The following is a 72089-nucleotide window of genomic DNA, read 5'->3' as shown; positions in this document are numbered from 1 at the left end:
CACCTCAGTTACATCAAGCTGGACCAACAGACAAAATATGTGTTTCTTTTCTCTGCGATCGATTTCAATTCTGAGAGGACATGAGATGGAATTCAATGATGGCGACAATGTGTCTATGAAAGTAGCATACCACCCCAAACGATTCGTGGATATTCCCGATGCATAACTGGGTAAAATGGCGTGGCGATCGGCACGGTAATCAGAATGCTGATTCTGTTCGTAGGACGCACATGGAATCTCAGCATTGATTCATCCTCTCCTAGACAAACTCCTCAATAGCCCGACCTTAATTAATTCCAGTGAGATCCAATGGACAAAATATATGTTATCAGTGAACAACGTCACGCTCGAAGTGCCGACACGATTTCATTTCTGCGAGGGCAGAAATTACATTTCAATGATGACGATGACGTGTCAATGAAAACAGCACAACGTTCCCACCGATTCGTGGCCACTCCGAATGGATAACTGTTCAAAATGGGGTACCGATCGGCATGGTAACCACAGTCTGGACTCCATTCACAGGAAGCTGAGCACAGTTTCACCGCCAACCACGACGTCTTCAAGAATATTCTGTATTCTCATTTTAGAAACGGGTAAGAGTGTAAGCGCTGCCGAGTCAGACAAATGGTTTCACGATTATCATTTGAATGCCTATTTTGACTGTACCGGGTTAAACATTAGCTCCGAATGATTCTCCTTCTGTCTCCTTGTTAATTTATTGCAAATTTAAGAGATGCTTGAAATAGCAGCATTACCCCCAGTTCCGCTCATGCTGATTTGATTTAAAATGTAGCCTCGGAACTGTAGTCAATCAGTTGAGGTGTCCTCAATGCCCCCGTTATAGATTTTGTAGCATGACCTCCTGAGTCTCTGGGTTACCATCATCATTAAACTGAATATCGTACAGTTTCAGCTCTGAAATCTCTCTTCATTGTGATCACCATCCTATAACCGGAATCTATTTTTTCTATCAGAGACAACACTTGTTTGTTACTGCTTGCCATGTTCTCCGTGCGAACTGGCCAGAGCAGCGAGCGAGGAACTGAGTACTATGGGGCCGACATTGAACAAAAAATAAAATCCGACAACTCTATCGCTAGAATAAATTTATGAAGTTTTCATATTATTATGCTTTTGCTTCATAAAATGTATACCGCCTCCAAATGATGAAGCTTTTAAATTAGAAGACATTTGATGAAGTAATAGACCTACATCTCGACAGTCTGTCGTTTTAATTGTGTAGTTTTATGCCTGCTCAGAAAGCAAAATCACACATTGTACCGGAGATATGTGAGTGACTGCGTCTGAGTGAATGTTCTAACCAGTCTCGTTCATCACTTTCTTTTCGGTTTTGTTTTCCGGATATTAAACAGTAGTGCATCAGTCGAAGTTCTATAAACAAACCTTAAAGGAAATTATTAGGAGAAAATAAGCATTAATTTATGGAACACACACCTGACTGTTCACGGCTTAAAACCTTTCTTGCTGTAAGTGCGCACTTGCTCTCCCCGTTTTCTGGAAACGTTACTGCAATGGTGATTATAAGAACAATAGGAATCATGGCTATCAAAATTCAGTTTGGAGCTATAGAATGTCCTTGCAGGAGCATCTGGAGTTCGAACAAGAGAAGGAGATGTGCTAAAATATAATCATGAGTCAGCAGAGTTCGTGCAGGAGGGGCGAGGTTTGGGTTTGCGGTTGCGGGTTGCTAATGGATCGATGGCATATGATTGAAAGGGAACAAAACAGCGAAGATAAATTGGAGTGAAGGAAGGTTGTTACTATTTTTGTCAGATTCAAGGTCAACGTACATTTGCTATAAATGTATACAAGCAGTATAGAACCCTAAGATTTGTTTTCACGCAGGCAGTCAGGAAACAAATAGACACAACGTCAGCAATTAAAAAAAAATTCAAACATCCAACAAGAAAAAAAGAACAGATCGTGCAGACAGCAAAAAATGGAAGCATAGCACACATCATAGTAAAGATCAAACTGGAGTCCTTAGACTGACTCGGAATGTTCATTGTCGCTCAATTTGGTGTAAAAGTTCGCTGCAGACCGCAGTATCAATTCGCATTGAAGTGCTCCATCAAAATCGTGCAAAATAGTAACAAAAATGGTGGAACCTGTAACACACATAACATGAACTAACAGTCCTCTAAAAATGAATCCAATCTACAATTCGTGCCGATCAAACCTTGTCTGCGATCCAAGACACTATAATCTTCTTCGGGTAACCGAGATGGAGAGAGTAGAAATTCGCAGACTCCGGAATGTACTACTGTGGAGCAAAGTATCAGGAACAATCTTTCTGGAATGGAAGTGGCTCCAAGCTCTCTGTGTACGGTGAGTGCGGCTGCTAGGAGATTTTCGCCTTTGTGCCATTTAAATTAAATCTAGTGATGAGAGGAACATGTAGTGTTGTTATTTGATAAAACAAACGGCGAGAGTGGATTTGTTTCACTTGTTCAAGAATACCTCATTCTACAAGCTCAATTATCGAGTTAAAAAGAACAGGATGGCAATTGTAGGCAGAGAGAGAAATGTTAAATGTTGCGACACGTTGATAAAGCAATCTGATAATAGACTTTACTAAGTTAGATACGGACCATAGTTGGAGCGGAAAAAGTCGACGTTTACAAAATCGTGATTTTTCGGCTCACCTTTGAGTGAAATCTCTGCAGGGAGAAGCGGAGTTCGTTCAGCTCCTGGGTTGCTTGTCTGCAGGGCATCATCGCTCGTATAGCAGTGCCAGGTCACTGTCGACCATTTTGCTGCAGACCGACAGGTTTATGAAAGAATGGAAACGTAGAATAAATGCGCTTATTATCAGCTTGGCATTTGCGTTCCTAGATCTTTCATGGAGGATACGATTTGCTACATTTAGCACATTAAATACCGGAAAAAAATTCCAGCAATGATTTACATTCTGAATAAAGCTCTATCAGTGAATGTTGATGACTGGAAGGCTCCAATGCAAGCTCTTAAAAACTACCTGAACAAATGAGTTGCCAGAATATTAAAAATATGTGCAAGATCATATTGCGTTCGGACTGTGGAAATCTGTCATATTTTGGGTTTTGTAGTTCAGTTTTGGTTGGAAATGGAAAAGAAAATACAGAAAGGAACATATTCCAAATCCAACGGGCTGCCGCAAACACAATCGTGTGATAAAGCTGAAAGACCATTCAAATAGAATGTCCACCTCACATTGCACCCCTTCTCGGTTTCTTCGTCGAATTCTTCCTTTCATAGGGAAGGCTGAGGAGCTGAGGGCGGGGATTGACACGTGGAATTATGACATTGTAGCGATTAGTGAAATTTGGCTACAGGAGGGGCAGGATTAGCAGCTTAATGTCCCAGGGTTCCGAAGCTTCATTCGTGATAGAGGCAGATGAATAAAGGGTCGGGGGAGGGTGGTGATATTGCGAGTCAGGGAAAACGTTACAGCAGTTCTCAGGAAGGACAGATTAGACGGCTAGTCTACCGAGGCCATATGGGTGGATCTGAGAAACTGGAAAGTTATGACCACCTTAATGGGGTTGCATTATAGACCACCGAATAGTCAGCTAGAATTGGAGGAGCAAATCTACAGAGAGATAGTAGATAACTGCAGGAAACATAAACTTCTGATAGTAGGAGATTTTAATTTTCCACGTATTGATTGGGACTTCCATACTGTTAAAGGTCTAGATGGGTTAGATTTTGTAAAGCATGTTCAGGAAGGTTTTCTTAATCAATATATATATATATATATATAGGTACCGACTAGAGAGGATGCACTATTAGATCTCCTATTAGGAAACGAGTTAGAACAGGTGACAGAAGTGTGTGTAGAGGAACACTTTGGTTCCAGTGATCGTAACACCATTAGTTTTAATTTGATCATGGGTAAAGATAGGTCTGGCTCCAGGGTTGAGGTTCTAAACTGGAAAAAGGCCAAATTTGAAGAAATTAGATAGATCCAAAAGGCGTGGATTGGGGCAGTTTGTTCTCTGGCAATGATGTCATTAGTAAGTGGGAGGCCTTCAAAGGAGATATTTTGAGAGTGCAGCGTTTGTATGTTCCTGTCAAGATTAAAGGCAAATTGAGTAAGTATAAGGAACCTTGGTTCTCTAGTGATATTCGACCACTGGTAAAGAAGAAGAGAGAGATCTATGAGATGTATAGGAAACAGGGCGCAAATAGGGTACTTGATGAGTATAAAACGTGCAAAAAATAGAATAAAGAAATCAGGAGGGTCAAATGAATACATGAGGTAGCTTTGGAGGTCAAGGCGAAGGATAACGCAAAGATCTTCTACAGGTATATTACGAGCAAAAGGATAGTAAGGGATAAAATTGGTCCTCTTGAAGATCAGAGTGGTCGGCTATATATGAAACCAAAATAAATGGGGGAGATCTTAATTTTTTTTCGCGTCTGTATTTACTAAGGAAACTGGCATGGAGTCAATGGAAATAAGGCAAACAAGTAGTGAGATTATGGAAACTTTACAGATTGAAAAGAAGGAGGTGCTTACTATCTTGAGGCAAATCAGAGTAGATAACTCCCCAGGACCTGACAGGGTATTCCATCGGACCTTGAAGGAGACTAGTGTTGAAATTGCAGGGGTCCTGGCAAATATATTTAAAATGTCGGTATCTTCGGGTGAGGTGCTAGAGGACTAGAGAATAGCTCATGTTCTTTAAAAAATACTCTAAAAGTAATCTGGAAAATTATAGACCGGTAAATTTGACGTCGGTAATAGGTAAATTATTGAATAGAGTACTAAGAGATAGGATCTACAAGTATAAAGATAGACAGGGACTTATTAGGGAGAGTCAACACGGCTTTGTGCGTGGTACGTCATGTTTAACAAATCTATTAGAGTTTTTCGAGGAGGTTCCAAGTAAAGTACATGAAGGGAAGGCGGTGTATGTTGTCTACATGAACTTCAGTAAGGCCTTTGACAAGGCCCCGCATGGACGGTTAGCTAGGAAGATTCAGTCACTAGGTATACATGGTGAGGTAGTAAATTGGATTAGGCATTGGCTCAGTGGGAAAAGTCAGAGAGTGGTAGTGGAGGATTGCATTTCTGAGTGGAGGCCTGTGACTATTGGTGTGCCAGAGGGATCAGCGCTGGGTCCATTGTTATTTTTCATCTATATCAATGATCTGGATGATAATGTGGTTAATCGAATCAGGAAATCTGCTGATGATACAAATATTGGAGGTGTAATGGACAGTGAGGAAGGTTTTCAAAGTTTGCAGAGGTATTTGGACGAGCTGGAATAACTGGGTTGAAAAATGGCAGAGGGAGTTTAAAACAGACAAGTGTGAGGTGTTTCACTTTGGAAGGAAAACCCAAGGTACAACATGAAGATAAATGGTAGGGCACTCAGGAGTGCAGTAGAAGAGGGATCTGGGAATACAGATACAAAATTCCCTAAAAGTGGCGTCACAGGTAGCTAGGGTAATAAAGAGTGCGTTTGGTACATTGGCCTTTATAAATCAAAGTATTGAGTATAAGAGTTGGAATGTTATGGTGAGGTTGTATAAGGCATTTGTGAGACCGAATTTGGAACACTGTGTGCAATTTTGGTCACCGAATTACAGGAAGGATGGTAATAAGGTTGAAAGAATGCAGAGAAGGTTTACAAGAATGTTGCCGGGACTGAAACTGAGTTCAAGAGAAAGGTTGAATAGGTTATGATTTTATTCCCTGGAGCGTAGAAGAAAGAGGGGAGATTTGATAGAGGTATATAAATTTATGGGAGATATAGATATAGTGAATACAAGCAGGCTTTTTCAACCGAGGTTAGGGGAGAAAAAAAGAGGACGTGGGTTAAGGGTGAAGGCTGAAATGTTTAAAGGGAACATTGGGGGGGGGGTCTTCACACAGAGAATGGTGGGATTGTGGAATGAGCTGTTCGATGAAGTGTGTAAATGCGGGATCACTTTTAACATTTAAGAGAAACTTGGACATGTACATGGATGCGAGGTGTATGGAGGGATATGGTCCAGGTGCAGGTCAGTGGGACCAGGCAAAAAATGGTTTGGCACTGCCAAGAAGGGCCAATAGGCCTGCTTCTGTGCTGTAATGGTCTATGGTACTATGGTTCTATCTGTCTCTGCGTGGTGACTCGTTTTACTTCGTTTATTTTGCACTGTATATGCTGGATGTTGACTGCACATGCTGTATGTGAATACATGGACTGTAGTTGGTAGTTGACCACAGAGGAAGGATGTTTCATTTAGTCATGTACGTCTGTGTGGTTTAATAACTATGAACTTGAACTTGAACTTAAAATAAATTATAAAATTCTGGTAACCTATGGCGGGTAACTAATTTGATAGTGAGATGTCATTGTAATTGGCGCTAGATAAAGGTATTTACTTTAACTAGATGGATGGTAAACACCCATATAACTATCTTTTTATTCAAGCTCCTGAAACTCCATTGGAAATCGTTCCTATTGGAGAGTTTTCGTCTACTCGGCAGCTCCTCTGTAAAACGGCTCCCTTTTACCCGAAGGAATTAGAAACCGTCTGGCAAAAAATAACAGGCAATGTCACACTGCAATAAAAACAGTGATAAACCGGACCGTGGTGAGTTTATGAGAGGCTTACAGTTTATAGACAATAGACAACAGACAATAGGTGCAGAAGTAGACTATTCAGCCCTTCGAGCCTGCACCGCCATTCTGAGATCATGGCTGATCATCTGCTATCAATACCCGGTTCCTGCCTTGTCCCCATATCCCTTGATTCCCCTATCCATAAGATACCTATCTAGCTCCTTCTTGAAAGCATCCAGAGAATTGGCCTCCACTGCCTTCCGAGGCAGTGCATTCCAGACCCCCACAACTCTCTGGGAGAAGAAGTTTTTCCTTCACTCTCCTAAATGACCTACCGCTTATTCTCAAACCATGCCCTCTGGTACTGGATTCTCCCAGCATCTGGAACATATTTCCTGCCTCTATCTTGTCCAATCCCTTAATAATCTTATATGTTGTAATCAGATCCCCTCTCAATCTCCTTAATTCCAGCGTGTACAAGCCCAGTATCTCTAACCTCTCTGCATATGACAGTCCGGACATCCCAGGAATTAACCTCGTGAATCTAAGCTGCACTTCCTCTACAGCCAGGATGTCCTTCCTTAATCCTGGAGACAAAAACTGTACACACTACTCCAGGTGTGGGCTCACCAGCGCCCTGTACAAATGCAAAAGGATTTCCTTGCTCTTGTACTCAATTCCCTTTGTAATAAAAGCCAACATTCCATTAGCCTTCTTCACTGCCTGCTGCACTTGCTCATTCACCTTCAGTGTCTGATGAACAAGGACTCCTAGATCTCTTTGTATTTCTCCCTTACCTAACTCTACACCGTTCAAATTATAATCTGCCTTCCCGTTCTTACTCCCAAAGTGGATAACATCACACTTATTCACATTAAACGTCACCTGCCAAGTATCTGCCCGCCCACCCAGCCTATCCAAGTCCCCCTGAACTCTCCTAACATCCTCATCACATGTCACACTGCCACCCAGCTTAGTATCATCATCAATCTTGCTGATTATTGGATTATTGGACTGATTATTGGAAATTAATCAGTCTGCTTGGGGAACAGATGTTTACATCTGTCTGGTGTCGCATAACTCTCTCACGGCGCCAGCCTGATACATCCTAGAGCAAGGTAAGACGACAAGATGGTACCTTGATGATGATGATGATGATGATGATGGTGTTGGATCTGCGGAGTTTTCCCAGGGTTTTCTGTGTAACTCTGGATTTCCACAGGTTCTGAATCTTTTGCGCTCAATATAAGATGGGAACGCTTACATGTCATATGGGGGGGCGGTCGTCTATGTGACCATGTAAGAACAGTAAGTGAACAGCCATCCAAGCACTGAAGAATGACGAAGGTTTGAAGATTAGAAATTGACAGTGAATAGTAAACGAGAAAGGTGTTCAAAAGCTACTGCGTTGTTCCCGTCGGTGTAAATCGCGTAGAACGAATGAAGAAATTGAATTGGTGCAATAGTTGTAAGGTAGCAAACTTCTGGACATTTGCTAAGAATATCACAGACCAAAAACTAAACTCTAAAACACATAGTGATATAACAAAGGTGGGAACATGCATTTTGTATCTTGCGGAATATTTTCCGATTCTGTGTAGTGAGATTTGAAACGAGCCTATGAAATATTTTACATTGGTGAATCTCATGTGTGCATTTATTTTCGATGAATAAGTGCTTCACAGTTTCTTGTGTTCCCCCTTGTTGATCCACAAGGCGCTGATGCTAAATTGATTCTCGCATATACAGAGGGCGCTATGGCAATTTTAGCATTGATAATAGTTTTCGAGAAGGTCGACTTAAAGAGATCGCACGATAAGAACATTTATTGCTGAAAAACATCACGTCTATTCGTCCAAACAGATGCGTTAATGATATTTTACTTCAAAACAGTAAATGTCCTTTGCAAAATGATTGGGCATGGATCGCGATTTTCGAAGCCAGATTTCCGTAATGTTATTCAGTTACAATAGAAGCTGGAATTTGAAATTCATCTATTTCACCAGTCCACTCGAAGTATTGTATATCTCGTTCACAAAAGCTTTTCAATGACTTTGGAGATCTTCAACTGCTTTTAATACAATGGCAGATCCAGATTTTGAAGCGTAAAGAGCATTGACGAACTCGTGCATATCTCCTTTATTTTGATGTCCATTTTAGCGACAGTATTTACATGTAGTACGGCCACTGATATGCTATTATTACCTTAGAGCTTCGTAAAAAGTCAAAGCTTATTGAGCATAGTGCCATGAGGTTGACGCGGAACACACTGCATTAGGACAATTAATATGACTAAATGCTTTCTGAAAGATCCGAAGCTTCAGCTGTTCCTCTTACACAATGAATTCGATTGGTATCAAACGCATAATGCCCAATTTTTACAATACAAATGATTTCTTTTATTCTTCTTAAGGGATTAACGAAAGTTTTTTGGACGGATGTCGGTAGGTGAAGCGGCTCGTCTTCTTTCAGAGCCAAGTATACGCACAGTAGTGATATTATAAATTTATTCTGTTCCATAATATTTTGGAAAGCAGTAGGGAAGAATGAAACCATTCTCTGTGACAGCTCTTTATTCTGAAGTATATATCCAAGATGTATTTGAATATTCCTGTAGAATATGCTTCCCGTAGTCTTTGAGGATTCCACACCAGTTCATAACCGGTCGTATTAAGGTGCACGGTAATCTTTATAAATGGAGTTTAAGCTGTTGATCGTACTTCGTGTGACGCATAATTGAATACAAGTGTAAGACTCAGATGCTTTAGATGTCAAATTTAGTTTTACGAAAATCGTTGTGTGGTGCCTATCGGAAAGTACAGCATACGCACAAATCATTTCGCAATATATGTTACATTTGATTTCACGCACAGTAAGCAAGATTAAAACTGCAACGAAATCTTGTTTTGGAAAGTCAAATGCAGTCTTTTAAGACCGATTCCCCAAAATGATCCATACTGCAGTGCATAATCTGCAAAGGAATCGAATGTGCATCCAATAAAACCTTGTAGTAACTCTTCTTATGCGCCATTAAGCACCTTCCCATATTTTAACGCATATTTTTACTTTTACGTAACGATAGTTGCTGCAGCAAATTTTCAGATCACCAAAACAAGGTTGTTATATATAATGCTGGCTTCAAAATAATAGAACTCGGTAAATACTTCCATCAGCCCTCGTAGCACTTCCCGACATCAAGGACTGCTCATGACAGTAATATCTAAATTGAAGCTGGAACGTTCGAGAAAAATCTTTTACTGTTGATTTATTGCCCGGAAATGCTATGTCATTATTTCTCCACACAAATGCTGTTTTAACGATTTAATGTAAGGCGCATGTCCGACTTTTCTACTTATTTCGATTGTAATTTGATTGATTCACCAGCAAAACCAATCAGCTCAACAGCGGGAAGATGCCTTTCCCATATTTGTTGCTTTAGTTGCGTAAATACGTCAGGTCCTGCCATTTGTTCAAGGCTTCTTAACCGAAATAATGCGACTTTTAAGGGTCACAGTTTCTAATCGCACCGTAGGAACGTAAGAAATATGACAAAGGAAATGAAGCAAAGGAGATGGCCAGAACTGATAAACTCCTCGATTGATAGGAAGGTTTTAAATGGTTGTTTGGAAACCTAAAGTAAACGTTGCGATTTCCAGCCTGAAATGGATTTGGTATGCCACCTCCGGTATGATATACGGGCAATATCTTTGTGCACAGACAAAATGTTATTCCAACATATTTAATCCTTTTCTATGATTAGATTTATATTCATGGTCATCAACTATGTGTTAGTTAGCAGTAGTCAATGTGCTCTAGCAGGCTGACCAAGTAACGGCTGAGCACGCCACTGCCTAAGATTCAGTAAGCATGAGGCAGAGGAAAGGATTTCGCGAAGATCGACGACAAGAAGAGCGCATTATCAAATCTCAGGTAAAGCAGACAGATTCGTGTGAATAACATTTGAATTTGATTTTGAGATACAGCACTGTAACAGAGCCGTCCGCCCCTACTAGTTCGTACCGCGCAGTTACACCCATGTGACAAATTAACATGCTCACCCGTTCGTCTATGGAATGTGGAGCAGGTCAGAGCACCCGAAGTAAATCATACGGTTATGGGGAGCCGTACAAACAAACTACTAAGACAGGGACGAGAATTCCACCTGGATCACTGCTGCTGTAATAGCCGCTACACTACCGTGCCACTCAAAACATATATATCCCAAAGGAGGCTGCTTTATAAACGAGCAGACATTTGACGTTATACCAAAATGCAGACTGCGCCAGAGCTCACCCCCTTTCACCGAAAATGATCCTGTTACCATTTACAACTGAACACCCTCGAAATAGCATCAGCATTTTCTTCTATACGGCTGGACTCTATCATAAAGACATAAACATTGATCTCTCTAATTTTTGCACTATTTCATCTTCCCCCTTCTCCCTTTATCTCTATTCCCAATTTTGCTCCCATTGACCTCTTCACTTCTCCCCATCTGCCCATCAGTTCCACTCCTTCCATTTCTTTTAGGGTCCACTGTATCCTCCTTTGAGATTCCTTCTTGCACCCTTTCCCTTTTCCACCCATTACCTCCTATCTTCTACCTCATTCCATCCCCCATCATCCACACACCTTCTTACCAAGCTGTTTTCTCCTATCACCTGTCATCTTGTATTCCTTCCCCATCTTCTTGTTCTAGCTTCTGACTCTTTTTGCTGTCCTGATAAAGCCTTTCGGTCAGAAACATCGAAGTTTATTTAACTTCATACATGTTGCCTTACCTCATGAATTGCATAAGCAAGTAATTGCATTTCAAAGATTTCCAGCATCTACAGAATCCCTCGTGATTATATTTTTCCCCTCGTTTTTACGAATTTAATTTCATATGTAATTTGCAAACAAAGAAAGACGTAAAAGCATGAAACTTGGAATATCCATCCTTTCCAACGCCCATTATCAGCTCCATAATGAGCACGAATGTCTGCTCATAACCGAGGAACACTGAACCGACCGAACATTGGTGTTATTATTGGAAATGCCGAATTGTGACAATACAGTAACCATAAGGCATGAATGAACAAAGTGCCAACCTTCATTCTATCAGTTGTGCGTATCCACTGTTTGACAGTGTCTGTGTTCTCTTGGAGTTCTGTTGGTAGGTGTGACTGAGGAAACACTGTAAGATCTATAGACTAAACGGTTTGCGGCGATCAGACACATATAACCCAAAGTATGCGCTTGTACAAACGTTTGTATTTCCAGTTAGCGAAATATTTTGTTTATCCCTGTTGCTTCAAGGAGATAGCTTCTCTCCCATTTCGATTTAATTGTAATTCATTTCAAGTAAGTGAAGTTGTTCAGTGGGATAAGACAGGTTCTTGCATTTATAATAGCATGTGAAGCAAAAAGGGAAATTGTGAAAAAATGTTGACATAAACTTTGTGTAAAACGGCAGAAATCTAAAATTGATGAGTCCATCACTAATGTGTTTTCCAATTTTTGATTCAATGTGATCAACTCAAAGGGCCATAGATTAACCACTATTTTTTAAATATTTCCGCAGACGAAAACAAATGGAGCTGACAAAATGACTTACGCTGCCCTCTTGGTTCCCGATTCCAATAACACCTCAGCATCCAAGTATCAAAACCAACGTGCACTGTATCTTGCATCCAGACAAATATTGTTATCATCTATCACATGTATAAGTTGACAAGATAAGCGATCATTTTCGTTTTCTACGCGTTTTTATGCTTTATTTGAGGGGATTATCATTGGAAAAAAAGAATGTAAGAAAATTAAGAATAGGATTAGGAATAAGCCATTCCGCCTCTCTGTTCTGCTCTGTCACTCATGACCATAATGTCTGATATGTTCAACCATATTCTCGTCTGCTATATCATTGAACATTCCCCAGCCATTCGATGCAATAAACTTACTTTGCCTTAAGTACCCCTCCTCCAAGAAATTCCCTCCACAGTCCTTAGAAGATGAAAAACATCAGAGATTCGTCACCACCAGCGAGAGAAACTTTGTTTGCAGGGTAAAAAACGTCAACGGAGAAGGTATTCTTGCTTACTCATGTCTACGTTCAACCTAGGGAAATATAGATTTGAAAATGTGAAAATATCGCAACGGATTCTCGCGACAACACTTTTGTGCCTGAATATTGATCCCAAAATGTCATATAATAAAATAAAAATCAGTATTCTGCTTTTTCATATACATTCACGGCTTGTTGCTCAAGATTAGCTGTAAAGTGCATCTGCGGTATCACGTGGTGGTAACATAAATCCCAGGGCACCCAAAAGGAAAGAGAAATGCATTGTAACCTGTGTAACTGTCCCAGCTCACTTTGAAGTAGAGGAGGTATTGGATCTTTACCCTTTTTAGTTAAAAGAATAATACATGCCTCATTAAATGATGGTGGCAATTTACCATGTTTAAACTAATCAGATGGAACTAAAAATAACTAAGCTGAAAGTACTGAGGAAAATGATTTATAAAATTCTGCAGAGAACCCATCTGGTCCAGGAGAGTTGCCCGACAGCAGTGCAGAAATGGCAGAGGGTACTTGTTCTAGTGATTTTGGCTCATTAAGTTTTGCCTTAAAGTCAGAGGAAAGCGAAGGAATATTAAAACTGTTTATACAAAGTTCAAAAGAAATATTAACATTTGAATTTTCCGAGGTGTAAAGTCGAGAATATTATTTCTTAAATGAGTTATTAATTTCAGAATGATTCGAGGTAATATTCTGATTCTCCATTCGAGTTTTCGTAATAGGTTGTTTGACTTTAGAGTGTTTCAATTGGTTAACTAGATACGTGCTGGATTTATCACCATGAATAAGAGCCCTTGGTAAGATAGCGGCGCAACGCAGTTTGCAGCGGCTTCCGCGGGGTTGATATCTGTTACTTTTTAAGCGGGGTGCCGTTCACAATTCTAATCTGATGCAAAACGGAGGTGGGAGCATGGAGGAACATCTGAAAATCTCCAGAAAGGCTTCTTTATTGCTGCTGCTGTTGTGATGTCCGGGTCTCAGCTCAGAAGAATAGGCCACCAGTCCTGGGGGTCGCGTTGCTAGTGGCCGTTGCCCGGGCGGCGTAATGCGCTCGGCAGAGAATGGTGCTCAAAGAGGCGGTGCCGGAGGGGATAGTTGGAGGCTCGGAGGTTCGACGGAGTCCCCTGCGGTCGGAAAGGGTTCACTATGTGCTGCCTCTGCGGGGCTGTTTCCGACGGAGCTTCCATTGTGTGCTGCGTTAGTGAGGCTGAGTTTGGCGGCGCCTTGGATGTCTAAAGCGAGGGTATTCCGTTCTGTCGCCTGCGTGGGATTACGAGACTATGGGGACCCTGAGGACTTGTATAAACTATGTGGTGGTTTCGTTCGAACTTATAGTCCTTTAACATCTTTGGACTATTTTTACTGTGCCCATGGTTTTTTTAATCAATTATATTATCTGCAGTGTTGTAACTATATGTTAACTATAACGGTATGTAACTATATGGTTTTGTGTACGTCTCAAAGCTTTAGTTTTTGGTTTGTTGGGTGGTGGAGATGGCCTCCTGACTTGGTGTGTCTGTGTAGTCTTGTTTTGTCTGGTGGATTTGGAGCTCCTTTCCGGGGAACGTGCTAAGATGGTAGCGCGATATTAATACGCAGCAGCCTCTCTGGACTCTGGATTTGGGAATTACCAAACGTTATGTGGATTTTCTGGTGTAGTCTGATTTGTCGTGTGCTTTTGTGCTATCATTCTGGAGGAACGTTGTCTCATTTTTTAACTACATTGTGTCTGTGGTTTCTGGAAGACAAAAACTGAAACTGAACCGAACTGAATGTAAAAGCGGCTCTTGCTTTCAAGAAGTTGACGTTCAACTGGTTGAGTGGAGATAAGGTCAAATTTAGTTTCAATTTCTACTTGCTTCTTGTACAATTCAGGATTTTTAGTCTGAACATATAGTTGGTCTAGTACTTTAATCTAATTGATCAAATCTAATCGCTCTAAATGGGTCTTTCATTTGAGATTCGCTGTAAATGAAATGATTGGACCCCTCCAATATGCTGTCATAGCATCCCAGACAATCTGGGATGTCATTTCAGATGCCGTATTGGTGTTTAAGAAAAAGTTATCTGATCCTTCTTAAGTTTTACAAAATCGTCATCTGATAACAAGCTCAGATTAAAACATCAATGTTTGTTCATTTAAGGAAGACCGGGGAAATTGAAAGACAAGGAAACTGAAACATGATCCGAAATCAATATGCTCTGATAATCACAAGAGTGAACAAATGAAATCAGCTGATTATAGATTAAAAATAATCAATTCTAATAAAAGTATGGTGGACATGTTAAAAAAAAAAGAATGTTCTCTTTCAGTAGGATGAATAAAACGCCACAGGTCGGAGACAACATAGTTAGAAAGGAAAGAGTGAGTAGCTAAAGCAGAAATAGTTGGTAATCTAGGAAGAGAGGACAATCGATCCAAAGCTGGATCGAATCAACAATTAAAATCTCGGCTCAGTATATGAGAATATAAATTCAAATCAGGTAACAAAGAAAAAAAAACTTTCAAAAAAGTTCACATCATTCGAATTAGGAACATACAAATTAGCTAATACGACCTTAGAATTATACAATTTCCCAGAAACAATAATAAAACGACCATTTGTATCAGGTACCTTACTGTGGAGCTCAAAAGGAATATTTTGATAAATACGGATAAACCACACTCCCCGCCCCCCCGGCGTTGGCCGGGAAGGAAGAATGGAAGTGCTGCCCCACCCAATTAACTGCCTGGAATAAATACAGAAGAACAACTTACTGAATAGATATAGCCATTCGGGACACACACACAACATACAGAATTCAACACAGATAGAGACCTGGAGACTCACGATGAAAAGCTTTGTACTTCCTTTCGGGGCGATGGGACTGCCGGCGAAAGAAAGCGAGAGATTGTCACACTCCTCCGACTAACTGTTCGTGCATAGCGATCACAGCACGGTCTGGAGCGTCAAGAGTAATTGTACGCTGCGGAGCGGGTACGCCAAATGGGGCGCATGGATGGGCGCGTTGGCTGTTGTTAAATGCCCTGGCCACGTCCGCAGACCAGTTAAGCACATGATTAGGGGTGTCACCTTTACAGGCAGTGATAGAAATTCACCACACCGAAAATCTCCTGTGTTTTCTGGTAGTATAGGGCGGTAAGAAATCCATAATAGAGGCTCCTTCCGATGGGAGGGGTTTCGCACCGTCTGAGGAAATGCGATAGGCGAGAAACGCCATGGTTGACAACCCAAACTGGCATTTATTACGGTTAATAATCAACCCCTTGTTGGAAATAATATTCTACGCCAGTGCGCAGATTTGGCGTATGTTTAGATTTGGATGCATTGTCATGTCATCCAGATAAACAAAAGGAAAGTCTGCGACTTTTAGTACAGTGCCCAGCAACCGCTGGACGTCTGTGCTGTATTTTTCAGCCTTAATGGCATGTGCAAAAAATCTGAGACCAATCTTTTTTAACACAGCCGTATTATGAATAACCTCACCGCACACAAGCACCTCCAAGAGGGGTCTGACAAGGGTCCTGTACAGGTGTAATATTACCTCTCTGTTCTTGAGCTCAATCACATGGTTGATGACGGCCAATGCACCGTATGCCTTCTGAACCACACAGGCAACCTGCGCAGCAGTTTGGGTATTTATGGGCACGACCCAAGATCCCTCTGATCCTCCACATTTCAAGAATCTTGCCAGTAGTAGTATGTTCTGCCATCAGATTTGTCCTACGAATATGAACCACCTGACACTTATCTGGGTCGAACTTCATCTGCCACTTCTCAGTCCAATTTTGCATCGTATCAATGTCCCGCTCTAACATCTGACAGCGCTCCACGCTATCCACAACACCCCAAATCTATTGTATCAACAGCAAATTTATCATCCATCCCTCCACTTACTCGTCCAGGTCATTTATAAAATTCACGAAGAGAAGGGTTCACAGAACAGACCCCCGAGGCACACCACTGGTCACCAGCCTCCATGCAGATTATGACAATTCTCTTTGCTTTCTGTAAGCGAGCCGATTCTGGATCCACATGGCAAAGTCCCCTTCAATCCCATGCCTCCTTACTTTCTGAATAAGCCTTGCATGTGGTATCTTGTCAAATGTCTTGCTGATATCCATATAGACTATTTCGACTGCTCTACCTTCATCAATGTGTTGAGTCACATCCTGAAAAAAATCAATCAGTCTCGTAAGGAACGTTTTGCTTTTGACAAACAAAGCCATAGTGGCTATTCCTAATCACATTATTGCTCTTCAAATGTTCAAAAATCCTGTCTCTCAGGATCTTTTCCGTCAACGTACTAACCATTGAAGTAAGACTCACTGGTATATAATTTCCTGGAATATCTTGACTCCCTTTCTTGAATAAGGAAGCAATATCTGCAACTCGTCAATCCTCTGGAACCTCTCCAGTCCCCATTGATGATGCAAAGATCGTTGCTAGAGGCTCAGCAATTTACCTCCCTCGCTTCGTACAGTAGCCTGGGTATATCTCGTCTGGTCCTGGTGACATATTCAACAATGTTTTTCATAAAGTCCAGCACATCCTCTTTCTTAATATGTCCATGCTTAAGTTTTTAAATCTGCTGTAAGTCATTTCTATAACCGCCAAGGCCCCTTTCGTAATGAATACTGAAGCAAAGTTCTCATTAGGTACCTTCGCGACCCCCTCCGGTTCCATACACACTTTTCTGCTGTCACACTTCATTGGTCATATTCTCTCACGTCTTATCCTTTTCCTCTTCACATACTTGCAGAATGCCTTGGGGTTTTCGTTAATCCCAATTAATACTTTAGGGTTTTCATTAATCAGGGTCTTCTCATGGCCCCTCCTGCCTCTCCTAATTTCATTCTTCAGCTTCGTCCTGTTCGCTTTATAGTTTTCTGAATTTCAATCATTAACTAGTTTTATGAATCTTTCGTAAGATTTTCTTTCCTTTTGACTAGTTTTTCAGCAGCCTTTGTGCATTATGGTACCTGTACCCTAAAATCGTTTCTCTGTGTCATTGGAACGTATCGACGCAGAACCCCACGCAAATATCCCCTGAATATTTACCATATTTCTGCTGTACATTTCCCTGAGAAATTCTGTTCCCAATTTATGGTTCCAAGTTCCTGCTTGATAGATTCATATTACTCCTTACTCCAATTAAACAGTTTCCTAACTTGTTTGTTCCTATCCCTCTCCAATACTATGGTAAAGGAAATGGAATTGTGATCACTATCTCCAATATGCGCTCCCACTGAGAGACCTGAGAGCTAACCGAGTTCATTTCCCAATATCAGATCAAGTACAACCTCTGCTCTTGTAGGGTTATCTCCATATTGTGTCAACAAACCTTCCTGAACACACCAAAATAAACTCTATCCCATCCAACCCCCTCGATCTAGGGAGATGCCAATGGATATTGGGGAAATTAAAATCTCCCAGAGCGACAACGCTGTTATTATTATAATTTTCCGGAATCTGTCTCGCTATCTGTTCCTCGATGTCCCTGTCACTATTGGGTGGTCCATAAAAAAACACCCTTAATTGACTCCTTTGTGTTACTATCTTCCACCCACAAATCCGTCCATAACTTCCTCCTTTTCTGCAGCCGTGACACGATATCTTATTAGCAGTGCCACGCCCCGACGTCATCCCCGCCCCCCCATACTTTCTAGAACATCTAAAGCCTGGCACTCGAAGTAATTATTCCTGCCCCTGAGCTATCCAAGTCTCTGTAATGGCCACAATATCATAGCTCCAAGTCTTGATCCACGCTCTAAGCTCATTCGCGTTGTTCATGCTACTCCTTTTATTAAAGCAGACACATCTCAAACTATCAGTATGAGCGTATCCCTTCTCTATTACCTGCCTATACTTCCTCTCATACCATCTACAACTTTTTATCGATTTGTGAGCCAACCTCCCATTCCTGTGTCTCTTCAGTTCGGTTCACAACCACAGCAATCCTGGTTTAAACTCTTGCCAATAGCCATAGCAAACCATCCTGCAGGATATTGGTTCCACTCGGAATCACGGGCAACCTGACCTTTTTGTATAGGTCACTCCTGCTCAAAACGAAGTCCCAATGAAATTTGAATATCTGCCCGCTGCTCCAATCCCTCAGCCACGCATTATCCTCCACCTCATTCTATTTCTATAATCACTGGCACGTGGCACAGGCAGTACTCCCGAGATAGCTACCTTTGATGTCTTGCTTCTCAACTTCCTCCCTAACTCCCTGTAGTTCGTTTTCAGAATCTCCTCTCTTTTCCTACTTTTGTCGTTGGTACCTATATGCACCAGGACCTCTGGCTTTTCATTTTCCTACTTCAAAATAATGTGGACGCGATCAGAAAATCCCGGGCCCTGGGAGGAAATGTGCCATCCGTGTTTCTTTCCTGCGTCCACAGAATCGCCGGTTGACCTCCCACCCCTTAACTATAGAGTCCCATATCACTGCTGCCATCCTCTTCCTTTCCCTACTGTTGTTAGCCACAGGGCTAGACTCTGTGCCACAGGTGCTGTCGCTGTAGCTGTAGCTTCTCCCAGTTAGGTCGTTGCCTCCAACGGTACCCAAACCGGAGTACGTTTTGCTAAGAGGCACATCCACAGTTGTATCTCTAGCCTCGGACTCCCGCCTTTCCCTCTCCTGACTGTTACCCACCTATCTGTCTCCCTTGGCCCCAGTGTGACTACTTGGCTATAGCTTCTCTCTGCCATCTTATAACCATATAACAATCACAGCACGGAAACAGGCCATTCCGGCCCTCCTAGTCCGTGCCGACCTCTTAATCTCACCTAGTCCCACCTACCCGCACTCAGCCCATAACCCTCCACTCCTTTCCAATCCATATACCTATCCAATTTTACCTTAAATGACACAACTGAACTGGCCTCTACTACTTCTACAGGAAGCTCATTCCACACAGGTATCACTCTCTGAGTAAAGAAATATCCCCTCGTGTTCCCCTTAAACTTTTGCCCCCTAACTCTCAAATCATGTCCTCTCGTTTGAATCTCCCCTACTCTCAATGGAAACAGCCTATTCACGTCCTCTATCTATCCCTCTCAACATTTTAAATACCTCGATCAAATCCCCCCTCGACCTTCTACGCTCCAATGAATAGAGACCTAACTTGTTCAACCTTTCTCTGTAACTTAAGTGCTGAAACCCAGGTAACATCCTAGTAAATCGTCTCTGCACTCTCTCTAATTTATTGATATCTTTCCTATAATTCGGTGACCAGAACTGTACACAATTGACCAGAACTGTACACAATAAATCTTCTCGCCCTCCCTGACCAGACGAAGCTCATCTAGCCGCATCTCCAGTTACCAAACCAGGTGGCAGACACACCTGGCGCAGATGTGACCGTCCGGTAGGCTGGGAGTCCCCAGGACATCCCACATCTGACACTCAGTACAGAACACTAGCCTCACACACATATTTCCTATTCTTATACTTCACAAGCAATTTACGTCGAACCGTATCGCCGAAGACCCGTTGACTCAAAGCCCTTCTGCTTTAATACCGGCTCTCTAAAGCTGTCTTCCTTTAAAAATTCTTCCCGCCAGTTTATCTCGCTGACGGCTATGCTCCTGCGCAGTCGTTCCTCGATCGAACCGCCGAAAAACAAATGATCTCCTGTTAACGTTGACATACCTTTCGGGACAATGTTGACAATTTTTGACCTTTGACTGCGGTGCAAACACTCTTAACGCCGACTTTTCCAACCGAAATTTTATGACTTTTCCTAAAGTTACCCAAAATGTGCAAAAATGAAAAATGTTTTTTAATTGATCCTTTCTACGGGTGCTACAATTTTTGCAACACTGAAGCTGTTCCGGGTCATATTTTACCCGTACCGATTGCAACGGCTATTGGTGGTCTAATTTTATGCGGAACTCCTGAAAAGGTCATTGGTGTCATGGTGCAGTCCGTGGTGTCCTCGTTCCGGCTCACGGTCCGTTCCGTGGACTCCAGGCTCTGGGTCGTCCGGCGTTCCCTTTTCTCATTTAGGCTTAATCGTAAGCACCTGAGTCTCGTCTTGCGCGCCGAAAATGCAAGTGGCCCTGGGTTTGGGGCTGTAGGGTTCGTCTTGTTAGTATCCTGTCTTTGTGTCTGTGGGGTTCATCTCGTCACTATCATGTCCTTGCCTCTGTGTGGGTTTGTCCCGTCGGTACCCTGACCTCGCCTCTGTGGGGTAAGTCAGGCCGTCCTTGCCGTTACCGTATGGTGGGATCTGTCCCTCCTGGTCCTTGCCTCCGTTGGGTAAGTCGGGCCGTGTTTGCCGTTACCCTGAGGCTGGACTGTTCCCTTCCTTCCCTCCGAAGCCCTGCCTGCAACCTGTGTCTGGAGCCTTGCACTTCACCCTGTGTCTGGGGCCTCGCCTTGCCTTGCCTGGAGCCTTCACTTGCCTCGTCTTGCCTCGTCTTGAACCTTGCCTTTCCTCGCATTGTCTCGCCTGGAGCCCTGCCTTGCCTTGCCTCTTCCTGGAGCCTTGCCTTGCCTTGCCTCTCCTTGCCTGTGACTGAAGCCTCGCCTTGTTTGGAACTGTCTGTCCGTGTCCACGCCTTCGCTAGGTAGCTCCGGCCGTTTTCCCGCTACCTAGCGTTGGGAACTGTCTCGTCGTGTTCAGCGTTCTGTGTAATTAGTCCCGGCCCTACGTCCTGTATCCAAGGAGGGGTCCCGGCTCTGTGTTCTGTGTAATGAGTCCCGGCTGTACACAAGGATGGGTCCCGGCTCGGTGTTCCATGTTCCTGTCTCTCCCTCGACTCTGTGTTCTGCGGTCCTTCTGGCTCTGTGTTCTGTGTAATGAGTCCCAGCCCTACATCCTGTACCCAATATTCTGATCCAGCAACAATGAATATATAATTGAGACAGGGTTTTTATAACAAATAAAACATTTATTAAACACTGCCAAAAAACCCAACAGTAAACAAACGACGAATTTAGTCGGCAGTCATGGGTAACAACCTCATACTGCACATGAAACTTTTTAGCCATAGCTCCAGTTAAAACACAGAAGGCATCTGTATTAGAATCCATTCGTGGTTCCTCTAATTTTATTGTCAAATGCACCTCAGGAAAAATTTGTCCACCTACCAAATCATTACCTAACAATAAAGAAATATCCTTCACAGGTAAGCTAGATTGTAGTCCTAATTTAACAAGTCCTGTAACTAACCCTGAATTTAAATTTACTCTATGCAAATATACAGGCATAAGGTAATCTCAATACCTCATATATAGTTCACCTCACCAATGTCAGACTCATCATTAAACTTTAACACACCGTCTAACATCAGTGATTGAGAAGCTCCAGTATCCCTAAAGATTTTTATTGGCACCGGAGTATATCCTTCTTTCAAGGATACAAACCCTGCAGTTATAAACTGATCATATTCTTTCTTAACTTGGTTAGACTCTAACAAAGCTTCATTTGTGTTTACCTAACCCTGTGGATTTACCGGTGTTTCAGTGTGTTGCACACAGGCATCTGGGACTGCTTCCTTCTCCTTCCTCTTCAATCGGAAACAGTTATCTATTACGTGACCAGGTTTCTTACAATAATTACAAATGGGACCAAACTGTCTTTCCTTCGCAGGTTTCCCTTCCTCCTTACTTTTCTCACTAACTTCTGATTTGATTTATGGTTTACCTTGATTATCTGTGTTATTTTTGCTTTTAAAAGTTCTGCCCTGAGGAAATTTATTCTTGTGGATTAAAGCATACTCATTTCCTAATTTAGTAGAGTCCTGCAATGTAGCAGTGTCTCTCTCATTTAGGTATTTCTTTATTTCAACAGGAATGCTCCTTTTAAATTCTTCCATTAAAATCAGCTCCTTCAATTTATTATAGTCCCTATTTGCATTTTTAGAGGAAACGCATCTCTCAAAACACACAGCTTTATCGTAGGCAAATCCCACTTAAGTTTTTCCCAAATATTTCTTCAAATTCTTAAATCTTTCTCTATATGCTTCTGGAACTAACTCATATGCGTTTAATATGTGCAGTTTCACAGTATCATAATCAAGTGCTTGCTCAGCAGTTGAAGCTGTATAAACTTGTTGTGCTTTACTTTAATTACACTCTGTAACATCACTGACCATTTCTCTTTCAGCCACTCTGAAATCAGAGCTGATTTCAACATTTCGAAATGTTGAAAATATTTCTCTACTTCTCTTTCACTAAATGGAGGGACAAATTTAATGTCGTGGCTAACAACAAACGTTTATCTAGAACCAGAGGACTGATTCTCGGACCTTAATTCCACCATCGCTAGTTCAAATACTCTCTTTTTATTTTCAGCTTCTCACCGACGTAGTTCCAAGTTAGCTTCCAATTGTTTCTGTTTATTCTCAGCTTCTAATCGACTTAGTTCCAAGTTAGCTTCCAATTGTTTCTGTTTTAATTCAGTTTCGATTCTAAACTTTTCAAACGCTACTTGTTTCAAGTGTAACTGAACCGCTGCGTTACTCACAGGGAAGTTATCTAAAATCGATACATCAAAAAAACTCGACTCTATATAGTGTTCCGCAATTTTACTAAGAATTACAGGCCTTGTTGTATCTTTCGAAATACCTTTAAGTTTCAACATGCGAGCAATCTCAAATACATCATTTTTTCGCCTTTGCTAAGAACTCCGAATCTGGCGATTCCAGGAAGTCGTCAATATTCATTGTTGCCGAATACCACTCACAAGCCAATCAAACAAAAGAATTAGGCACTCCCCTTTTCCAAAGCACCGATCGATAACTAAACAAGCATTTAAACTCAAAAATGGATTCAGATCACAATTGTTATGATCCAGCAACAATGAATTTATAATTGAGACAGTTTTATTTTTTATAACAAATAGAACATTTATTAAACACTGCTAAAAAAAAACAAAAGTTAACAAACAACTAATTTAACCGGAAGTCGGCTGCTATACGACAGCTCGAACAGTTTTTAAAGCGAGAAATGCGAACTCAGTTCCTTAAAGTAGTATTGCAAAAAGCCAAATTGATTTACAGTCAGTTAGGGGAGACTTTTCTTGAAGTAATAAATTCTCTTTCGTGACGTTACTGCTGATCCTAGCGAAAGCCTTGCCCGAAGGATTTATGATGAAGGAAATAAAATGACTAAAAGATACTGACCTTTTCCATGGCGAAACCCTGCATCGAGCTCTTTCTGCTCTTTTAGCAGGAGCTATCTGGGATTGCAGTTTACTAATTCCTTCCGAAAGTGGATCAAAAAAGGTCAAACCTGTTTTAGCGCTGACAACACCAACTTTCCTCGATTCTTCAGCTTCCCGAGCTTTGATAAATCTTCACTCTCCAACTGGACTTTAACTGGCAGTGATTTTCAGAACTGCCGGCACAACAATTTTTACAGTAAAAATCAAAACTCCACTTTTAAAACGAAACTGCGTCATAAAATCAAATACGCAGCGGAACGGAGTCACTGTCGACTTAAGCCATGAACTGACCTGCGTCACAGGGAGGGGTTCTCCTTTTATAACTTGTTGAAAAAAAATCACATGACCTCTCACTGGCGGGAAAATTACATCAATTTACCATCACAAGACCATCACATCATGCCCAGTAGACCATCGCTTACATCTTGGTCATGTGACATTCACAAGATACCCACGGGTACGTAAGGAGGGGTCCCGGATAGGAGTTCCAGGTTCCTGTCTCTCCCTAGACCAAGGATCTGTTTTCTGCGTTCCTGTTCTCCCTCGACGAGGACTCTGTGTTCTCGTTTTGTCGATGTGCCTCGCCCAGCGCAGGAGTACCTTGCCCAGCCCAGCACTGGGATTCCCTCGTCCTGTGCTGGGGTTCTCCTGTCCTGTCCACGAGTCTCAGGTCCAGTCCTGTGCCTCTCCTCGGCCTGTAGCCACGTCCTGTCCTCGCCAGATTCTGGAGTCCGAGCCTGAGTCAAGACCCAGGTTCTGGGTCCGTGTCCAGTCTCTGGCTCGGAGTAAAGCCCAGACTCCTCGTTACGAGTTCCATGTCTTGGTTTCGCTATCCTCGTGAAGTCCGCGCCCAGGCCCGGAATCCTTGTCTCGTCCGGGGCCTTTGTCATGTCCAGCGTCCTTTCTTCCTCCCTTCTCTAGCTTCCTTCTTATGCCTAGTCCTGTTCCTGGTAGTTCAGTGTCTGTGTCTTCCTTTTGGATCCACTCCCTTTGCTCCCATTATGACAATAGGTGCCTTGACCCTCTCGCGAGATCTGCATCTGCAAGCACATGTTAAACTGAGCATTCAGTTTAGTGACATTTATAGAAGCAAGACGTACACTTAGTGTTTAGGAGGTAATTGATCAGGTGATCGAAGATGAACACGCAGACAGCGAATTGGAGGAGGAACTTTCAGAGCAGGAGAACTACACGGAGGAAGGCTCTGATTACAGCCCCTCAAACGAAGATGACTGTGAGAAAGAGGAGGAGGAAACAAGGGAGTTATTTATGTCTAAGGACAACAATATCTGCTGTTCCCCACTTGCATATGAGGCTGCAGGCAGTATGGCGATGGAAAATGCCGTTCGAAAGACTCCAGGACCCACGCAGCAAGCTATATTACATGCATTTGACATTTTATCTACTTTCCTGCCCTCCTGGGAAGCCATTTGTGGGAGGCCCGGAAGGAAGCAAGGCTCGCGCGTTGTGTTGGACACGACAGAAGGGCTGTAAGGACACAACATGACCTGTGACAACGTCTTCACGTCTCATGAGCTTGTTCAGGCGCTCATGAAGAAGAAAATCACAATGGTGGGTACTGTGAGGCGGAACAAGCCACCTGCTTGACGGAGAGAAGGCGGAGAGATGTGTAGTCTTCTGAGTTTGGTGTTCACTTATGTCACCACAGTTACGTCGTTAACAGCAAAGCACAAGAATGTGATCGTCATGAGCACTTTACATAAGGCAGCAGAAGTAAACCATCAGGGGAACAGAAAAACAGCAATTACTCTGGACTGCAATTCCAACAAAGGTGGGGGGTGTGTTGACAAAGTCATAGGCACATACAGCTACATAACATCATTGACATATCCACATACAATGCTTTGTCATCTGGAGTGTGCTGAGCCCTACCTGGAGGGCAAGCAAGAGAAACTGGGGGAGGTTCTTTTTGGAGGAGCTTGGAAAGGCCCTTAATGCTCCTTCAATGCAAAGGCGAGAAAACCTTCTCAGCAGCAGTGGTCAGGGCAGTGCAGCAATCTGAACCTGGCCCTGCTCAACAAGTTACACAAGAGGCCAAAACAGGGGGAGAAATGTGAAGGAGATGGAACTTCTGCCCTGCAAAAAAGGACTGCGAAACATCGACTACTTGCAGCAAACGTGGTAGACTCATATGCTAGGGCCACACACGCAAAGTTTCCCACTTTGAATGCAAATACTAGTTTGCAAATAGCAAATACTTCTTGTTTAGTTTGTTGTTTAAATGTTATTTAAAGTAGAATTAGTAGTTAATAGTTATAATTAGATAGAAGTTAGTAGGATTTTTGTAAGATATAGCAGTAAGGACAATGTTTGCTATTTGTAATGGTAACAGATTGTTATATAATGATGGCTATATAATGAACCCCGCAGTTCCAGAATTTTCTTGCCATTTTCAGTTTCAACAAAATATATTTATTTTTTTATGGCTGTTATGTTTTCATGTCTTAGGTAAAATAAGACATTATATTGCGTAACAGTGTATGCTGTTTTCTCCGACGATGAGTGGTGTAAAACATACATAAACACTTTCCCTCATCTCTCATAACTTAATTAAGGATTAGTCACTCTTTTAATAATGTCAGATAGGCTATTTTGACATTGTAAATAGATCAGTGGCTCAACATTTGATATAGACACTTGTTATAGGAGGATGCTTCGGCCAGGGTCAAAATGTACCCTGACCATACTGGGAAGCTGTAAAATCTGAGCGGTATGCAAGGGTTAAACCCTTCCTGCCGGTTTGATTCGCTGACGTCCACGTGCAGGCGCAGTCGCACCACGATTAAACCTGGATCGAGGCTATTGAGATAATAGAGCTTGTAGCCTTGCTGAGGTTTGGAATATCGCAGTTGAATCAGTAGTCGAATAAACTCACTTGTGTTTGTGCATGTGCTTGACAGAATCGTTACGGGGAACGTACTGGGAGAGCAGGGTAGCGACCCCAAGACCCTGACATCCGCAGCCCGTCGTTCTTAATATCGACTAGCAGTCCCTGGAAAAATAGGAAATCTACACGGATCAGAGGTATATCCACCTTAGCTATGACGAAGTCCGATGTGTAACCTCGCCCACTTGGCGGCTTTCAGCGTCGCTCTTTGCCTTCTCATCAATAGGCGATGCTGCCAACACACTCATTTGAGCAGCCGGTTCACACCGGCAGCGTCGTCCTGAAAGGGCGTCCGTAAAGAACAATGGACTTTCCATGGAGCTGGAGCCCACGGTGTTCACAGACCTCTGGTGTCCGGATGCGCTGGCAGAGTCGAAGTTGCAAAGCAGTAGGCACTTCCTATCGTTCGTCCCAAAGCGAGCGAGGTAAGAACACAGACCTGGCGTTATCTGTTTCGCAGCCGCGGCCATTCATTTGTTGGAAGCCTTGTAGACTGAGTTTATTGAGGCAGGGAAAGGAGGAGGATTGATGCATCTCTGGCTGGCTGAGTTTAGACTACCAGCCGTTTTAGCAAGCTCCCTATGGTACTTCACGAGTGTATTAGCCAGTACTATTCGAACTTGTTCAGGAATTTGCAGCATGAAGAATTATTTTAAAATGAAACAATTTTACTGTTTTCCTAGAAGAGGCAGCAAGTGGTCCATGAGCTCAGACAGCTTAGCATCCCAGAGGACGGCAATGGAGAACAAATGTTTGCGCGCCCAGATTCAGATGGTACAAAAGTCTGTAAAAGCTGAGTTTACAGTCACCGGTGTTCACCGCGTTCAGACGTCTGTATTGGTAGATCCCCTCTCGCAAACGTGGCGTTGCTGAGTAACGCAAGCGCATAGTAGAACTTGTTGTCGTCGGTGAATATTTCTCGCATTGCGAGTTGGGCCTCGACTTGTGCAAACCAAACAATGACATTTTGCCAGAACTCCGGCAGGTTCAAAGCGACTGCGTTAGTCGACATGTTCAACAACCCTGGAATCGTCCTAGAGCATCGGAGTCACCTATGTAGATATTCTCAAATAAAAATGGCGGAAGCGTTTTAAATGTAAGAAAATCCGTAATAACTCATTTATTGAACTCACACGTTGAATACAATGCGCGGTAATAGCATCTTCGTTTAATTACGTTGTCACAGACTTGTCTCTTAAAGTGAATCGCAAACACTATCGGTGGTTGCAAATTATGTGCTTTCCGCCCAATTACATTGCCGGACAGACACTCCTTTCTTTACAGAACCACATCGTTTCATTTTCCCTCCTTCACGTGTATAGATTCTAATCGGTTGAGCGTTCATTTCACAGTGCTTGGTGATTGTTTTTAAAGAACATACAAATCCGAAATGATTGTTCCACATTCATGAAGAAGCGAATTGGAATTCAGATTCTCTCTGCGAATTGCCTAATTCTGTTACATTCGTGTATTTGGTGACTGGATAAATATTACATTAATTTCTGCTGTGAATTTTCGTCCTAAATTTTGGTTCTGGATAGTGAAATTCTTTTTCCGTTGGTAAAGGAACAAAGCATAGTTATATGCTGCCTGGGAGGCAATATATGTTCAGCTGCTGCTCCGGGCAGATTCTTCTTTTGCCTTTTAGGCCTTAAATATTTACCACCATCGATGCTGCTCCACTCCAGCTTCTCTCTGTTAATCTTCTGGCAATTATCCCTGTTAACTACCAGCCGCCCTAACCACTGAATGACCCTTCGACATCACTTGTAAGTGTTTTGTTCTCATTCCTCTCCCCTTGCCATTAAAAATGGGACACCGATCACAATCATCTGCTTCGTCCCATTGTGTTCTCCACTGTTTATGGAATATACTGTATATTCTACGCTGTTTGAAACCGTCGGTCTCGTTTGCAATGGTGTATGCACATCTTGTAGCTATTATGTAGATTAAGGTTAACATTGCACTTTGCTTCCTAGCTCGGATTGCAGATCAATTGTCTAGTGAATTCGATTCTCCTCAAGAATCATCGTATATTTTGTAAATACAACCTAATTAAATAGTGCAGGAAGTTGTATTGAGCCATATAAGTAAGAGCAGCTGGATCAGCACTGAACATCTCTCTCACCTAACACGGAGGTGATACTGCCTGTCGCAGAGGAAGTCCTCGATCATTGGTGCAAACGCTCAATTTACTTCAACTACTCACAATTCTCAGGTACAGTATATTCTGAAGGGATGGTTGAGCTGGATGCACCTTATGTCTTTCTTCAAAGTTTATTTTATGGCAATACATTAGCTTAGCGGTTACCACAATGCTTTAATGTATCAGCTATAAGATGAGGGTTCGATTCCCGCCGCTGTCTGTGAGGAGTTTACATGTTCTTCCCGTGGAGTCCTGGGTTTTATCCGGGTGCTCCGGTGTCCACCCATATTCCTGAGATCTGCAGTTAAGGTTGATGGTTTGTGGGCATGCTATCTTGGCGCCAGATGCGTAGAAACACTTGCAGGCCGCCTAGCATATCCTCGGTGATTTGATTTTGACATTGTTTTTCTGGATATTTCGATGCATATGAGACATGTAAAGCTAATCTTAAAACTTTTATATAACCATATAACCATATAACAATCACAGCACGGAAACAGGCCATTCCGGCCCTCCTAGTCCGTGCCGAACTCTTAATCTCACCTAGTCCCACCTACCCGCACTCAGCCCATAACCCTCCACTCCTTTCCTATCCATATACCTATCCAATTTTACCTTAAATGACACAACTGAACTGGCCTCTACTACTTATACAGGAAGCTCATTCCACACAGCTATCACTCTCTGAGTAAAGAAATACCCCCTCGTGTTTCCCTTAAACTTTTGCCCCCTAACTCTCAAATCATGTCCTCTCGTTTGAATCTCCCCTACTCTCAATGGAAACAGCCTATTCACGTCAACTCTATCTATCCCTCTCAACATTTTAAATACCTCGATCAAATCCCCCCTCAACCTTCTACGCTCCAATGAATAGAGACCTAACTTGTTCAACCTTTCTCTGTAACTTAAGTGCTGAAACCCAGGTAACATCCTAGTAAATCGTCTCTGCACTCTCTCTAATTTATTGACTCTGTGGTTAAGAAGGCGTAAGGTGTATTGACCTTCATAAAACGTGCTCTTGAGTTCAGGAGCCGAGAGGTAATGTTACAACCATATAGGCGCCTAGTCAGTCTCCACTTGGAGTACAGTGCTCAGTTCAAGTCACCTCACTACAGGAAGTGCGTGGAAACTATAAAATGGGTGCAGAGATTTACAAGTTTTTTGCCTGGATTGGGGAGCATGCCTTCTGAGAATAGGTTAGGTGAACTCGGCCATTTTTTTCCTTGGAGCGACGAAGGAGGAGAAGTAACATGATATAGATGTATTCGATGAAGATAGGCATTCATCGTGTGGATAGTTAGATGATCAGATAGTCAGTGAAATGGTTTAAGCTGCTTCGAAGTTGGAGCTGGTACAGTGGAGATGTCAGGGGTAAGCTTTTTACACAGACAGGTGAGTGCGTGGAATAAGCTGCAGGAGACGGAGGTGGGGGTGGATACAATAGCGACAGTTATGAGACTCATGGGAGGCTACATGGAGCTTGGAAAAATAGATGGCAATGAGTATCCCTAGTTAATAACTAAACTAAGTACATGTTCAGTGCAGCATTGTAGGCCGAAAGGCATGTATTGTGCTCTAGATTTTCTATGTTTCAATGTAAACGCAATCCAGGCAGCGTCTGAGTTTTGCATTAAGCCAATAAAATAATGTATTGTATAATTAGTGGCTCCCAGGCTTGATATAAAACACTATCAAACACTAGAATAGATCCAACAGCTCATAGCTGTCATCCATAAATTAATTTAACAAAACCATGTTTTCCTCCAGCTCTCGGTTAGTCTAACAGAGGAGTACATATATCACTCTGACAAAATACCATAAAAATCGAACAGGAGGAACGCAAAGTCAGAAACATAGGAAATCTACAGCACGATACAGGCCCTTCAGCCCACAATGCTGTGCCGTACTTGTACTTAAAATAGAAATTACCTAAGATTACACAGAGTCCTCTATATTTCTAAGCTGCTTGTATTTGTTAAAGGAGACTAAAAAACAACTCTATTGTATCGGATTCCACCATCATCGCAGTAGCCTGTTTCATGCACTCACCACTCTCTGTGCAAAAAAAAAAACTTATCCCTGGCGTCTCCTCTGTACCTGCTTCCAAGTGCCGTAAAACTTTGCCCTCTCATGTTCGCCATTTCAACCCAGGGAAAAAGCCTCTAACTATCAACATGATCAATGCCTCTCATCATCTTGTACACCTCCATCAGGTTACCACTCATCCTCCGCCGCTCCATGGAGAAAATGCCGAGTTCCCCCATGCTCCCCAATCCAGACAAAATCTCCTCTGCACCTTTCTTATAGCTTCCACATCCTTCGGGTAGTGAGTCGACCAGAACTGAACATAGTACTACAAGTGGGGTCTCACAGTGGTCCTATATAGCTGTAACATTACCACTCAGCTCTTAAACACAATCCCACGTTTGATGAAGGCCAATGCACCGTATGCCTTCGTAACAACAGAACTAACCTGCGCAGCAGCTTTCAGTGTCCAATAGACTTGGACCCCAAGATCACTCTGATTGTCTACACCTCCAAAGGTCTTACCATTATCATATACTATCATATTTGACCTACCAAAGTAAAGAACCTCACGCCTATCTGTTTTGAACTCCAACTGCCACTCTCAGCCCAGTTTAGATTCCTATTGATGCCCCGCTGTAGCCTCCGATTGCCCTGCACTCAATCCACAACACCCCATAATTTTTGTCATCATCACAATTATTAACCCACCCCTCCACATCCTCATCCAGGTCATTTATAAAAATCACGAAGAGAAGGGTTCCTACCACTAGCATTACCTAGTAGTTTTTTTTTTTGAAACCCTCTTAACTGATAATTTGAGGTAATGATTTTCTTCATTGATCCAGCCTTTTAACTTATAAGACCAAACTCATAACAATAAATCGCTGGAGATCTTTAGAAGGCAACTGAACAGTGACAATGCCATGCTACCTAATACCGATATGAACAAGAGAAGATCTGCAGATGCTGGAAATCCAAGCAACACACTCAAAATGATGGAAGAATTCAGCATATCGATATGAGCTGCAGTGGAAAAAGGAAGCGTGAACTGAAAATGTGATTGGATATGCCATTATCAAGGGGGAGGATCTCAGACGCGTTAAACTTCCATGTTATTTGTGAGCATGCAGAGGGACGAATGAAGAACAGAAAATGACGATCATAGCGATTTAGCAGAGAGCGGGAAAAGCGAAGTATTATGATAGTGTCTAAGCTGCTTTGAGAAGTCAATATTGTGCACTCTACCATTCGAAACTCGTGATCTTCGAGTTTACGTGCAATTAACATGCTACACATTTATAAGTGGGCTACTGTCGCGAGTAACATCTTGTGGAATGTTGGGTGCACCTGTAATATGTCATATGATCGACAGTTGTTAATGCGTGTAAAAGAATGGAATTCCGCACTGGTGAAATAGTCTCACTTCTTCAGTCTTTGTTGCTTCCACCTGTCACGACCAGCCTCACTGAATCTCGCCCCTTTAACTGCCTATCACTTCCTCACCTGAATCCATCTATTACTCTCCAACTCTGGTTCCAACTGTTTCACGACCTTTTAATACTGGCTAACTCTCCTCTTTCTTTCCAGTCCTGATCAAGTCTATTCCAGAAAAGTCGACCTTCCACTTTGCTCCATAGATGCTGCTTGACCCAATTTAGAGAGGCTTCGCTGTAACCCTTACAAGAGAATGTTCAAAATAGTTCGCAAGTGTGGCTAAACCAATTCATTGTACCTTGCTGCAGCATAGCATGTCTTTCTGGTCATACACCACGTTCTTTTCAATCAAAGATAGCATTTTGTAGCTTATATCTGGCCTCATATTCCAGAATTACATTTTGCAAAAGACGAAATTACACACCGAGTTTGCTGTTCTAGGTTAAACCCTATCCACACTTACCTCACCTCCTACGCACACGTGTTCGTTACCTCCTCCTCCTCGTTCCATCGATTGACCGGCCACATATTTCACACAAAGTATTCTCTGTTCCCAATCTGCACCTGGTTTCATCTGCCTTTCAGTTCTCCTGCAATGGTTCCCATTATCCCTCTCCATTATTTGTTAGATTTCAGCACTGATAGCTGTAGTTTGATATGACGTACAGATCTCGCGGATCATTTAACCTGCGGAGATCAGGAGCTTTATGGATTACCGTAAAGTAAGAAACAGAGATTAAAATTCCATATTCAGTGAACATTCAGTGGCCTAACAAAATTGATAAGTAAATGGACTAATGGTTCAGATTGCTGACTATTGAATATTGAATGCTCGGAATACGTGCAAGGAATTGTGTTTCTGGAGACCCAAGTTCAGACCCCACATCCGTAAATCATGAGTCCAAGTATTTATATTAATGTATTGAAATATTTAAATGACTGTAGTCGTGCGTGCCTGGATGGTTCCCTTCTCTATTCCACTGCCCATGTGAAACTCCATCAGATTATATTATTATGTGCCATTTAAATGTAGTTTCAGATCCTCTCAAACTGGATATATGTTAACTCACTGTTTGTAATACGCAAATGCAAATGTTTGCATGCGAGCTTGTGCAAGTTTTCTATAAAAAGTTGTTCGGAATAGAGGTATTAATTAACGTGTCAGTTACCAAGAATGTAATTATACTTTGCGTTTATGGAAACTAAGACACTCTCTGAGAATAGAAATGCACTCGCGAGTCTATTACTAACATCATGGAAAGTATATGGTCAAAGACCGCGCCTCTCAGAAACATGTATGTTGCAGACAGCTCGTTTGGCGTTTAAGAGAAGGGCAATAAGTTTAAAATAAGATTTTTTGAAAGCCTGCTTCTGTCAGTTAAATGTTTCTGAAGCTGTGCTGCGGTGTCCATACGTCTTGATTGTACGGCATGCTCATTTTACAGATAACTGCGTAAACAATGTTTGTAAGAACAACTAAATAGCTGATATTTATTTGTGAGTGATTTTCTGAGAGCATTGAATAGTGAAAAACTTACTTTACACATTAAGAGGCAATGAAAATATAATCTCGGGGGTGGGGGATGGGGGAACAATTTTTGCTTTCTGATTACTTGAATGAGCAACTACTTTTACAAAATGAATGATGATTTCCGCTCATCCGGATAATGTAGCCCTGTGAATTTGGTATAACTTTTAAGTGTATTAGACTAAATCTTCCAAAGTGATGGTTGTGTAAATTATATCAGAATTCGTCCAATACATGAAATAATATGTTTCGTATCACTGAGTATTAAATTGTTATTTGATGACTTTAACCTGCTGCAGACTAAGAAGAGTTGGAAAATACATTTGAGAAATAGTTGAATGTCCTGCCTCTTCACTTAAACGGAATGATTTTTCTTTCATACGGACCCGCAAAAAAGACGTGACTAATTGATCCAAAGTCTTAAATTCGCAGAAAATGCAGGAGCGCCGGGAATTAGACGTACCTTACTCGCAGGAGTTAATGCTTAAAGAAGGTGAAATCACAAGAAGATACTGAACGAAAGAGGATTTTGAATGGACACATGAATGTGCAGTGACTTGTGAGATACAGATCATATGCAGCTAGTAAACATTTATTTTGATTTGACATCGTGTTGCGACAGACAGCTTTACCGCAGGGCCTAATCCTGCACTGTTCTCGTCTATCTTATACTAAAAGCCGTGTTAATGGGATGAGCATGCCGAAAAATTGCATGATTAGACAATGTCGAGAGTTGTCTTTTAACCAAAATATTTCCGCGATGCATTTAATGACGAATGAAGGGGAAGGAGGCTCATGCCTCCATGTGTTCAGCTCATATCTAGTTAGGTCGTTCATGGAAAGAAGGCATATTATTAACGGATATTAGCGCTGCCCAAGTTTGCAAGCCGAATTTAAGCAGAAAAGATTGGGCATCCTAGGGCTGTCAGAAATATTCTCGGAAGAAAAGAAAATACAAAACATTGCTGTTCATGTCCGAGTGAAAAACTATCAACTTGAAGTGTTTTAAAAAAATATATATTTATTTATTAAATTTTAGAAAATTACAAAGAATAAATGTGATAATAAAATAGTAAGAAAAATAATATTGACCCTCCCCCTCCCCTTAACGCTCCCCCCTTAACCCTTATCTAAAGAGAAAAAAAATAGAGAAAGTGTTAAAGCGATTTCTCTCTTAGCCAATGGAGCCCAGCGTGCTGGGATATTCCCGTCAATTCTGCCCCATAGTATCAAACAATAGCTTTTATTATGCAGTCGGAGTAACTCCAACACATCTCCATAGTACTTTAACAATAATAATGAAAATTCAGTTGAAACATTTATGCTATCACGAGAGGCTGGATAAACTTGGGTTGTTTTCTCTGGCGCATCGGAGACTGAGACGAGATCTGACAGAGATCACGATTATGAGAGGCATAGACAGGGTGTACAGAGTGTATCCGTTACCCAGACTTGAAATATCTAATAACAGAGGACATATATTGACGGTGACAGGGAGTAGATTCAAGGAGTCTGTGAGGTGCAAGTATTTTACTTAGGGAGTTGTGGATACCTGGTGTCACCTGCCTCGTATGGCGGTAGTGGCAAGTACAATAGAGGCTTGAAATAGACATCTGTAGAGGCATATGGATGCAAGCATTAACATGGGTTAGGTGAGTGTGATTAGGTTTTGGGTGTTTTCAAATGCTTTTTAGCTGGCTTGGCGTACCATTGTGGGTCGGATGGCCTGTTCCTGTGCTGTTCTATGAAAAAAACATTGTTAAAAATATTTGGGAATATGTTTTCAATGAAGGTAGAAGCACTTAAAGGCGCGCAACTCAATAGATTATCTCGTCGAGCAGGCAAAAGTGTCACACAAATTACAAATCTGGATTCACAGTAAGCCCGCAAACCTAACGAGAGCTGTGCTTAACAGTTGGAAACATCTTTATTTTTCTGACATTATCAGAAATATTCAAGGATATGAATTCATAAGCGGATAAATTAACTACTTAAAAAGCACAAATTTTCTCATACTGCCTCGTGCTTTTCCACGCCAGTTAACACTGAACAAATCAATGCTGATGAAACTATAGATACAGGAACTATGTCCAAAGCATTTGCAATTAATGATGCATGTATAGTCTTACTTGATTATCGCCTAAGAGCAACCACGACAATCTCACAAGTGCTCAAACGAGGTACTTCGTGAACCAGCTTACTCTTAACTGCTTAGTGATGTGTCCAAAAATCTGTTTCTTTCCTACACTCCATGAAGAATCGACTAATGGAGCACAGACAGCGGTTCATGGGGAATTAATCACTGAACTGACACCTGTGGTATTTATGTGTCAAGAAAAGGGATCTCTGAAGATCAAGGACAGCCCCGCACCCCCACCCCCACACGTCTCGGCAAAAAAAAAAATATCTGGTGGAAGCGGAGTTTTCTGCTGGAGTCGCATATCTGCACTAGATATCTCAAATCACTTGGAAGGTAAAAGTAACCTGTCTCTCATTAGTTTCCTGTTTCTCTTACAATTCATCCAGATCCGCAGTAGGGTAAGATTAACAATGTATGCCTCCTCTTCTAGCCAACCTCCTCAACTTCCCCACCTCAATTACATCCAGTTAGACCAATGGACAAAATATGTGCTTCTGCAATCGATTTCAATTCTGAGAGGACATGAGATGAAAATCATGCGAAAATATGTCTATGAAAGTAGCATAACATCCCGAACGACTCGTGGAAATTCCCGATGCATAACTGGGTAAAGTGGCGTGGCGATTGGCACGGTAATCAGAATGCTGACTCTGTTCATTGAAGCTCGGCATTGATTTATCCTGTCCTGGACAAACTCCTCAACAATCCTTCTTTAATTATATCCAAGGGTATCCAATGGACAAAATATGTGTTCACTGTCAACAACTTCACGCTCGACGCACCTACACGATTTCATTTCTGATAGCGCAGGATATGCAATTCAATGATTGCGATAACGTGTCATTGAAAACAGCAGAACGTCCCTACCGTTTCGTGGCAGTTCTGGATGCATAACTGTTCAAAATTGCGTGGCGATCGGATTTGTAATCAGAGTCTTTACTTCTTTCGCTAGAAGCCCAGCATAGTTTCACCACCAACCACGACGCTTTCAAGAATATTCTGTATTCTCATTTTAGAAGCGGGTAAGAGTGTATGCGCTGCCCGGTCAGACAAAAAGTTGCATTATTATCATTGGAATAGCTATTTTGTGTGTACCGTGATAAACATTAGCTCCGATTGATTCCCCTTCTATCTCCCTGTTATTTTTTTGTAAATTTAAGAGATATTTGAAATAGAAGCGATACCACCAGTTCCGTTCCTGCTGATTGGATTTGAAATGGAGCCTCGGAATTGTAGTCAATCATTTGAGCTGTCCTCAGTGCTCCTTTTATGGGTTTTGTCGCAACACTTCCTGAATTTCTGTGTTACCATCATCATTAAACTGTATAACGTACAGTTTCAAATCTAAGCTCTCTCTTCATTGTGTTCAGCATCCTATATCGGTATCTTTTTTCTATCAGAGACAACACTTGTTGTTACTTCTCGCCGAGTTCTATGTGCGAACTGGCCAGAGCAGCGAACAGGGAAGCTGAGAACTATGGGACCGATTTTGTACAAAAAAAACGACAAATCCATCGCTAGAATAAATTTATGAAGTTTTCATATTATTTTGCTTTGGTTACATAAAATGTATACCGCCTCCAAGTGATCAAGCATTTAAATCAGATGAAATTTGCTGAAGTAATAGATCTACTGCTCGACCATATGTCGTTTTTCTTGTGCAGTTCGATGACTGCTCAGAATCCAAAATCACACATTGTACCGGAGATATATGAATGATGGCGTCCGAGGAAAAGTACTTACTATTCAAACCAGTCTCGTTCATCAATTTGTTTTCGGTTTTGTTTTCCGGGTATTAAACAGTAGTTCATCAGTCGGATGTTTATAAACAAACCCTAAAGGAAATTATCAGCAGACAGAAAACGTTAATTTATGAAACTCCCACGTGTCCCGTCACGGCTTAAAGCCTTTCCTGCCCTAAGAGCGCGATTGCTCTCCTCTATCAGCCGATAAAATGTTGCCTGGAGGGAAGACTTTCAGTGGATCGCAGCGAGGTAGCGTCTCTGCTACTTAGGAAACCCTGAGCCCGAATTAGGTCCTCTGCAAATATTTTAGCACCGGGTTACCCACGAACATTCGGTGTGCTAAATAGGTTTAGAGGTAGAGCCCACCTGTCCGCGCTCCAGGGCAGTAACAATGGCACTTCTCGCCGGCCGGTTACCCGAGGCCAACCAGTGATCCCTGGCGCGAAGGTATCTCTGCGTTTAGGCGACTGATGACCTAGCGCGGGTAATGGCTTCACGTGCGATCAAGTTCAACAGTGGGCGTGTCAGGGAATGAGGAAAGGTGCAGCTGGCTGATAACGTTTCATATCGCCAAATCATATCATTTCCTCGCATCCCGGTAGCATATGATTTGCGACCCGCAACCGGTTTAACTCGCTGACGTCCACGCGCATGCGCAGCGGTCCCTCGATAAGTCATGCATCGAGGTTGTGGAGATAATGGAGCTTGTGGGTTTGGTCAGGTTTGGAAATTCGCAGATGAATCAGTAGTCGAATAAGCTCACTTGCTGTGGTCCATGTACGGGACAGGATCGTTATGGGGAACTTACTGGGACGGCAACGTAACGACCCCAAGTCCCTGACATTCCCAAACCGGCAGTTTTATGATCGGTGAACAGTCCCTGGAAATACAGGAAATCTGCATGGAGCAGAGGTATATCCACTTTAGCTGTGACGAAGTCCCATGTGTAACCTCGCCCACTTGGCGGCCTTCAGCGTCGCTCTTTGCCTTCGCATCTATAGGGGATGCTGCCAACACACTCATTTGAGCAGCCGTGTCACACAGGCAGCGTCGCCCGAAAGGGTGTGCGTAACGAACAGTGGACTTTCCAGGGTGATGGAGCCCGCGGTGTTTCCAGACCGCTGATGTTCAGATGCGTTGCCACAGTTGAAGTTGAAAGCTGTAGCCACTTTCTATCGCCCGTTCCAAAGCGAACGAGGTAACAACACAGACCTGGCATTATCTGTTTCGCAGCCGTGGCCCTTCATTTGTTGGAGGCCTTGCAGGCCCGGTTATTAAGGTAGGGAAAGGAGGAGGATTGAGCGTAGACTCCCAGCCATTTAGCAAGCTCCCTATGGTCCTTACCGAGTGTATCAACCAGTGATATTCGAACTTGATCAGGAATTTGCTGCATGAAGAATTCTTTAAAAATGAAACAATGTTGCTGATTTCCTAGGACAGACAGCAAGTGGTCCTTGAACTCAAATGGCTTAGCATCCCAGAGGACGGCCATGGAGAGCAATTGTTCGGCGCGCCCAGATTCAGTTGGTACAGAAGTCTGTAAAAGCTGAGTTTTCCGCGATCGGTGCTTATCGTGGTCAGACAGGTGTATGGTTAGATCCTCTCTCGCAGCCGTGATGTTGCTGAGAAACGCAAACGCATAGTAGAACTTGTTGCGGTCGGTGAATATTTCTCGCAGTGGGAATTGGGCCTCGATTTGTACAAACCAAGCAATGACATTTTGCCAGAGCTCCGGCAGTTTCAAAGCGACTGCATTAGCTGACATGGTCAATAACCCAGGAATCGTCCTAGAGCATCGGAGTCAGCTATGTAGACTTTCTCAAATAAAAATGGCGGAGGCTATTTAAATTTGAGAAAAACTGTAATAACTCATTTATTGAAGTCAGACGTTGAATACAATGCGCGGTACAAACAATCACGTTTAATTACGTTGTCACAGACTTGACTCTTAAAGTGAATCGCAACTCAATATTGGTGGTTGTGAATTATGTGCGTTTCTACCATTTACATTGCCCGACAGACACTCCTTTCTTTACAGAACCACATCGTTTCTTTTTCCCTCCTTCACACGTCTAGATTCCAATTGGTTGACTGTTCATCTGACAGTGCTTGGTGGCTGTTTGTAAAGAACATACAAATCCGAAATGATTATTCCATATTGATGAAGAAGTGCGGTTCTATGAGAACAGGTGAACAAATGCAATTCAGATTCTCTTTGCGAATCGTCTAATTATGTTACATTAGCGTGCTTGGTGAGTGGATAAATATTATATTAATTTCTATTGTGAATTTGCGACCTAGATTTTGTTCTCAGATCGTGATATTCATTTCTGTTGGTGAAGGAACAATGCATAGTTATATGCTGCCTGGGAGGCAATATATGTACAGCTGCTGCTCCGGGCAGATTGTTCTTTTACCTTTTCAACCTTACTTATTTACCACCATCGATGCTGTTCCTCTCCAGTTTCTCTCTGTTAATCTTCTGGCATTCCTCCCTTTTAACTACCAGCCGCCCCAAACACTGAATGACCCTTCGACACCACTTGTAAGTGTTTTGTTCTCATTCCTCTCCCCTTGCCATTAAAAATGGGACACCCATCAGCATCACCTGCTTCGTCCCATTCTGTTCTTCTGTTTATGGAATATACTGTATATTCTACGCTGTTCGAAACCTTCGGTCTCGTTTGCAATGCTATATGCACATCTTGGAGCTATGAAGAAGACTAAGGCTAACATTGCACCTTGCTTCCTAGCTCCGATTGCAAATTAATCGTGGAGTGGAATTGATTCTTGCCACGACTCATTGTATATTTTGTAAATAAACCTAATTAATTAGTGCAGGAAATTGTATAGAGCCATATAAGTATATGCAGCTGGATCAGTACTGAGCATCTCTCTCATCTAACACAGTTGTGATGCTGCCTGCCTCAGAGGAAGTCCTCAATAATTGGTGCTACCTCTCAACTTAATTTATCTACTCACGATTCCCAGGTTCAATATATTCTGAAGCGACAGTTGAGCTGGATTCCCCTTATGTTTTCCTTCAAAGTTTCTTTTGGGGCAACACATTAGCTTAGCGATTACCAGAATGCTTTAAAGCTCCAGCTGTAAGAAGTGGTTTCGATTCCCGACGTTGTCTGTAAGGTGTTTGTATGTTTTCCCCGTCGACTCCTAGTTTTCATCCGGGTTCTCCGGTGTCCAGCCACACTCCAGAGACCCACAGTTAAGGTTGATGACTTGTGTGCATGCTATCTTGCCAGCAGATGTGCATCAACACTTGTAGTCTGCCCAGCATATTCCCGGTGATTTGATTTTGACACTTATATTTTCTAGATATTTCGATGCATACGAGACACGTAAAGATAATCTTAACACTTTTATCTTTTTAACTGCGCTGATTGACTCTATGGTTATGAAGGTAGAAGGTGCATTGGCCGTCATCAACCGTGCTTTTGAGTTCAAGAGTCCAGAGGTAATATTGCAGATATATTGGAGCCTGCTCAGACCCCACTTGGAGCAGTGTGCTCAGTTCTGTTTACCTCACTACAGGAAGGATGTGGGAACTATAGAATGGGTGCAGAGGAGATTTACAAGGATGCTGCCTGGATTGGGGACCATGCCTTATGAAAACAGCTTGAGTGAACTCGGCCTTTTCACCTCGGAGCGGCAGAGAATGAGTGGTAACCTCACAGAGCTGTATAAGATGATGATAGGCAATCATCGTGTGGATATTCAGATGTCCAGATAATGAGTGCACAGTTTTATGCTGCTTGGAAGCTGCTACGGAGCAGATGTCACGAATCAGCTTTTTACACAGTGTGGTGAGTGCGTGGAATAGGCTCCGTAGACGGAGGTGGGGGCGGATGAACCAATGACCTCTAAGATACTCCTGGATAGATACATGGTGCTTAGAAAAATGGAGGGCTATGGGTAATCCCAGTTAATTTCTAAAGGAAGTACATGTTCGGGCCATCATTGTGGGCCGAAGGGCATGTATTGTGCTCTAGGTTTTCTAGGTTTCTATGTAAATCGAATTCAGGCAGCGGCTGAGTTTTTCATTCAACCAATAAAATAAGGTATCGTATAATTAGTGGCTCTATCGGTTGATATAAAACACTATCAAGCACCACTACAATAGATTTAACAGCTCCTAGCTTTCATCCATAAATAAATTTAAGAAAACCATGTTAGCCTCCAGATTTCGTTTAGTCTAACCTAGGAGTCCATCTGTTTTAGTAATAACAGTTTTCTGCTAATGACCTGGCAAGTTGGCCGGTGCCGACACACCATTCTGATAAAATATTGAAAAAATCGAACAGGAGGAACGCAAAGTTAGAAACATAGAAAATCTACAGCACAATACAGGCCCTTCAACCCACAATGCTGTGCCGAGCATGATCTTACTATAGAAATTACTTAAGGTTACCCAGAGTCGTCTATTTTTCTAAGCTCCTTGTACCCAGCTGTCAAAGGCGATTGTTAAAGGATCCGATTGTATCGGACTCCACTACCATCGCCAGCAGCCTATTCCACGCACTCACCACTCTCTGTGTAAAAAAAAAACTGAGCCCTGACTTCTCCTCTGTATCTACTGCCAAGAACCGTAAAACTGTGCCCTCTCGTGTTAGCCATTAGAACACTGGGAAAATCCTCTGACTATCCACATGATGAATACCTCTCATCATCTTATACACCTCTATCAGGTTAACTGTCATCCTCCACCGCTCCAAGGACAATATGCCGAGTTCTCTCAAACTATTCTCATAAGGCTTGCTCTCCAATTCAGGCAACATCCTTGTAAATCTCCTCTGCATCTTTTCAGTCGTTTCTACGTCCTGTAGTTAGGTGAACAGAAATGAACACAGTACTCCAAGGGGGTCTGACCAGGATCCTATTCAGTTGTAACATTAGATCTCTGCTCTTCAGCTCAATCCCATGGTTGATGACGCAGGTCATCAACAGCTTTCAGTGTCCAATGGACTTGGATCCCAAGAAACCTTTGATCCTCTACACTTCCAAGAGTCTTACGATTAATAATATATTCTGCTATCTTGTTCGACCTACCAAAATGAACCACCTCACACTTATCTGTGTTTAACTCCATCTGCAAATTCTCAGACCTGTAGTGCATCCTACCGATGTCCCGCTGAAACCTCTGATTGCTCTGCCCACTATCCACAGCACCCCAAAACTTTTTGTCATCAGAAAATGTATTAACCGATCCCTCCACTTCCTCATCCAGGTCATTTATAAAAATTCCAAAGAGTAATGGTCCCAGACAGATCCCTGAGGCTCACCACTGGTAACCGACCTCCATGCAGAATATGACCCGTCTACAACCACACTTCGCCTTCTGTGCGCAAGCTAATTCTGGATACACAAAGCAAGGGCCCCTTGGATCCTGTGCCTCCTTACTTTCTCAATAAGCCTTGCATGGGATACCCTGTCAAATGCCTTGCTGAAATCCGTATACACTACATCTACTGCTCTATCTTCATCAACGTGCGTAGTCACGTCCTGAAAAAAATCAATTGGGCTCATAAAACACCACCTGCTTTGACAAAGATATGCTGACTAATCCAAAACATACGATGCCTCTCCAAATGTTCATAAATTCTGCCTCTCAGGGTTACTTCCATCAACTTACCAACCCAGAAGTAAGACTCAATGGTCTATAATTTCCTGGGCTATCTCGACGGTATTTCTTGAATAAGGGAAAAACATCTTCAGCTGCTTAATCCTCTGGAACCTGTCTCGTCCGGTCATGGAGCCTTATCCAACTTGATGCCTTATAAAAGCTGCAGCATATCCTCTTCTTCAGCCGTATCACACTATAACAATTACAGCACCGAAACTGGCCATCTCGGCCCTTCTAGTCCGTGCCTAACGCTTACTCTCACCTACTCCAATCGACCTGCACTCAGCCCATAACCCTCCATTCCTTTCCTGTCCATATACCTATCCATTTTTTTAAATGACAAAATCGAACCAGCCTCTACCAGTTCTACTGGAAGCTCGTTCCACACTGCTACCACTCTCTGAGTAAAGAAGTACCCCCTCCTGTTACCCCTAAACTTTTGCTCCTTAACTCTCAACTCATGTCCTCTTGTTTGAAACTCCGCTCCTCTTAAAAGCCCATCAACGTCAAATATATATCCCACTCATAATTTTAAGTACCTCTTTCAAGTTCCCCCTCAACCTTCTACGCTCCAAAGAATAAAGACCTAACTTTTTCAACCTTTTTCTGTAACTTAGGTGCTGAAACCCAGGTAACGTTCTAGTGATTCTCCTCTGTACTCTCTCAATTTTGTTAACATCTTTCCTATATTTCGCTGACCAGAACTGTACACAATACTCCAAATTCGGCGTTTCCGATGACTTGTACAATTTTAACATTACATCCCAACTCCTATACTCAATGCTGTGATTTATAAAGGCCAGTATACCAAAAGCTTTCTTCAATACCCCATCCACATGAGATCCCCCCTTCAGGGAACTATGCACCATTATTCATAGATCACTCTGTTCCACTGCATTCTTCAATGCCCTACTATTTACCATGTATGTCCTATTTTGAATATTCCTACCAAAATGTATCATCTCACACTTATCAGCATTAAACTCCATCTGCCATCTTTTAGCCCTGTCTTCTAACTGGCCTAAATCTCTCTACAGGCTTTGAAAACCGACTTCATTATCCACAACGCCACCTATCTTAGTATAATGTGCATACTTACTAATCCAATTTACCACCCCTTCATCCAGATCATTAACGTACATTGGAAACGACACTGGACCTGGACTGGACCCTGGACCCTGGACACTGGACACTGGACACTGGACTGGACCCTGAGGCAGAACACTTGTCACCAGCCTCCAACCTGACAAACAGTTATCCACCACTACTCTCTGGCATCTCCCATCCAGCCACTGTTGAATACACTGTTTAACATCTATATGGTCAAGCTTTTTAATCCGCTGTAAGTCATCCCTACAATTCTGCTCGGCTTAGAATTTTCTTGAGGGATGTCTCTCGGAAATGGTTTCGTTCGATGCAGGATGCCCAAGGATTTTTAGACGCAAAAGTCTAACTGTTTAATATCTTTCTACATGAATAATTGCTGGTTTTACTTTTGATATGCCTTTGTAGCTAACTCTCTGCTTGAACTCTTTAATGCTTTACATAAAAAACAAGATTTTAATGAGTTACTACCTTGTATGTTCATATACTTTGAATTTTGATAGTTTTTTAAATATTTTATATTATACTTTTTTGAGGTCTTTTATTTCGTCTAGTTGAAAAGCAGCTAACCTTGAAAATTTATTTGGAGCTAAACCAATAGGCTTTTTTTTAGTAGGGTAATGTCTGTAAGTTTAGCTGTCGTCTGTCTATTGGTCGACTTCAAGACATTGGGAGGTAGGTAGAGGGTTGAGTGTTTTCTTTTCTGGGAGCTAGTTTGGTCTCTTAGCCACGTCTGTTGCCTAGTTACTTTATCTCAAAGTTCATTGTTTGGATTCACTATAAATTTTTGTGGTTACTATTCTAACCTTTCTTTTAAGTAGCATTAAATTGAATCATACTACTAATTCAATTAGTTCTAACGTTAAAGATATAAACCACCCCGCGATGCAGAATAAGATATGTACCTATATTAAAAACTTAAGGTCCCATTTTTTTACAAGAACCTCACGTTCATTATTGTGATCATTTACACCTCTTCAGTTTTTGGAAAGGTCAAAATTTCATTCCGCCTTTCAGGCTAAGTCTAATGGGTGTTTCGATTTTTATGGATAATACAGTTTCTTTCGTTTAACATGAAGTAGTATCTGATACCAATGGGCGTTTTGTTATAGCATCAGGAAAATTAGATAACAAATTAATGGCATTTCTTAATATGTATCCACCGAATAAAGATGATCCAGGGTTCTTTGAGCGATTTTTTTTCGCTTCTACCTGATTTATGCCTTTACACGTTGGTCTCGGGTGGAGATTTTAATTGTCGTCTAGACCCAGTTTTAGATCGATCATCTTCTAAGCCAGCAATACTTAGTAAATCAGCCTAGTTAATTAAATATTTTCTAACGAAATGTAATATTGTTGCTATCTAGCGTTTTTATATCCAATAGATGAGGAGTATTCGTTTTTTTTTCCCCATATCCATCATACGTATCCCAAGACTGATTTTTTTTACTGACAGCCAATTCATTCCACTAGTTCGATCCTGTGAATATAAAGAGATTGCTGTTTCAGATCATGCGCCATCTTTAAATCTCCCTGGTTTCCATCAAATAAACAGATTTTTGTGTTCAACCCAACTTTGATATCAGATAAGGATCTTTAAAAATTTTGGAGAGACAAATCATTCTTTTTTTTTTGAAGAGAATGCGCGGGAAGAGAATTCTAGTCTTATTATATGGGAGCCTTTTTAGACTTATATCAGAGGTCAAATTATTTCTTATACTGCAAATGTTAAGAAAAAGGGTAACAAAGAAAGAATTAAACTAGCTGATCAGTTGAATCACTTAGATCATGAATACGCCTTGACTCCAGAACCTGCATTGTATGAAAGGCGTGTTGAAATTAAAACTAAATATCAACTTATTTTAATATATCCAATTGAAACTCAACTCCTAAAAGATACAAGTTAATGTTATTTTCGTGGAGACAAAACAGTTAAATTATTGGCTAGCCAGTTAGAAACCTCTATAGTTAAACAGCAAGTTAAACACATTTGTAAAGCTAATGGTGATACAACAAATGCCGATTAAGAAATAAATGATACCTTTAGATAGTTTTACTCTAAAATGTATAGTTCTGATTCTCTTAAAGATAATACTGTAATGCATAATTTCTTAGATCAATTGCACATTCTGCGCTTTCTGATGATAACCAAAAACAATTGGATCAACCAATTTCGTATTAGGAAATTCCCGAGGTTATATGTTCATTGCACTCAGGGAAGTCTCCGAGTCCTGACGATTTTTCTGAAGAATTTTATAATGCTTTTTCCTCATTGCTTATACCGCATTTATATTTAGTCCTTTCAGACTCCTTTAAGTTACATAGGTTACCAGAATCTTTTTCTGAAGATTCGATTTCGCTTATTTTTAAAAAGAATAAGAAACCGACTGAATGTTCGTCAGATAGACCTATCCCCTTATTTAATGCTGACACTAATATCCTATCCAAAGTTCTTGCTCGTAGGATTGAAAATATTTTATCAGCTATTATTTCGGACCATCAGACTGGATGTATTAAAATCGATATTCCCATTTAAATATTTTATTATTTAAATTTACTTAATATTTATTAAATGTTATGTATTCTCCTTCTAAAGAGATATTGGAATGTGTGATGTCCTTAGACGCTGAGAAAGCCTTCGATCGGATTGAATGAAATTACTTATTTAAAACGTTGTAAAAAAAAGTAATTTCGAGCCCGATTTTATTCAAGAGGTTATATTACTTAATTTGTCTCCCTCTCCTCGGGTTCTTACTTACTCGCAGAATTCTAAACCATTTAAACTTGAACGTGGAACTAGACATGGTTGTCCCTTGAGCTCTTTGCTTTTTGATCTGGCTTTAGAACCTTTAGGTATAGCTTTCCTGGAATCTAATGATATCGGTGGTATTTTAAGGAGAGGTATTACTCACAAAGATTCACTTTATACTGACAACCTTTTGTTTTATATTTCTGATATTGAGATTTCATTACTTTCGTACTTTCTTGTATCTCCTGTTTTAGTCAGTTTTCAGGATATAAACTAAATTTTCATAAGAGTGAACATTTTTCCTTTGAGAATTTAGTGTCAATTAATACTAAACTTACTTTCAAAATGTAAGAAATCAATTTACTTTTTTTGGTGTAACAATTACTAAGAATTATAAATACTTATTTAAAGAACATTTATTTACCTTGCTGAATTATGTAAAAAGAGCACCATCAAAATAGTCGCCCTTTCATTATCGTTGATTAGTCGAATTAATTCTATTAAAATGAATTTTTTGCCAAAATTTTAATACCTTTTTCAGGCCTTAACCGTTTTTATTCCTAAATCCTTTTTTGATTCTCTTGTTTCTGCCATATCTTCAAATATATAGAAAAAAATAAGCCCTCTCGACTATATAAAGTTCAACTTCAAAAACCTAAAAAGAATGGAGGGTTAGTGTTACCAAATTTTAGGTTATTTTATTGGGCAGTCAATGTATCGAATCATATGTTTTGGTTAAATTATATTAACCCGAGGAATGTCCGGTTTGGGTTTCTTTAGAAGGTAACTCTGTTGATAAATTTTCTATCAGCTCTCTTCTCGGATCCTCAGTTCCTTTGTTTTTAAGTAAATTAACTGATTGTTTTGCAGTTGAACATTCTTTGAGGATTTGGGTACAGTTTAGAAAATATTTTAGTTTATTGAGATTTTCTCTTTCAAGTCCTATTTTTTCTAACCATTTTTTAAACATTCTATGACTCATGTAACTTTTAAAGATTGGGATAGACTTGGTATTAAATGCTTTCCGGACCTATTTGTTGGAGGAATTCTATTTTTGTTTAAGCAGCTGTCAATTAAATACAGCATACCAAAACTGGTAATCTGGGTTCCGTGGGTGTGATTAGTTTTTGGGTGTCTTAATTCGCTTTTTAGCTGATTTAGCACAGCATTGTGGATGGCCTGATCGGTGCTGTTCTCCTACAGTTTCCAATAAAAGTAGAGGCATTATAAAGGCGCGCCGTTTAAATGGATTATCTGGTGGCGCGGACAAAAGTGTTACACAAATTACAAATCTCGATTCACGGTCAACCACAGAGCTAACGAGAGCTGTGCTTAACAGTTGGAAATATCTTAATTTTTCTGACATTATCAGAAATATTCAAATATGCGAATTCATAAACCGATAAATTAATTACTTAAAAACACAAATCTCCTTATACTGTCCCGTTCTTTTCCACGCCAGTTAACACTGAACAAATCTGATAATGCGAATGAAACTATAGAAATACAGGGACTATGTCCAAAGCATTTACAATTAATGATGCATGTGCAGTCTTACTGAATTGTCGCCTAAGAGCAACCACGAAAATCTCCCAAGTGCTCAAACGAGGTAATTTTTTCAGCCAGCTTATTGTTATGTGCATAGTGATCGGTCCAAATTACTATTCCATTCCTACACACCATGAAGAATCGACTAATGGAGAACAGACAGTGGTTCATGGGGAATTAATCACAGTACTGTCACCTTTGGTATTTATGTGTCGAGAAAAGGAATCTCTGAAGATCAAGACCAGCCCCGCGCCGCACCCCCACCTGTTTCGGCTAAAAACTTAACTGCTGGAAGCGGAGTTTTCTGCCGCAGTCGCATATCTGAATTAGACATCTCAAATCACTTGAAAGGGAAAACTAAACTGTCTCAAATTAGATTTTTCTCTTACAATTCATCCATATCCGCAGCAGGATAAGATTAACAGTGTCGTTGTCCCGTTCCAGCCAACATCCTCAACTCCCCCACCTCAATTACATCAAGCTGGACCAATGGACAAAATATGTGTTTCTTTTCCCTGCGATCGATTTCAATTCTGAGAGGACATGAGATGGAATTCAATGATGGCGACAATGTGTCTATGAAAGTAGCATACCACCCCAAACGATTCGTGGACATTCCCGATGCCTAACTGGGTAAAATGGCGTGGCGATCGGCACGGTAATCAGAATGCTGACTCTGTTCGTAGGAAGCACATGGAATCTCAGCATTGATTCATCCTCTCCTGGACAAACTCCTCAATAGCCCGACCTTAATTAATTCCAGTGAGATCCAACGGATAAAATATGTGTTATCAGTGAACAACGTCACGCTCGAAGTGCCGACACAATTTCATTTCTGCGAGGGCAGAAATTACATTTCAATGATGACGATGACGTATCAATGAAAACAGCACAACGTTCCCACCGATTCGTGGCCACTCCGAATGGATAACTGTTCATAACGGGGTACCGATCGGCATGGTAATCACAGTCTGGACTCCATTCACAGGAAGCTGAACATAGTTTCACCGCCAACCACGACGTCCTCAAGAATATTCTCTATTCTCATTTTAGAAACGGGTAAGAGTGTAAGCGCTGCCGAGTCAGACAAATGGTTTCATGATTATCATTTGAATGCCTATTTTGACTGTACCGGGTTAAACATTAGCTCCGATTGATTCTCCTTCTCTCTCCTTGTTAATTTTTTTGCAAATTTAAGAGATGCTTGAAATAGCAGCATTACCCCCAGTTCCGCTCATGCTGATTGGATTTAAAATGTAGCCTCGGAACTGTAGTCAATCAGCTGAGGTGTCCTCAATGTCCCCGTTATAGATTTTGTAGCATGACTTCCTGAGTCTCTGGGTTACCATCATCATTAAACTGAATATCGTACAGTTTCAGCTCTGAAATCTCTCTTCATTGTGATCACCATCCTATAACCGGAATCTTTTTTTTCTATCAGAGACAACACTTGTTTGTTACTGCTTGCCATGTTCTCCCTGCGAACTGGCCAGAGCAGCGAGCGAGGAACTGAGTACTATGGGGCCGACATTGAACAAAAAATAAAATCCGACAACTCTATCGCTAGAATAAATTTATGAAGTTTTCATATTATTATGCTTTTGCTTCATAAAATGTATACCGCCTCCAAATGATGAAGCTTTTAAATTAGAAGACATTTGATGAAGTAATAGACCTACATCTCGACAGTCTGTCGTTTTAATTGTGTAGTTTTATGCCTGCTCAGAAAGCAAAATCACACATTGTACCGGAGATATGTGAGTGACTGCGTCTGAAGGGATGTACTTATTGTTCTAACCAGTCTCGTTCATCACTTTCTTTTCGGTTTTGTTTTCCGGATATTAAACAGTAGTGCATCAGTCGGACTTCTATAAACAAACCTTAAAGGAAATTATTAGGAGAAAATAAACATTAATTTATGGAACACACACCTGACTCTTTACGGCTTAAAATCTTTCTTGCTGTAAGTGCGCACTTGCTCTCCCCGTTTTCTGGAAACGTTACTGCAATGGTGACTATAAGAACCATAGGAATAATTGCTATCAAAATTCAATTTGTAGGTTCAGAATGTCCATGCAGGAGAAGCTAGCGTTCGAACGAAAGAAGGAGATGAGCTAAAATATAATCAAGGGAATGCAGAGTTCGTGAAGTGGGTCTGGGGTTTGGGTTTGGGTTGAGAAACCAGCGCGTTGATAATTGACGGATGGTATATGATTGAAGCGAAGCCAAATTGGAGTAAAGGAAGGTTGTTATTATTTTTGTCCGATTCAATGTGAACTTCCATTTGCTATCAAAGTATAAAAGCAATATACAACCCTGAGATTTGTTTCCCCGCAGGCAGCCAGGAAACAAAGAAATCCAGGGGAACAGTTTAAGAAATATCAAACATCCGACGAGAATAAAAGAACAGATCGTGCAGCCGGCAAAAACGAACGAACAGCACACACAACAGTAAACGTCAAACCAGAGTCCTTAAACAAACTCGGAATTCTCGGTGTCAGTCAGTTTGGTGTAAAATCTCTCTGCAGACCGCAGAACCAAATCGCGTTAAAGTGCTCCATCAAAATCGTGCAAAATAGCAGCAAAAATGGTGTAACCTTAAACACACAAAACATGAACTAACAGTCCTCTAAAAATGAATCCAATCCACAGATTGTGCGGATCAAAACTTTCCCACGATCCAAGACTCTATGATCTTCTTCGGGTAACCGAGGAGGAGGGAGAGACGAGTTCAAAGCAGGCAGATGCTCTGAACGCCCGATCGCTTTGCGCTATCGACCTTGTTTATTTTTAATCTTGCTCGACGCTTTTTTTGCGAGATGGGCGAATAACGGAGCCGATTTGATTCACGCTCCAACAGTAAACCGCATATTCCTTTCTCAACCCCTTTCTCATTCACGCCGAATCCCTTCGGAGAGATCAAAAGCGCCCGATCCCTCAGTCGGCTCAAAGACACATTATGAATGTCTGCAAGATGTTGCTGTTAGTCACATTGGTCGCTACATCTTACATGGCTGCATCATACACATCCATTTTAAAACCGATAATTTTATTAGTTATGTATGACTCCAATGCAGATTTCCATATTTGGGACCACTTGGCACAGCGCAGATTGGAATTTAGTTCTAAATAAAGAATTGGATAATTCCTGAACTCAGCATAGTGCTCAAATTCCGAACATAATTTTGAAATCACCAGATAGTCATATAAAATCGAAAAAGGAAGAGGACTCACTGCCCTGTCTGCCCAGTAGGACTATATTTGAAGCACATTACTCTGCCTCGGTGAGTCGTCATCCTACGTCATGATCACACGGTTCATACATTTACTCTTGAATTTCTATTTCTTCCATAAACTCTTTAGAACACCACTTACATTGCAAAATTGCTCGGTTCGGTTTCTGCAATATGTCGGAGAAATTTACGGTTTCGTACATAGCGCTTCTGGCTAATATTTATCTGTGTATGCAAAGTTATATGTTCCGTTTCTGAACTGAGTATTCCATTTTAGAAAATTTAACCCTGGATGCTCGCTGCATACTTAGTTTCAGTGGTTGAGCAATTTGGCGGTCTTTGGCTCTTAGTTATCCAATAACTTACAGTGCGTCTTTCGGTTCTTTATTATTCCCTGTGTGTAGCTGTTACTAATGCTCTTGTTTCTTTTGCGGCAGCAGTCAAGGTACCTGCGTTCAGAGTATATCAACACCCTAAGAACTTGGATGTTCTGGGCGGTGCGAATGTTATCATGTTCTGCAGATTTCCTGGAATGCAATATACTGTTGACGTTCTTTGGTGGAAGGAAGGCGAGAATGTATTTTTAGAAAAGGACAGCAGAAAGCAATTTTCTATAGAAAGGGGAAAGGGAACACTTGCTTTTCTGGATGTGAAATTCGCCGACTCCGGAATGTACTACTGTGGAGCAAAGGATCAGGAACAATCTTTCTGGAATGGAAGTGGCTCCAAGCTCTCTGTGTTCGGTGAGTGCGGCTGCGAGGAGAATTTTGCCTCGATGCTATTTACATTAAATCTGCTAATGAGAGTAATATGAAGTGTTGTTACTTGATAAAATAAACGGCGAGAGTTAATATGTTACACGCGTTCAAAAAAGAAACAACAACAACCCATTCTTCAAGCTCCAATTCTAGGGTTGAAAAGAACAGAATAAAATAATCACATTTCAGGCAGCGTCAATTGGGTGCGAAGTAACTTTGATTCTGTTTTTTGTACTGTGCTGCTTACCACTGCTGTTAGGGCAGACCTATCGATCGGCTATCTCCCATTTAGTTAGTGATACCCTTCGATTTTAACATTATTATTGGGAAGGTGTTTCAAAAACAAAGAATTAATTTTCAAATGATTTAATGTTTGCTCTGTACACAAGATGTTGAAATATTGTTACCTATGTGAGTGGCTGTGGTTGGATAGCTCGATTTCCCATCACACAGGATGCAGATTATGAACACTTTTATCAGCTCTCTTATAGGGTATGTTAAGGGTACAAACTCAGGGGAATATTACTGAGATCAAAAAGAATTAATAACAATCTAATGTATCTATTTGTCGCATGCGCTGCAAATGATCAATTCAAACGTGTTTTGCAAAATTTCTCAAAATCTATAACTCTTTCCCCACTGAAAAGAGGGAGATAAATAGAATTCGTAATATCCAGGTGAATTTTGATAGGGTTAGAAAGTAAAGGGTAGAGAGTTGAGCACAAATGGAATCTTAAAGCGAATAAATTCCAGCTGTCATTTCACAGACCGTTGTTACAGCTGTGCCATATTCCACTCCAAGCGTTCCCCACTGTTCAGATCTGAAAATTTCTTGAACCAGTTTAATACATTATCGCACAAATAATTAATATAGATGAACAACAAACAACGTTTCCATTACCGATCCCCACGGTACACCTCTATTTCCAGGCCTGCAGTCAGAGAAAAGCCGTCCACTACCACTCCCTGGCTTTCCTGCCAAGTCACTGTTAAGTGCATTTTACTACTTCATCCTGAATATCAACCGAACCTTTTCGATCAGACTCCCATTCCGGCCTTTCCCAAGGGGTTTGCCATGTAACCAACATCCACTGCATTTCCTTCACCATAATCTCGTGTAAATTCCGCGAAAAGCTCTTAAGGTGAAGCTAGGCACTACTTACCATGCACAAAATCTTGATGGCTATTCGTACTTCTATCTAAATTGTTATGTATACTGTCATTTGGAATATTTCGAATAAGTTACCTTTCACAAGCGTCAGGCTCAACATCCTAAAAGATCCCGACGTATTCTTGGAGCGTTTCTTGAATAACTATAAAACATTAGTCATATCTAGTCCCCCAGTGCCTCACCCGAGGGTCAGGGCATTTTAAATACCTTTATCAAGGCATCTTAAAATTGTGCACAAGCCTCACTAAATAGTCGGATGGGACTACATCTCGGACCCTGAGGACTAATACAAACTAATTTGGCTTACAGCAACAAGTACATAAACATCTGCAATCCGTATATGGTCTGTGGCAGTGCTATGCGGGCAAATGTGAGCTTAGGATGGCCATTGGAGGCAGTGAGCGAAATGCTAAATGTTGTGACACATTGATAAAGCAATAAAGCGGACAATAGACTTTCCTAAGTTAGATACGGACCATAGTTGTAGCGGAAACAGTTCACGTTTACAAAATCGTGAATTTTGGCCTCAAATTTGAGTGAAATCTCTGCAGGGAGAAGCGGAGTTCGTTCAGTTCTTGAGTTGCCTCTCTGCAGGGCATCATCTTTCGTATACCAGTACCAGGTCACTATCGACCATTTTGCTGCAGGCCGACAGGTTTATGAAGGAATAGGAATGTAGAATAAATACGATTAATATGAGCTTCGCATTTGCGTTCCTAGATGTTTCATGGAGGGTACGATTTGCCATATTCAACACATTAAATACGGGGAAAAAAATCAGCAATGATTTACATTCCGAGGAAAGCTCTTTCAGTGAATGTTGATGACTGAAAAGCTCCAACGCAAGCTCTGAAAAACTACCGGAACAAAAGAGTATCCAGAATATTAAAAACATAGTCAAGAGTTTATTGCGTTCGGACTTGGAAATCTGACATATTTTGGGATTCTAGTTCAGTTTTGATTAGAAATGGAAAAAAAGGCAGAAATCAACATTTTTCAAAGCCAACGGGCGGCCGCAAACACGATCGTGTGATAAAGCTGAAAGGCCATTCAAAACCGAACGTCTTCCTGACTTTGCACACCTTAGATTCGCCTTCTCGGTGTTTTCTTCGAATTCTTCCTTTCATCTGTCTCTGCGTGGTGACTCAATTCTATTTTGTTTACTTTGCACTGTTTGTGCTGGACGGTGACTGCACGTGCTGTATGTGAATACATGGATTGTAATTTGCAGTTGACCCCAGAAGAAGGATGTTTCGTTTAGCCATTTACATCTGTGTGGTTTAATAACTATGAACTTGAACTAGAAGTTAAAATAATTTATAAAATACTGGTAACCTATGGCGGGTAACTATGTTGATAGTGAGATGTCATGGTAATTGGCGGGAAGATAAAGGAATTTACTTTCACTGAATGGATGGTAAACATCTAATATAACTATCTTTTTGTTTAAGCTTCCCCAACTCCATTGGAAATCGTTCCTATTGGACAGATTTCAGCTACTCGGCAGCTCCTCTGTAAAACTGCTGCGTCTTACCCGAAGGAATTAGAAATCTTCTGGCAAAAAATAACAGGCAAATTCGCATTGGAATAGAAACAGTGATAAACCGGACTGCGGAGGATTTATACCAGGCTTACAGTTTATTGGAAATTAATCAGTCTGCTTGGGGAAAAGATGTTTACATCTGTCTGGTGTCGCATGTCTCCCTCACGGTGCCTGCCTGTTTCAGCTATATTCTGGAGCAAGGTAAGCTGGTGTCTTGATGAAGTCATGGTGTTGGGTCTCGGCCTTTAACGTCGATACTTTAGATGTGCTGATTGGCGGAGTTCTCCAGGATTTTCTGTGTAACTCTGGATATCAGCATGTTCAGAATCATTTGCTCTCAATATAAGATGGAAGCGCTTACAAGTGATAGTGCCGGGGTCAGTGTGACCGTGTAAGTGCAGTAACTGAACAGCTACTACAGAAGAATGACTAATTTTAAAGATCAGTATTTGACAGCGAATAGCAAACGTGAAAGGTGTTCATGAGCTAATGTGTAGTTCCCGTCGCTGTAAGTCGTGCAGCACGAATGAAGAGATTGAAGTCGTGCAATAGTTCTAAGGTAGCAAACCTGTGGACATTTGCTAAAAATATGATAAAGCATGTCTCCCTCACGGTAACTGTCATTTTCAGTTACATCCAGGAGCAAGGTAAGATGTTGTCTTGATTGCGTCCTGGTTTAAGGTATCGGACCGAAATGTCGTTATTTTATTCCTCTCCTTATCTGCTACGTACCTTCAGCATTTTGTGTGTTACTCTGAATTCTGAACATGTTCAGAATCTCTAGCGCTCCGGGCAAGATGGAAAAGTTTCCAAATGATATATGTGTGTCGATCAAACCTGGTTAAGGACAGTCACATAACAGCTTCCCAAACACAGAAGAAGGGCGAAATTTTCAGATCACTTGATTACAGTGAACAATCTTTCTTTCTCAATCTTTTCTAGTAAGTTTCGAATTAATAAACGTACAACGTTAATAATACAAAGGGATCGGGATGATATTACTAACGGTCAACGTATACAAACACAGACTCCGAGTAACATATGTAGTCTAAGCCTCCTAATCTCTTAATAACTGATAATTGAAAGGATTCAAAAACTTTTATACAAAAAAAAACAAAAGTCCCCCTAAACTAAAAAAAAACAAAAAATAAAATAAAACAAAACAAAACAAAAGCTGGGCTGCCGTGTTCGACCGGCTAAAATCATAACTTGTCAATAACTCCGCTCCTCTGTACACAAACAGAAGATTATTGAGAAGGATTCGTAAAAGGTCAGTTTACCTTATATGAAAATGTTGAATAAATATCCTCCAAGTTTCTTCAAATTTAACCGAAGGATAGATAGTACCACTTCTAATTTTTTTCCAGGTTTAAACATATTATAGTTTGGGAAAGCCATTGAAATGTAGTAGGGGGATTAGAATCTTGCCATTTAAATAAAATGGATCTTCTGGCTATTAATATAACATATGCAATCAAACGGCAAAGTGAAGGGGATAAATGACTGGAGTCCATCACTGGTAATCCAAAAAATGCAGTAACAGGATGAGGTTGTAAATCAATGCGCAATACTACTGAAGTAGTTTCAAAAATGTCTTTCCGATATTTTTCTATAAGAAAACTGGACCAGAAAATATGTGTCAAGGAAGCCACCTCAGAATTACATCTATCACAGACAATAAAAACGAGATAATTTATCCTTAGACATATGGGCCGTATGAACCACCTTAAATTGTACCAAGGCGTGCCTAGCACAAATTGAAGAAATGTTAACAAGATGGAGAATTTTCTCCCATTTCTCTGAAGGTAAAGATACATGAAGTTCTCTTTCCCATTAATTCTTAATTTTATCAGATGTACCTAGACTTATTTTCGTAATCAGATCATAAATAATTGCTATTAAACTCTTCTGATAGGGGTTTAAACCTATTTTTCCTGTAATTTCAGTTTGATGTGGTATCGAAAAAGTAGGTAAAATACATCTGAAAAATGTGATCTCGGCAAACTATATTTATTAGACAACTGTTCAGAAGACTTGAGACAGTTATCCATGAATAAAACACGAAAACATGTTATTCACTTCGTCTTCCACAAAAGAAAAGCTAGATCAGTTCTGAATATTTGGTAGAAAAATTGAATATATATATGACCTGATAGGATAAATTTATTCAACCCAAAAAATTTACGAAATTGAAACCATATTCTTATTGCATGTTTAGTTATTGGACTAGTCGTTTGTTTATTCAATTTAGTAAGTGTAAAACGAAGCGAGGCCCTTAAAATAGAAGCCAATGAGAACCCCAGTACAGATTCGCACTCGAGGTTCAACCAACGTGGATATTGAATTTAACTCAAACCTTTTGTCCAGAACGTTAAATATTGAATAATAATTGTCCAATAAAATAATCTAAATTTCGGCATTCAATGTAAATTATGTTTAAAAACAAATGTCTTATACACTCAGTTTAAATCGTGTAGGATGAATTAAGGGATTGATTTAAGGTATCAAGGCTTCCGGACATTTGTCAAAGATGAGACAATGAAAACCTAAACTCTAAATCGCATGGTGATATAACAAAGGGGGGAACCATCTGCTGGTGAGTGTAGGTGTATATAATTAACATAGTTTTACCTGAAAAAATGTGGACATGGGGCAAAATCAGAAACAAGGCAGGAATTCCTGAACACTGAGGCGTGACATTTACTTGCCACCTGGAACGAATGCATAGGGTGCGAAACTGTGAACAGACCTTGACAAAATTCAGTCTCTGCGTAATTACTTTCCAATAATAGTGGCCTACACAGTTTAAATGTTTAAACTCGTGTTTATCTATGTTTTCATTATGTAGTATTCCATTAATTCAGCTTTGTCACTCGTAAAGCTGTGTAAAACATAACACTGGGAAAACACGTTTAATATGCTCGATACACAATCAGGAGGCTTAGAGGGTACAGTATTATAAACTTATGAAGTTAGCGAGTAAATTCAGCATGTAATGCGGAAGCGAACTGTTGCTGCACCGGGACTCCTTTGGCGAATCCACAAGTGATCTATAAGGTTTTGATCGTACTAAAGAATGTCCTTGACAGACGTGACTTAAAAGGTTGAATCAAGATCAGACGTGTATTAGATTAGATGATTACACTTTCAATAGTTGTGCTGATATTTATTGTCAAGAGAGGTATAGGGGGAAAAAAACAGACCAGCCTCTTCTTAGTCTTAGTAAATAGCTCCTATGTGTCTGGATAAACTAAAACAGGTTTCTTTGTTTTATACTGTATATTCTGCCATTTTCCTATCAGTGCGTAGTGAGATTTGAAAGGACCCTATGTAATATTTTGCATTGTTGATTCCAATGTGTGGATTTGTTTTCAGATGTATAAGCTCTTCACTTCTCTTTTTTTTTTCAAGGCGCTGATACCAAATTGATCCACGCATGTGCAGTGGGTGGATCGGTAATTTTAATTCTGGTAATAGTTTTGCTGATACTCAAGTTAAAGAGATCGCACGGTAAGAACACTGATCGCTGAGAAACATCACCTCTATTCATACAACACAGAAGCGTTAGTGACACTTAACTTCAAAACAGTAAATGACATTTACAGAATGATTGGACATGGATCACGATTTTTGAAGCCGGATTTCAGTGATAATATTCTGGCTAAATCTATGCTTAATCTTAACGTTCAACTATTTCACCAGTCCGCTGGAAGTATTTCATATCTTATTTCCTAATGCTGTTACATCCCTTTGGAGTTCTTCAAATATCATTTGTTAATAAAACGGCAGGTCCGTATTTTGAAACGTAAACGACTTGGCGTAGATCTAAACTCCCTCTGTTTGTGTAACTAACCTTGACCAAAGTATGTCCGTCTCATTGGTTTTAATTTCCATTTTGGTTGCCATACTTAAATACAGTACCGCTGCAGTTATGCTATTATCACTTTACAGCCTGGTTGATAGTCAAAGCCTTTTGAGCATAGCACCAGGTTAATTTAAAACACAGTATATTAGCACGACTGTTGCCAACAAATACTTTCTGAAAGATCCGTGCCTTCAGCAGTTCCACTTACACGATTAATTCGATTGGTATCAAATGAATAGTGTACAATATTTACAATGCAAATCATCTATTTTTGATTTCTTTTTCGAAGGGGGTAACACAAATTCTTTGGACGGATGTCAGAATGAAGACCCGGTAGGTGAAGCGACTTGTCTTGTTTCAGAACTGGATATTCGCATAGAAAAGTTATCATAAATCTATTTTATTCCATAACACTTTGGAGCGTAGTAGGGAAAATAAAACTACTTTCCCCGTAAAATCTTTATTTTTAAGTACATATCCAAGATTTATTTGAAAAATCCCGTTGCATCTGCTTCCTGTATACTTTCAAGTGTTCCACATCAGTTCATAACCGGTTGGATTGGAAGGGGAACGGTAATATTTACCATTGGAAGGTCAGTTGTTTTGACGAACAGTTCAGCACACATGTGAGACTGTGAGTAACTACTAAGTGCTGGAGTACGAGAATCGCAGTTGACTGGACAATGGGAAAGTACAGTACTTGCACGAATCAATTCGTAATGTATGTTACATTTGATCTGACGGACAGTAAGCAAGGTAAAAATGTAACGAAATCTTGTTTTGTTGAAATGGTCTTTGCAATATTAAATGCAGTTTTAACCCCGAGCCACAATAAGGATCCACACACCGGTGAATAGCCTGCAATGGAATCGAATATATTTGTAACAAAACCTTGTAGTATGGGTTGAACTATGTAAACCGCACTTAAACGAAAGTCCGTATGGCACCTCCTAGTCCACGATGCTAAGCGGAATAAGTATTATCCTTAATGTGGGAAGCAAAGCCTAAAACGGATAAAAGTATTGTCGTCTCCAATTTGGATTCAAACCAGAAAATAATCTGTAGCTACTGACGATTTTGGAAAGAGAACTAGTTAACGTTCCAGTTTGAAGGTCCTTCCGCAGATTGCAACGTGAACGTTAACTACTTCTCTTTAACTGGTGGTTCCACATCTACTAAAATTTTGCGTGTTCTATTTCTTTGTCTTACTCCATGTTTCTAGCACTTCATTGTTATTACTTTTTTTTGCTAACTGAATTCACTTTCCCCAGTTTAACGCATTTAGTTTTAATTTCAACTAGCGACTTTAGGTGCAAATGAAGCAACTGCAGCAACTAAAATAAGATAGTAATAAATCCGTCACTGATTTCATTATGGTAGAATTCCGCTAAAACTTCTACTAGTATTCGTAACACTTCCGGAAATGTAGGGCGACTTCTCAGTGTAATATCCAAGTCGAAGATGAAGCATTCATGATAAATTTTTACTATTATTTTATTATTCTGGAATGCTATGCCATTATTTCAGCAAAATAAGTTCCATTTTTATCATTTACTGTAATGACTACGTCCATTGGTTCTACCTATATCGATCATAGTTTAAGTGATTTACCAGCAAAACCAATGAAATCAACATAGGCCCAGGATGCCTCTCTCCTGTTTCCGGCTAGAGTTAAGCGAGACTTAGCATCAGGATTTCCCATTTGCTCCAATATCCTTAAATTAAATAACGTGAGTGTAAGTATCACAGATTCAGTTTGCACCGTAGGGACGAATTCTGATCAGGGCAATAATTACGATAATTCGACGCGTGCGTAAAAGATAGAAAATGGGCATGATCCCAAGCACAGAACGTAGAGCGATGAAAGAGATAGACTTAGGAGATGAAAAAAAACAGAGATGGCCAAAAGTGAGAACACCATCCTATTGTTAGGACTGTTAAAAGCGGTGCTTTGAAAATCTAAACATACCGACATCCAGCCTGAAACGGTCGAGAACCCAAATCCAGTATGATGTATGGACAGTATCGCTGTGCGCAGACAAAATATTATTCCAACAGTTTATTTTATCTTTGGTGTTAGGTTTTACAACTTAATTTAGTTTATGATCACTGAGCTCTGCATCAGTGAGCTGTATTAAATATGTTTTTCTAACAGGCTGAACAAGCACCGGTTAAGCACTCCACTGCCAATGCTTCACAAAACCATAGGGAGAGCAAACCATTTCGCAAAGACCGACAACCGGAGGAGCGCGTGATCTATTCCCAGGTAAAGCAGAGAGATTAGCGTGAATGTGATAAAGATTTGCATTAGAGATATAGCAGGGTAACCGGCCCTTCCGGTACAACTAGTCCATGCCGCTCAGTCACACCCACGTGACCAATTAATCTCCTAACCTATAAGTGTTTGGAGGAAACCGGAGTAGCCCAGAGGGTTCATATTTATATATATAATCATCATCCAACAGGAAGTTAATTTTACAAACTTGAGCATACCATTGTTACTGTAACAAAATATAAAGTGCGTCATATCTAATCCCCTTTTAGTGAAACACGTTACTATGCTCTGGAACCACCCAATGGGAAAAACTCCCTAACTCTAACTCTAACCCCACCCCTCCCCCACAGCTCAGAAAAAAACAAACAAGCGCCCTTTGATAGAAAAACGAAGCCGAGACTGCTCTGTCTGTCCGCAGAGAATTTAAAAAGATTCTCTACCTTGCCCCCTAGTTAAAAAAAAATCTACTGCCGTTGTAAAAGAAGCAAGAGAGTATCAATAAAAAAGTGTTTACATTCCGGCATCTACAAACTATCCCATGTTTATATTTAATCTTTTTTAAACAGAGAAAATCAAAATAATTAATATCTCTTTAAAAGGAATATCAGCGCCATCTTAAATTTAACATCAGAGTTCCTAAAAAAAGCTTTAAATTCACTAATAAGACGCTATAATATTCTAGTATAAAAACATACTAATATATTGAAAACACTTTAAAAATAAACAGTTATTAAGATCAAAATATATTACCTAGAGAAACCAAATATAACATCTAAGTGTGTGTATATATATATATATATATATATATATATAGCAGTTAGTTAATTAAGAAAGAAACAAAAGAAAAAAAATAAACATCTTATCTTCTTTTTCTCAATTGAATGTCCGAATAACCATTTAAATAGTCATATATGAACCATAAATCTTCTTTTCAAATCAGACCGATCATATGCAATAATGTACAAGTACCCTGATCTTTATAAATCAGTCTTCATAAATCTTCTTTCGGAAATATTAATGCAAATAACCAAACAACCTTCCAAACAGTTCAATTGGCAGTTACAGCAGGTATGGTTTGAACAAATGCCAGTGCCGTTTTAGGATCAAAAAAATTACGTGGAGAAGAGTCAGGAGGAAAAACTTTCATTCCTGTTGGGTGACGCAAAGAAGGAAGCAATTTCTTTTCATATGCCTGTTTCATTACCAGAGCAAATTCTGATCTTTGCTCCATTACGTCCTTTCGGAAAATCTTCATAAAAACGGAGCTCCGAATTCTCAAATCTGAAAACTCTCTGCTTTCTTGCCTGGTCCTTATTTGATCCTTAATCTTAAAATGACGAAAACAGACTAAAATAGACGTGGCTTATCCCGGTGTCTCGAAGCAAACAATAAATAACTCTTTCTATGGTAGGAGGCTGTGATATTATAGTAGGAAATAAGCTATGAAAGAGCTTACAAAAGTCAACAGTTAGGACTCCATTTTCGATTCCGTCCTGCAGCCCAGCAACACGTATATGCCTTCGACGAGACCTAGTTTCCAGGTCTACAATCTTATTTCGATATCTTTCCGGACAAGATGTAGTTTCAAGCACTTTTTGCTTAGTTATCTTCAATTCCTCTTCATTTGTAATAACTTGAGTTTCCAGATCTTTAAGTTTTCCCATAACTGACATCATTTAATTACTATTCTTTTCCATTTTGTCTTCAATTAAATTTAGTGTTCGAACCATATCCTCCGTCCACGAAGGCATTTCATCAGATCTTTCCTTTTGCATCTTTCATTTTGCGTTGCCTTTATCACCAGGTTCAGACAAGGTCTTCCGACTCCTCAAAGCCATATTGTCCCCATCAAGAATCAGGAACTAAATTTTTTTGAATTCGAAGTTTGAACTAGGGGGAAGGAACAAAACTAGGAGCAGCACAGAAACTGCTGTTACTCCATTCACAGACAGGAGCAGGCTCCACCTTTTCTCCTCTCGTCATTTGCCCTTCAGGCTGCCTTCCATCCTCGTGCTCTTCCTCCTTCCATTTTGCAGGGTCCACGGTCCTCCCGTAACCGACTCCTTCATAAACCGATTAGCTTTTGCACCCGACACCTTCCAACTCTTACGTAATTCCCACGAGGTGATCCACATACCTTTGCACTCATCTGGTTTCACCTCTCACCTGCTACCTTTCCCGCACCCACTTCACACCTTTATATTCTGGATTTTAATCCCACTTTTCCAGTCCTGATAAAGAGTCTCTGCCAGAAACAATCGATTGTTTATTTACGTTTTGCATGTTGCCTTACCTAATGAATTCCTTTCGGTATTTGGTTTGCTTTCTTCAAGATTTGCAGCATCTGCAGAATCTCTAGAGATTACTTTTTCTTTGCTTTTACAAATCTAATTTCACATGTAATTTGCACATGAGGAAACGCCAAAAACCACGAGACTGGGAATGCCATCCTTCCCAACGCCCATTATCGGCTCCATAATAAACAGGTGTCTGATAATAACCGAGGAGAACTGAACAGCCTGTTATACTGAATTGTGACAAAACCGTAATTAGAGAGCCTGACTGAACAAAGTGCCAACGTTCATTCTATCAGTTATGCGCTGTCCACTGACAACGATGTCCATGTGCATTTGGAACTGTGTTGGTAGGTGCGGCTGAGCAAACACCTGTGAGATCCATAAACGAAACAGGATGCGGCAATCAGTCACAGATGACAAAAAATACGATTGTACTATAATTTAGCCAATTGTTTTGTACCATATCTGCTACTGCAAGGATTTCTCTACTCTCGTAACTTGATTTTGTTAAAGTTATTTTTAAGTACAGAAAAAAACGCTAATATGTAAATCATTAAGGGAAATGTTGAAATAGCGTTTACGTAATTGTGTTCAAGCATAAGCAACCTAAAATTCATTACTGATCAGTACGTCTCTAATTTATTTTACAATCGTGTGATTCAATTAGATACTAAATGCTGGACTAACTGCTGATTTTGCATTATTTTCACAGACTAAAGGAAATGGAGCTGAAAAACTGACTTGTGCTGCTCTGCAGATTCACAATTCCAATTACACACAAGCATCCAAACATCAAAGCAAACATACATTGTACGCAGATGTAAATACATCAAAGAAGCTGTGAAGCTGAGAATCCGATTGCAGTTCATAGCCATATATTATCAATGAGTGTAGGCCAGAGCATCGCTACATTTCTTTTATTGCGTCCATCAAAGGTTGATGATCGATGTCACATGTAACAATTGCGAAGATAAATGATCATTTTGTTTTCGACGCTTTTCCGATTCATTAGAGGCAATTGTCATAAAATAAAACCAAAGATAGAAAATTATGAAAAGAACAGCGATAAACCATTCCGACCCTGTCTACAGCCCGGGCATTCAAGGTGATAATGTCAGATATGCTCAGTCGTAATGTCCTCTTCCGGTCTACTGAACAGACCTGATCATTTCAAGAAAAAAAACACTTACATCCCCTTAAACGTCTCCCAATAGTTTTGCCCCCACAGACCATACAGGATGGAAAATAAACCCAGAGATTCGCCACCATCGGAGAGGATTTTTTTTTTTACAGGGAAAGCCAGCCAATTAAAAACCTATTCTTACTCACTAATATCAATGTTTAACCGAGGGAAATGTAAATCGGACGATGTTCGAATATTCGCAACGCGTTCTCGTGACAACACTTCTCTGCCTGAATTTTGATGGAGAGAGAAACAGAACAGAGCTTTCTGATCGGTAACCCGATGAAAGGTCATAAATGTAAGGCTTTCACTTTGTTTCTCACCCTTGATTCTCCCGAGAACCTTTTACGTTATAACCGAAAGTATCGTGGAAATTGCAGTAATTGTAAGAAGTTTGTAAAAAAAAAACCTCTTTAACTATATCAACGATCCCGATGGCTAAGAAAAGATTTAAATTTTATGTGAGAAAACCATGCACATGAATAATATTACATAATTCGTGGGCTTACATCAATTGTCTGATCCGAATGTTGAGAAAATTAGTTCAGTAATCTCCAGTGATAATTAGGACTGTCAAATCGAAATCGAGATAAACGGGTAATTATTTTTTATTTGCTACATCTGAAGCTTCCCAAATCTTTTATCCCAACAGCTAAATATGTTTTCCTTTGTTATAAGTACTTTCAAAGAGCTAAATACCTTTTTCAGTACGTTTCAATTAACAAGCAACCGTTGAATTAAAAATAATCTGTTCAATATTTGTAAAGTGCATTTGAAACTGGAAAGGTATCTGTAGTTAGTTTCCCCTCAAATGTGATTCCCGTCATTCCCTTCCAGTCGGAGAACATACCTTGCAGTTCTGAACTCCAGGCAGGTACTTTTGCACTCAAATTGTTTTCATGGATGTGGTTCCACTCTACTTATTTACTAGAGACTCTTTCGCTCCTTCTCTCCTCCTCTCTCTTTCTCTTACACTCGCTCACTCCCTCTCTCTCTCACTCAATCACATGCGCGCGCGCCCACACACACACACACACACACACACACACACACACACACACACACACACACACACACACACACACACACACACACACACACACACACACACACACACACACACACACACACACACACACAGTTTCTCTCATTGCTGGGGGAGTGTTTACTGCCGATTACCGAGTCGGAGAACTTGAAAAAGAGCGACGCAGCAGACTTTAGCACCGTAATGCAAAGAGATTTTTTTTTTGCTTTGTTGTCCCCTTCTCGTGCCGTAAAACACCTCTCTGTCCCTTTATCAGGGACTGAGGGAGATGGGGCATGTTGATTTCGTTGGCATGGCGATTAGTTTTTCTGTACTGCAAATCAACGTCTCTCTTGGGGTCTTTGCAGTTGTTTCCTTGCAGGGGTAGGAGCATCAGTGGGTAGGGAGTGGAACTTGTGCGTGAGAGGGGGAGGAGAAGGTTACCCAGAACATTCTAACGTTTTCTAACGTTTAGGGCCCCATTTCTAACGTGTTTGCTGCCATTCATTGTTTGGGGTACTCTTCTGTTTTCATGATGTCAGGTTGTATATTGTATGCATTCTCTGATAATAAATTGGAACTATTGGAACATTGGACTATTGAAAAACCAAGATGGTCCGATTTGGCTGCGTTTGGATATCACCACAATAAAGTTTTCCACCCAAGTGCCAATCCAAATGTAATTCACAAACTGTAATCGTAGCTCGTTCTACAGATTTGTCTGGTACTCTGTTCCATTTACCAAACCTCATTCGTTGAAAAATTTCCCCTAGATCTCTTTAATCAATATATTCTCATTTTCGCTCAACCGATCCAGGGTAAAAGACTATGACCATACCCCTGCCTACCCTTCCTGACATTACATATAAATGGTGACTACGCAACCACCTGTGCTCTAGGGATGAATAGCCCCAGTCTTTTCCTACAGTTAGAAGCACACTCTCCTACTAACAGACTTGTTAATCTTCTCTGCACTATCTTAAGGTTCATCGCATCTTTTCTATTGCTGGCCATCAAAATGCACAGCATACTTTTCACCAATGAATGCACAACATACTGTTCTTCCAACGATTTGCACAATTGAACATGACGTCCCAGATCCTGTACTCATTGACACAACTTGCACTCAACGTCAGTAAGACGAAAGAGATGCTTGTGGACTTCAGGAAGGGTAAGACGAAGGAATACACACCAATCCTCAAAGAGGTATCAAAAGTGGGGAGAACGATCACTTTCAAGCCCCTGGGTGTTAAGCTCTCTGAGGATATAACCTAAACCCAATATATCGATGCAGCTGTGAAAAAGGCGAGGCAGTGACTATCCTTCATTACGCGTTTGAAGAGATGTGCTGTGTCAACAAATACACTCAAAAACTTCTATAGGTGTACTGTGGAGAGCATTCGGACAGGCTGCGTCAGTGTCTTGTATGGGGGGGGGGGGGGCTGGAGGCACAGCTATTGCACAGGCTCAAACGAAGCTGCAGATTGTCGTAGTTTTAGTCGTATCGATTTTGGATATAGGCCTACAAAGTACTCAGGACATGTTTAAGGGGTGGTGTCTCAGAAAGCCGCGTCCGTTATTATGGACGAGCAGCACTCAGCGCATGCCATTTTCTCACTGTTACCAGCAAGTAGGAGGTACAGAAGCCGGAAGGCACACACTCAGCAATTCAGGAACTGCTTCTTCCCCTCTGCGATCGGATTCCTAAATGGTCATCGAACCCATGAAAACTACCAATTTTAAAATATATGTTATTCCTGTTTTTACACGTTTTTAATCTATTTAATATACGTATTGCCATGGTCTGGATCGGTTTCCCTTTAAAAAAAAATCTAGGTTGTGTTATGATCCGGACCGTTGACTCCCTGTTCCCCTTTAATTCGCTGTTTCACGTGTCCCTCGAGCTTGGTGATTAATGTAATTTACTCGCGACCGAACCGACAGTTTATAAGCCTCTGGCTTCAGTCTTTCGGGGCGAGAGCGTTATGGAGCATTAGCGATTTCACCGTAGCTGCCGCGAGTCAAAGTCATCTAGCTTGTGCAAGCCAAGACACCTTCCGCAGCAAGTGCCAGCAATCCGCCTTCCCTTGCCAGAGTGGGTCCGGGCAAGGTTAACGCCCCAGCGTGAGTTAAGAGCTCCCACAGCTTGGAACCAACTTGGGTCCAGTGATAGTACCGTCCGTTGTTTTGTCTCGTGAATCCAGCGCAGTAGGCAGGCCGTTTGCCGCTACTCGAATGGACTGTCGTTGTGTGGTCTCTTTATCCAAGTCTTGTCCTTTGATGAAGAAGAGTCCCGGCTCCATTCTTGGTGTCTTAAGGTGGAGTCCCGGCGCAGTGTTTCATGTCCTGTGTTTGAGTATCAAGTCCTGGCCCTGGTTTTTCAAGTCCCTAATATCAACTGCGGCCTGTGGTGATCCAAGTCCCAAGTGTCCATGTCCTGGCCGCGGCGTTCCTCGTTCCTCCAAGTCTCCAAGCCCAAGATCTGTGTTCAGAGTCCTGGCTCTGATCCCCGATCTCCAAATCCTGCACCCCCCCCCCCACCGAACCTGAGTCCCAGCCTAGTCCCGGGCCTGAGCCCTCGTCTATTATGCCTATTCCCGTTTCTGATTTGCTCTCCTTGATTTCCCTGTTCTATCCTTGCGTCACGGTTCTCCTTTTAAAGAGTAGTAAACACTATTTTAATTAACCTTATAAAAAGGGTTCGTGCCCTGCATTGGGTTCCTTCACCAACACCATTGCACCACCCCCTACATTGTGACAGAACGTCTCGCCAAACATTGACCCAGCAGACACAAACTGTTTTATCAAAACTCTCGTTAGCCAGAATTCCGCACAGAGTCCAACTTAAAAATTCATGAGACTCAGAGTCCCAGTTACCACTTTAGGAGAAATAGGGTAAATACAACATCCGTTATATACGGTCAAGGTCTTATTGTTCTGTTTTGCCCGCCGACCAAAACCCCCTCCACCCACCGGAGTGATTGTCAATACGGGCAAACATGTTGCTCGCCTGGAGACGCACATTGGAGGGCGGGGGGTGGGGTGTACTGTAAAGGTCCGGATCGGTTTCACTTTAAATTTATCTAGGCTGTGTTATTCTCCGTACCGTTGACTCCTTGTTCCCCTTTAATTCCATGTTTCACGTATCCCCCGAGCTTGGTGATAAATGTAATTTACTCTCGACCGAACCGGCAGTTTATAAGGCCCTGGCTTCAGTCGTTCGGGGCGAGAGCGTTATGGAGCATTAGCGAAATCACCGTAGTTACTGCGCACCAAAGTCGTCTAGCCGGTGCCAACTAATTTTCTTACCGGAGCAAGCCAAGACTGCTCCCGCAGCAGGAGCCAGCAATTCGCCTTCCCTTGCCAGAGTGGGTCCGGGCAAGGTTAACGCACCAGCGTGAGGTAAGAGCTCCCACAGCTTGGAACAAACTTGAGTCCGGTGATAGTACCGTCCGTTGTTTTGTCGTCGTGTATCCAATGCAGTAGGCAGGCCATTTACCGCTACTCGAATGGACTGTCGTTGTCTTGACGTCTTGTATCCAGTTCAGTAGGCAGGCCGTTTGCCGCTATTTGAATGGATTGTTGTGTGGTCTCCGTATCCATGGCCTGTCCCTTGAAGACGAACAGTCCCGGCTCCATGGTTGGTGTCTTAAGTCGGAGTCCCGGCTCAGCGTATCATGTCCAGTGTTTGAGTATTAGATCCTGTCCCGGTGTTCCAAGTCCCAACTGTCCAAGTCCAGGCCTTGGTGTTCCTCGTCTCCAAGTTCTGGCCGGGGCGTTCCAAGTATCTAAGTCCTGGCCGTGGCGTTCTGTGTTCCTCCAAGTCTCCAAGTCCAAGGTCTGTGTTCCCAGTTCTGGCTCTGATTCCCAATCTCCAAGTCCTGGACCCCAGACCATGAGTTCCAGCCTAGTCCTGGGCCTGAGCCCTCGTCCATTACGCCTATTCCCGTTTCCTCTTTGCTCTCCTTAATTTCCCTGTTCTATCCTTGCGTCACAGTTCTCCGTGTAAAGAGTAATAAACTCTATTTTAGTGCACCATACAAAAACTTGTTTGTGTCCTGCATTTGTGTCCTCCTCCGGCACCATTCCCCCCCCCCCCCCACATTGTGACTCCTATGCTCTGATAGATTTGTTTAGCTATTTATTTTTGTATTATTTGTTTGTTTTGTCTTTTTCCACATTATGTATTGCATTGAAATGCTGCTGCTAAGTTCTCAAACTTCACGACATATGCCGGTGATAATAAACCCGATTCTGATTCCCAATGTTGATTCAATTGTGATAAACAACTGCTTTACCAGTCTGTCCACCTGTCGACAATTTTACAGATCAACGTGCCTGTACCTCTCAGTCACCGTGTTCTACTTCAACGCCCTGGGCAATCTTTTGCGCAATTCCTGCCCCAGTTTAACTATCCAAAATGAAGCCCTTTGCAAATATCCGAATTAAGCTCTGTCTGCAATTGCTAGGCCCACATTCCCTGTTCCTCGTCTTAGTTAGTTTTCACTCTCTGCTATATCATTAATTCCGCTACATCCTGAGATGCATTATCAACTTGAAAATAATATTAACTATTTCAGAGACGTCAAAAAATACTGGAACCAGGACCTACCTCTTCAGCACTAGTTGCAGGCCTTTGCTCTTGGTATCAAATCTCCACTATCACCGTCTTATTCCTCTATGAAAAAAAAAATTGTGTTCTTGTGTTGATTTGGCTGGCTCACTCTGGCTTCCGTGTCACCCAACATTCTATACTAGACTGCTATTCGGGACCGTGCAAAATTCAATTAAGATATAGTCCACTGTCCTGCTCTCAGCAATTTTCTGCATAGGTCTTCAAAACAACAGATTCAAGTTTGAGAGAGAGGATTCCCCATCGCAATTCATGCTTACGGTCACCTTTATACTCGTCGCCTTTCCAGATTGTGATAGATTCTGTCCTTCATCCCAGTATCTTTTCCAGCACCGATATTTGGCTTGCCACCTGTACTTGCGGGTCTTCTTAAATGAATGCGCATTGGCCACTTTTCAGTGCTCCGGTAGCAAATTCTTGCTTAAACACAGTACTGATATCTCACTTATTTAAAACGATAGCTTCGCGGGCTTTTGTCCATTGTGCGGGGCCTATCAGCGGTGGCAACTGAGCTCGACGAACTAAGTAAAAATGCAGAATGGTGAAGCGGACAGGCCATTGTCGGGAGTAGGCCAGTGGCGAGCGTAGAAGTGACGGGCTACGGCTCTTACAGGCTTCTGCGAAAGCGGGCTTCGGCGAGTAGGTGGATTTTTTTTTGTTTTTTCTGTGCAGTTTTAGAGGAATAGAGAGCAAGTAGGTAGGCTTAGTATTTTGCTCTGAGTGTTAGATGTGGGAATCCCGGGAATTTTCCAGTCTCCCAGAACGCAACATTTACTCCTGGTGCACCGAGATACAGCTCCTGGCAGACCGTGTTAGGGATATTGTTATGATACCAGCCCCCTCCTTTGTGAGAATCGCAAGAGCCCTGGTGAAGAGGGGGGGGGGGTTCAATGACCCAAGAGAGAGAGAGTCGTGCTGAATACCGCGTTCCACCGGGATGCAGAATAAGGCGACCTTGACTACTGTCTCATGAAGACCACGTGTAAAGCCCTTGGGCAAAGTGGGCTGGTTGAGAGAGATTGACACCTGCGATCCCGTGAGGAAGTATAAAGGAGGATCTGGGGGGGACGACCCCTCCAGACGCACCAAGGAGACACGATAGCGATCCCGTCGTAGCGGGAAGCCATTTTGAAGGAAGCCACGTGCGTTAGATTCCGAATCGGGAGTCTGTGGCTGGAATCACGGAAAATCGCTTTTAACTAACAACAGGAAAGCCTGCTCCCCTGATTCCACAGCTTTGCTTCGTAAGGACCCGGGCAAGTGTTCCTTTTCTCACCAATCTCTCTCTCTCCCCTCTCTCTCCCTCTCTCTCTCCCTCTCTCTCCCTCTCTCTCCC

The sequence above is a fragment of the Hemitrygon akajei genome, chromosome 17 (assembly GCF_048418815.1).
Source record: "Hemitrygon akajei chromosome 17, sHemAka1.3, whole genome shotgun sequence".
Taxonomy (NCBI): domain Eukaryota; kingdom Metazoa; phylum Chordata; class Chondrichthyes; order Myliobatiformes; family Dasyatidae; genus Hemitrygon; species Hemitrygon akajei.
This window is presented reverse-complemented; position numbering follows the sequence as displayed.